Source organism: Glycine max, chromosome 6 (genome assembly GCF_000004515.6).
Source record: "Glycine max cultivar Williams 82 chromosome 6, Glycine_max_v4.0, whole genome shotgun sequence".
In the NCBI taxonomy this organism is placed as follows: domain Eukaryota; kingdom Viridiplantae; phylum Streptophyta; class Magnoliopsida; order Fabales; family Fabaceae; genus Glycine; species Glycine max.
The window spans coordinates 48,524,531-48,596,619 of record NC_038242.2 but is presented as its reverse complement, the minus strand read 5'-3'; the positions used below and the strand labels follow the sequence as shown (position 1 = coordinate 48,596,619).

At 29.7% G+C, this 72,089-nt stretch overlaps 5 protein-coding genes, 1 long non-coding RNA gene and 1 pseudogene across 8 annotated transcripts; 5 read left to right on the top strand and 2 right to left on the bottom strand.

The window, feature by feature from the left end:
- The first annotated feature begins 1,942 nt into the window (after positions 1–1,942).
- LOC100779236 (putative F-box/FBD/LRR-repeat protein At4g03220) lies at positions 1,943–4,283 on the top strand (annotated as a pseudogene).
- Positions 4,284–6,901: 2,618 nt separating this feature from the next.
- On the bottom strand, positions 6,902–11,369 carry LOC100783196 (indole-3-acetic acid-amido synthetase GH3.6). The gene is made up of 3 exons (XM_003527426.4): positions 10,509–11,369; positions 8,405–9,327; positions 6,902–7,652 (listed from the first exon to the last, which is right to left on the bottom strand). The coding sequence occupies exons 1-3, from the start codon at positions 10,868–10,870 to the stop codon at positions 7,063–7,065; spliced, it is 1,875 nt and encodes a 624-aa protein (XP_003527474.1). The 5' UTR covers positions 10,871–11,369; the 3' UTR covers positions 6,902–7,062.
- Positions 11,370–35,527: 24,158 nt separating this feature from the next.
- LOC100782655 (zinc finger protein CONSTANS-LIKE 9) lies at positions 35,528–36,710 on the top strand. The gene is made up of 2 exons (XM_003527425.5): positions 35,528–36,275; positions 36,362–36,710. The coding sequence occupies exons 1-2, from the start codon at positions 35,785–35,787 to the stop codon at positions 36,402–36,404; spliced, it is 534 nt and encodes a 177-aa protein (XP_003527473.1). The 5' UTR covers positions 35,528–35,784; the 3' UTR covers positions 36,405–36,710.
- Positions 36,711–42,740: 6,030 nt separating this feature from the next.
- Positions 42,741–46,900, top strand: LOC100778703 (uncharacterized). Of its 2 annotated transcripts, none has more exons than XM_003526259.5 (5): positions 42,741–43,014; positions 43,881–44,334; positions 44,425–45,646; positions 45,769–45,915; positions 46,086–46,900. In XM_003526259.5, exons 2-5 carry the CDS (start codon positions 44,284–44,286, stop codon positions 46,703–46,705), a joined length of 2,040 nt encoding a protein of 679 aa, XP_003526307.1. In that variant the 5' UTR covers positions 42,741–43,014; positions 43,881–44,283; the 3' UTR covers positions 46,706–46,900. The 2 variants fall into 2 exon arrangements, with proteins under 2 accessions (XP_003526307.1, XP_014632303.1); XM_014776817.3 differs by lacking the exon at positions 42,741–43,014 and adding an exon at positions 43,131–43,645.
- Positions 46,901–49,393: 2,493 nt separating this feature from the next.
- LOC121175088 (uncharacterized) lies at positions 49,394–52,017 on the top strand. 2 transcript variants are annotated; one of them, XR_005892110.1, is made up of 3 exons: positions 49,394–49,596; positions 49,684–49,831; positions 51,088–52,017. It is a non-coding gene; the product is annotated as an uncharacterized lncRNA (long non-coding RNA). The 2 variants fall into 2 exon arrangements; XR_005892111.1 differs by having other exon boundaries at positions 49,394–49,831.
- Positions 52,018–53,419: 1,402 nt separating this feature from the next.
- Positions 53,420–56,627, top strand: LOC100782119 (G-type lectin S-receptor-like serine/threonine-protein kinase At2g19130). Its single transcript, XM_003527424.5, has one exon. The coding sequence runs from the start codon at positions 53,868–53,870 to the stop codon at positions 56,349–56,351; it is 2,484 nt and encodes an 827-aa protein (XP_003527472.1). The 5' UTR covers positions 53,420–53,867; the 3' UTR covers positions 56,352–56,627.
- Positions 56,628–67,555: 10,928 nt separating this feature from the next.
- Positions 67,556–70,212, bottom strand: LOC100781575 (uncharacterized). The gene is made up of 2 exons (XM_003527423.4): positions 69,842–70,212; positions 67,556–68,710 (listed from the first exon to the last, which is right to left on the bottom strand). Exons 1-2 carry the CDS (start codon positions 70,082–70,084, stop codon positions 68,198–68,200), a joined length of 756 nt encoding a protein of 251 aa, XP_003527471.1. The 5' UTR covers positions 70,085–70,212; the 3' UTR covers positions 67,556–68,197.
- Between the last annotated feature and the right edge of the window lie 1,877 nt (positions 70,213–72,089).

The window sequence follows — 72,089 nt, the reverse complement described above, 5'->3', positions numbered from 1 at the left end:
AATTTTTTTAGTTTTTATAAAACATTATTTTATTATTTGTTTTTATTAAATACTTTAAGGATTTGTGTCTTTTGGTTCGTCATTAAAAAAGAAAATTTGAGAAGTCATTTATTTCCTTTAAAAAATTGGGATAAAATATTTATTAACAGTAGTACATAATAATTTTAGACTTTAATATCTCCACTCCGCCCACAACAAGTTAATGATGATTAACCAGGATAAAATCGATATCCCCACCGTTTCAAAATAATACTCTGTTTTTGTGATAACAAATATATATTCTACATTTCATTAGTTTTTAAGGTTATGCACATTCGTTAAAAAATATTTCATTAATATAAATGTAGATAAAATATCTTCAGTTTTCCAATTACTCTTGTCATTAATTATCTACCAATAACAAATGTACATTGTACCTTTCATCAACTAATTTTTAGGTTAAATTAATTTTTTAGTTTTTTAATTTATTTTTTAGATTTAATTTGGTCATTTAGTTTTTTTTTTCAATTTAATCATTTAATTTTTTTAAATCAATTCAATTTGATCTTTTAGTTTAAATTGTAAGAAATCACACTCTGTTCTTTTTTAAAAATCACCATAAAATACACATTTATAAATAAATGTATTGATTTTAAAAATTAGATGATCAAATTAAATTCCCAAAACATTAAGGGGCTAAATTGAACCTAAAAAATAAATTAGAGGACAAAAAATTAATTTGATCTTATTTTTTATGAGATGAAATTTGAGGGACTGAAATGAGATGAAATTATTTGGCAGGATCAATTCCAAATTTCACATATTTTAGAGAGACTAAAAACATACCTCTTAATATAAATCTAAAATACAATTTGTATATTGTAAATACTAGTTTTTAATAATAAAAATTTAATTAATCTACTTATGTTATGTTTAACAAGATATTTTAGCTAAATTTTTAGTTTTTTTTACTAGTTGAAAAACTTGTTTGATTGTTCAATAAACAAGTTTTTTAGTAGTTTCTAGTATTTTTTAAAATATTATCTTCTTACTTTTTATATGTTCTTTCACTTTTATCATCAATACATTTATTCATTTTCTTTGTTATCTTTTTAAATAAAGACTAAAATATGTTTTTAGTCCTTTAATTATAAATTATTTTCTTTTTAGTTCTTTAAATAATTTTTTACCGTCGAAAACATACTTTAAAATATAAAATAAAAAATATATTTTAACAAAAGTTGTCACAAACTGTGAATCTTTCATTCCATGTTTGGTTTGCCATGTGTAGAAGAACTAAAAATAATATTTTGTGATTTTGAAGGACTAAAAGAATAATTTTAAATTTAGAGGATAAAAAATGTAATTCATTGAAGGACTAAAAATATATTTAAGTTTTAAATAAATCATGATTTTATTATTTTTTTTATCATTTTATAATTTTTAATTAGTTTAACAATTAAAATTTTACGAAACACTTATAGTTAGTAAGTTTTTTTTTTTCAATTTTCACTTATCAACCTATTTTTTAATTAATTTTATCAAATATAATCTTAATAAAAAATTTATAATTCCTTATTGAATATCCAATTTTTTTTTCTGGCTTGAATATCCGAAGTTATTATATGTTAAGTGGACTCCTACCCATAAATTATAAAGTTTAGAGATATTAATTACACGTTATTTTCCCATTTTTAAAACGAGCTTAGCTAGGTCCGGGTCTTTACTGTTTCAATAGGTTTCGTGATTCTCTGCTCATAAGAGAACGTATTTTTCAAATCTAAAACAAATTCCTATTTTAACTGTGTTTACTTTTGACAAGTTCAAAACCCGATCAACAAACCAAGATGCAACATACACATGCCCACAGAAAACACTGATATCATCATCACATAACATAATAACACAGCTAAAAATTAAAAGAAGGCAATAGGCACAGGGAGATGATATTATTATTGCAATAATGGAAACAAGATCCGCAAAACGCAAGAAGATGGCTCAAATTGTAGAGAACGATGCAAAAGCAGCCACGGATTGGATCAGTGATCTCCCTGATGCAGTTCTTCACCAAATCCTTTTCCTAATCCCCATAAAATGTGTTGCACAAATGAGCATTCTTTCTAAAAGATGGAAATTTCTTTGGTCCACTTTTCTTGACCTGGACTACACAGCCCTCAACCCATTTCAAATCTCTTCCAAAAACGTCAAATTTTTTGGAGTTTGAGAAGCCAATGCAACCTTTGGATTATTCATCAATGGATTTCATAACCCAAGTTCTCTCTATTCGTGATAAGTATTCAGATATTAGGGTTCTTTGTTTTCGGGCACGTTTGAGTTTTTCGCGGTTGAATAGTTTGATCCGTAGGGCTATTAGGCACAACGTTAGGGAACTTGATATAGAAGCTTCCACAGTTTGTACAGATGATTACTTCAACTTTCCTAGATGTGTTATTTGGAGTGAAACTCTTAGGGTTTTGAAGCTAAAATCAGGGTTTCGTTTGCCTCCTTCATCGGTTATGAGACACATGACTTTCAATATCTACAAACCCTATCTCTTTCCCTAGTCATTTTCTTGAGAGGATGAGATTGACCAAGTGTTTTAATTGCATATAGTGGCAAGAGTTGGGTGAAAATCAATGCACCAAAGCTTGAGCATTTGTGTTGGCAACATAATGCAATTACTGATATCATATTAAATTTTATAGTGTAGCAAAGGCATCCGAAAGGTCCCCTTAAAAATCGGTTCATAAGGGGGTGATCTATCCAACTATATAAGCACTTATCATGTTCATGAATTACCCGATATGGGACTATTCTCAACAAACTATTGAGGTAAAGTTCATTTTCTAGCTCTTTAGGAGTGCATAGAAATTTATGGTTGTCAATCAAATATATATATATATGAAACTTCAATTCTCAATATATATTCTGCTGCATGTTTTGTGCAAGAGTAATGTTCAATTTATTTTCGTCACTTATGAATAATCAGCACTTTGACTCTTTGTCTGATATGTTGTAAATCTTTTGAAAAGTTTAAAAGCCACTCATCTGTCCATAAAATAATGCATACATATCATGCATGCATATGAGAAATTAATAAGCTATTGCATTGTGCCAGAAAGAAAAAAAATGTCCCTCTTCTTTTGTTTTTTTTTTCTTTTCAAAATGCAATAGTTACAACTTTCAACTCATCATATCACATAATACATTGAGTTTTAGATTCTAATAATACCACTCTAGATATACCACCAAGAAGCTAGTGTTATAAATGTCCTTTATACCAATAAAATTTTAATTGTGGTATTGCACGTCAGCTCAATGCATTTTGCATTTTAGATAATATAAATTTTCAATGCATTTAATTTAATAGACATATTAAACACTTAATTAAGTCAGAGAACATGAAAGATTTGTTAATTTTTTTTTATTGTACAATGATTTTGAACTTAATTAAGATCTCATGCATATACACTACCTAAATCGCTCATCAATGCTAGTAGATTAGTTTTTCTACTTTTCTAAACTGTATAGTATTAACTTGTTACTTGATTGATGCATAGTGTGATTTTTTTTTTCATTCATGATTATGAGAATATTGGTCATATTTGATGAGCAGAATCAGTCATTCTAATTAAATTTGACTGGCGGATATAAATCTCAATAATTTTCTGAATCTCTTTTTGTATTTCCTTTTTTGAATGTGAAAATATATAGATTTACAACCTTATTCACTTCCTTCCTTTGTCTTCTTGCAGATTCTATCAAATAATCACCTCCTTATTCAGCCATTTTATAATCTTAAACATTTAGAGCTGCATACTGGTTTCAACAGAAGTAATGTGCCTGGATTGATACTCTTATTCAAGAGCTCTCGCACTCTCAACACTCTGATTCTCAAGATCATTCACGAATACAGGATTGAAAGAAAAGTAAGCTATATAATCAACATTAATTTATTGTTATTTTAAGCTTTGGTCTCATATATACAAAGCACTACACAATTTATCAAAGTTATTTGTTGATTTTCCTCTTGATCAGGAATGGAATAGAGACTTATGGGGCATGACTATCACTGAGGGAGAGAAGTCTGAAAGAGTCTTTTCTACAACACTTGGAAGTGCTGCAAAATTCATGGTTTTCTTGGTTATGAGAATGTTGCACTTGCAAAGTTTCTCCCAAAGCATGGGAAGGCCTTAGAAGAAATGATATTACACACAGGACATTGCAATGCAAGAGATACTCTTAGGCGGCAAATGATGGGATTTTCTTGGGCTTCTTCTAATGCAAAAGTGGCATTTCAGTAGGTCACCCCGCATGTTCTCAGAAAAAAACTTTACTTTTTCAATAATAAAATATTTATTTGCGTATCTGTTAATTATTTATCTTATACATTCAAGTGAAATTTATGACATTTACTATTTTTATTTAAGCAAAAGAGACAGACTTGCTTAATCGATACATAAGTTATTTTTCCTTTTTCTTTTAATTATATTCCTGATAAAATGAGGTGGACGTGAATTTTACCTTAGGCTATTTCTTTAAATATAGAATAAAATTTGTATATCCGAAATAATTTATATGCGTGTGTACAATAACAATTAAATTAAGTGGTTTATGTGTTTAGTTTTTGTCCTCAAAAGTAAAAGGTGTACAAGAAAACCGACAAACAGAAAGAGTTTATATTACTAAATTATCTTAGAATAGAATTCGTGTTTAAAAAAAAATAGAGACTAAGGATTAGGAAAATTTGACACTTACCGTTTGTTTGTTGTTTCTGAAATTTGTTTTATATGTTTTTATTTTTTTACATTCTTAAAAAAATAAAATTATCTTTTAATCATATCCCATACGTTATTAATAATTAAAGATGACAAAAATAAATTATTTTATAAAATAGAAACTTCATGAATTAAATCTTTAATATAACATTAAAAATATGTACCTAAATTTGCAGTTCACTTTCCTTTAATTAAAAGATGATAAATTTAAAACTCTTTATAAAGTATACACTTTATGAATTAAATCGTTAATATTAAATTAAAATATACCTAAATTCACAGTTCACTTTCCTTCGACTAATGTTGAAATATATTTTGGGTATTCCAATATATATATATATATAAGAAAACTTGGTGTATGAAATCCTTTTTTTTTTCCAAATTAAAGCTGGCATCAGACCAAAAGAAAATAGCTGGCAAACCTAAAAGGAGAGCAAGAATTAGGTGCCGAACCCAATCATCATACTTTTCCCGTTAAGTAAACCAGCCATCATTTATATGCACTGAACTTTGCCATCAGAGTGTGATAGTACGTTCCAGGCACTAACGGGTTGACTAAGTATATAAGCTCTGGCTTTGTCAGTCATAAAAGGGGATTTAAAGGATAAAGTAAGCAATATATTAAAATAGTTTATATTAAGTATATACGTATAAAAAAATATATGTGAATTAAAATAACAATAGTTGTTTGGTTTTTTTATGAAATAACTGAGATTGTTTACTTTATTTTTATTTACGGAGCCAAATTTAAAAGGTAGAAAGATAGAAAGTTTATAGTGAGTTTGCCTAAAAAACTAGGGATAATGATATATTGGTATCCATATATCATTTTTTTTTATCATAAACCTAACCTCATTCTTTTGTTTATTTTTTATTTACTTTCCATTTTTTATTGAATTACCTTATTTAATTATCATTAGATATGTACTTTTCTCTCTATCTTGAGATGTTAAATAGCATAGGTTGTCCATGTATTTTATCCCAAAAATAAATGTATATATAATCACTAAAGTCAAGATAATAATGATAAGTTCCTTTCACAAAAAATAGTGTTTGAGATTGAGACGCATGGAAATCAAATTTGGTACATGTATTTTGGCTGAAATTGGGAGAATGTTGAGTGGGAAAAGGTACAGACAAGAAAAAGGAAAGAACTGACCCTACATGGCAAACCCAAATTATAGTCCCTCTTGATCCATCTACATCTACTGTTACTATGTGGCGTGGGTCAATTCCCTGATATTTGGAAGTGAATATTTCAACTAGACTTCTACTTGTGCCTTTCTAAATTCTAATTGCACCTCATCATTTTGTTACTGAACTGAGGTGATCCGAAGTGATTAAATAAGTTACTTCTTCAAATTTCTCGTAGAGGCCCGATAGACAGAAAGATGACGTGGATTCATTAACAGAGTTGCATATATTTTATAAAAGTAATGAGAATCACGTATCATTTTAGTTTCAGACTATTTTTTTAGTTGTAGTAGTTTCTTTTATTATTATTTTTATTTGGACTTTTTTTTTTTATGTTGGACTTACACTCAAGTTATCTCATAAGACATGATTAAGTTTATTGTTCTCCTGTTTAAAAAAAAAGGAGGAAGAAGGATGATTGCTCCTTTTAGTTCGCCTAATTAAGTTTGCATTTTTTTCTCATAGACCCAACTAATTTCTTTTTTAGTTAGATATCGGTACAGAACTGTAGATCATTAAACTTTGATACCAAGTTAGAATTTTTCATGAGTGATGATGTAGAGTAGTAGTCATGACTATTGAAATTGTCATATTATTCAAAAAGTCTAGATTCTTTTTTAACTCAAACACCTCGCTCATATGTCTTTTAGTTGTTATGCTTATCGATGTATCCCTCAGTGCAATGTGATTTATTTGATACTACTACCTAATGGTGATTTTCCTTAGACTTGATTACTAGGCATATGTATGTTCACGAGTTAAGTTTATAGTTTTGTATAAATCACATATGTTTTTTATGATAGATAATTTTATTCAAAATCGAATAATATTATTATAAAATAAAACTTTTCTTCGAAACATCTAACACATACTGACACCAGTCAGTCATAAGTAATTTGCAATATAGTAACTAGCTAGGAGAGTCCGTAAATTAAAGATCTTGCACCAGATTGGAAAACAAAACTACAAAGAGAGACTACCACATTAATGGACGACCATGATGGCTTTTCTACGAGTTAATACAAGAAATCAAAGATAAAGCAATTTCTCCACTAACTATACTAGTACAGTACTTCAACACTAGCCAGTGCATTATTAATATTATTTGTTGTCAAGGGTACATGCACCACTTCTTGTGACCAGGAACCCACTGTGGACATTTTGGACTGAAGTAATTGGAAACAGTCTTGGAGTCAAGAAGCTCAACAATGGGAGCATACTTCACACAACGAGGTGTCTTATACTGATTTATAGACGCACCCTGGCTAAGGGCAAAGTCCATAAGCTTATCAAAAGTTCCGTTCTCCACAATCTTGATTTCCAATGGCCCAATGGACTCGGAAACTCTTCCTTGTCTATACACGCTGTTGAGAGACCCTTCAACTGCAAAGCAACACTCCTCAAAAACAGAACTTGGAATTGGGGTTTGATCATTATTGTTCATGTTAATTTCCCAGTATAGTACGTAGTGGCCTGGTATAGTGGACGTGTCAGCGCAGCTTGTGTATTCTGTGAGTGATGCACCCAATGTTGCAAGGTGCTTGGCTCCATTCTTCACTGCGTTTTGTAGCTCAACCTCGTCGGTCTTGTCGGAATCAATGCTCAGAACAACGTTCTTTCGGCACACGAAGTTGAATTGAGGAGCGTTGTTCTTGAATCCTGCCACACGGAGGATGTCGCCAACCCGGTACCTGTAGAGTCCTGTGTGTGGATTGTGCATGATGACATAATTGTTAGAAGCTAATTAAATCAAACAAAAAGTAGTAAGGCATATGCTAATTCATGTACTTAGGGTATTGATAAAAAAGAACTAAAAGAAAGAAAACAATATATTTGAATATGCAAAATTATGTTTACATTTGTAATAAATATTTATTTCTTTTATTGCTTAATCAATGTCTCTATGAGCGTACTAACGCTATTTTGTGGGAACTTTTTTTCTTGGAAAGAATAACGAAAGATTCTTTAACCAATCAAGAGAGTGACAGGTATATAAGTGGGGAGAAAAAAAGAGAGGATATTTTTGTTAAAATTTCCACTTTTTTGTGTGTTTGACATATGGAAATTAAATGTTGCATTAGATATTCCAATAATGTTATTCCACCCCATAGAGAAAAATAAATCAAAAAGTGAAAAATAATAAATATAAGCGAAACTTTATGATAAATTTAAATGTACCCCTTTTTTTTTCTTTATGTGCTCAAACTCATTCAACTATATATATTCACTCTAAAAACAAGGTATCAAAATCTTAATTTTTTTTAAGTATTAGAGAAACTCTTAACAAGTGATATATGATGTGATAAAAAAAGATAAATAAAAAAATATTAATAAAATGTTTATAAAGTTGGAGTGTCCAAAAAATATTTTTCATTTTCGATCATGCCAACTATAAGCATTTTCCTAAAAGCATCTTTTTTTTTTTCTGAAATTGAAAAGAATTGGAATTTTACCTGCATAAGTGGTGACCACAAGCTCATATTCTTGATCCAGCTCCACATCCACAAGATCAACCAAAAGTTCCTGCTCGGTGTGAGAAATTGAATTGGCATGTCCCTTCATCTTATTAAGTGGCAAGAACTCAAAGTAAGCCATGGTGGGAACAAGGGTGTAAGACACCTCACTAGGATCACACAAAGGGTTCAAGTTGAGTCCAAAATAACACTCAGAAGAAGCATACATGGTGCAAACGAGAGGAAGACCATTGCTATAGTAATCCAACATAGGAATATACTGAGCCATGGTTCCAGTCACAATAACATCAACATACTTGGTATTAGGCCACAACCTAGTAATGATCCCTTTCCACAAACCCTTCTTGCACTCACCCTCTATAAAATCCGCAAGTTTTGGGTTTGGTTTGAGTATTTTCATGATGGCCTCTCTCACGGTTGAATCAGTGATTTCATGGTCAATGGTGCCATTTCTTATGTCATGACACAAACTTTCCCAGTGTTTTTCTAAGAACTTGAGGGCACGGATGAAACCTGAGGCAAAAACAGAACCAACACGGAGAACATGCTCGTTTTGAGAAAGTCCACAAAGCATTTGAGAGTACATGCTTTGGTAAGAGTCTTGACAGAGAATGGTCTCAATGGGGCTAGTGTAGTTTGTGTAAGGGTCAAAATTTAAACCGTGTGTTTTGTTCTTGAAGTGTGAGCTTTTGTAGTAACTTGTTAAAACTGGACGAGCTAAGAGTCCACCAGGGGTTTTGGATTCTGATTTTATGAACAAAAAGTACATTCCTTTGCCTTTGTCTAAACCTGGTACGAATTGGTCCATCACTGGCATCAAGAGGCTGTAGAGCAATGATCTTCGCTCTAGCTCGTCTTCTATGGTTGGCATCAGTTTTCTCTCCCCTCCAGATGTTCCAGAGCTAGATTAAATCAACAGAATAATGTTATTTCATTCACTCTCTTTACAACACTTTTTCATAATTTTCTTTTTATAATTCACATCCTCTTGTTTCTCTTCTTGATTATTTCTTTTTGATTGAGAGATCACAGTTGTGCTAATTAATTAGCTAGTGAAAACAAGTTGCTTAAAGAGAACAGAGAAAAATTGATGCATATCATGGAAAATGTAGAGATAGAAACAAGGTGAAAGTGAAATATAAGAGAATATAATTAATATAATATAATATATATTTAAGAGTATCCAGCCATTAAAATAGTGTGAAAAAGATGTAATAGTACACTCCATTTAGTGTCAATAGGCCAAGTGAAAAAAAAGAAAAAAGAGAAAATATTAACCATGATAAAAAAAAAGAGAAATAAAAAGAAAATAAAATGAAGGAATATCCATAAAAAATGAAAGAATATCAATTTATGTTTAAGAGTTGAATTATATTACTCAAATAAATATAGAACTAACCCCATATCATACATCAGTACTGTTATTACTCTCAATTTCGCAATATATATGCATGTTCTAAAGACAACTTATTTCACATCACCTTTATTCACGTTCCTTTTACACTCCTTAAAAAAGCTTCTTTTGCTCTTTTATTGCCTCACGTTACTCTATCTAGCATTTTATCACATGAGATACAATATAATTGATGGTAAAAGAAATGATTAAAATAAATGCTTTTGTTCCGGAAAAAAGAATTAATGGTACTTTCCTGAGCCATGACTCACACTACGTCATTTTTTTTATTTAATTTGTACACTTATTTTATATTTATCTTCTTTATTTTACATCATTAATATCTATCATTTTTTCTATCAATCTCTCACACTCAGTTTATGCTGGTGTGAAAAAAATATTTTTCTTCAAATAAAAAAATCATTATAGTAAAGTACAAGTTCCACCCTATTTTTAGGATATATGGATGGGAAGAAGATACAGATAAAGAAGAAAAAAATAATAATAAAAGAAGAGAGCAACTGAGAAATATAATAAATGATGAGATGATAAATAAAGAAAGAAATCATGAAGAAAAAAACAGAAAGCTGAAAGAAAAATTAGTTGTATGTTAATAATAACCCATATGAAAAAGAGAAATGAAAGAAATTGAGAACGAGGATCAACCTTAAAATATAATTATATACTGACCTAGTGAGGAACTCAGAAATAGGTTTGGAACATAAAATTGGGGAGGCATCACCATTAGCAATACGATCAATATCTGGCTTTAAATCCTCGTATGTCACCACAGGCATGATCTTCTTGAATGTTTCTCTATCCGTGCGCCCCTCCAAGCCATGGCGTTGAAGGTACTCAACGTGTGCACTACAAGAAAGGATCTCAGCAAGGACCCTTTTCTGAATTTCATCAGCGTTGCTAGTAACATCCTCAATGTATTTGAGTGCTTTCTTATTGTTGTGCTCGATGATGATGCTAGTATTAGTAGCACCACCATCATCAAGTTTTCCATTTGGCTTGTTGCAAAGGTACTGGCTAGGAGCCTCAGGCATGGCTAGAGATAAGATATATGTAGCTAGTGAGAGTGTGTAATAACAAGTATGTAGTGAAAAGGTGTTGATGGGAATGGGAAATGGAACTGGAATTGAAGGAACAATATTATTGTAGTGAAGAGCTGACTTTGGAATTTGGACTTAAGAGGGAGGAGTGGGTTGGAAAACAAATCCAAGTGATAGGAGATATATATAGGGAGCAATGGAAGGTGGTTAGAACTAATTGAAAACTACTTGAGAGATGAGAGTCCAATGAAAACAAAAAATAATAATACAAAAAAAATGTAACAGTAAACTTAAAATGACATGTCCAGGAAGGTTCGTGGGTAGGCCTAGGTCTAAAGTCTTTTTAACTAATAATCAAATTAAACTAACTATTATTTACTTATGAAGATATTATATAATTTACTCTAAGTAAAAATATATGGAACTAAACCACTCTATAATATTTTATTGATATAATTAGTACTTACAAAACCAATCATCTTAAAATGCATAAGACAATTGCACTGCCAGTCAAATGCAATAAAATGTTTAATCTCATTTATACTTTATATAAGTTAAAGGAACCTCTTAATCAAAAGTTAAATCATCCAATCCAATAAATTATTTGTTAATGTGATATTTATAATTAGGATATTACTAATTAGTGACTGTATCTTAATGCATTAGTCAAAGAATTAAAAAAAATATTTATAATAAAAATCATAGGAAAACATAAAAAAAAATTAAAAACAATATATATAATTTTATATATTTTAATAAAAAAAATCTTATTTTAATTTTTTGATTAATGTATAAGAACACAAATTAATATTTATCTTATATCTAATGACTCTTCATGTGCAGGTAGACCAACTGTTGCTCTTACGGTCTTACCTATATCATCACATCACTTGGCACTATATATATTCCTTGTCCTAGCGCTTGAGGGATACCATTAAATTTTCTACCTAGCTGGATTGTATCTAGCTTAGGCAGGGGAAAAGGCTAACTCTAGGTTTTGAATTAGGGTAGAGGAAACAATGCAACGTAACGTGAAAAAGAGATATAAAAAGGAAAAATTGAAAAAGATAAAAAAAAATAAAATTAATAGGCATGAATGATCATTTTAATTTTTTAACATTATTAATTCATCAGAAACTATTTTTCTATATATTTTTACATTTTATAATTCCATAAAAATTAGATTTACAACACATATATTATTTTTATTTATTCAAATAAAAATAAAAAAAATTAAGAGGAAGACTTTGGGGGAAAAAGTACTTCCTTATTTCATTGAGATAGGATACATGTATAATAATTCTTACAACAATTTATATAATATTATTTTATGTGTTTATCTCTCTATATTTTATTTATTATATTTTAAAAAAAATATCATCTCACTTTTTTTCTCTTTCTCTTTTTCTTATAAAATTTGTTGTAAAAATTACTGTAGATCTATAATTTCTCTATTTCATTTTATTTTGTACAAATCTTTTTACATTTTTGGAAAGAGGGTGAGTACTCTGCAGCTTGTTCGCAAAACCACAAGCGTCTTCGGTAACTTCATTCTCTACTTCTACGCCCTACGCAGCACTTTCTGTTTCACCTGCTTCGTCATCCTAGTCCTAGATCATTGAATATATAAATTAATTTACTTATACTCCTATGTAATAGTATAATCTTATTTTGGTGGTCTTCATGGTTGACTAATGTAGTATATCAAGTTCCTAATCCTAATTAAGTACCGTTAATTTTGACTGAGTTTTGTAACATGCACGTCTTAATTACTTTTGAGAACCGTTTACCTTCTTTCTTTTAGTTAAAAAATGACAGTTTCATGTTGTTTGCATTTCTTGATGTTTTTTGAATTTTCAATAAGGGAAAACCCTAATTGTTGCGAAAACATTTTCGTAAAATGATACACTAAAAAAGATGATTAGCTATTTTTATCATAACATTCGGTGTCTTGCATTTCATCAATTTTAACTGCGCACATGCTATTGACTCGTAATGATTCGTGCAATTCGTGCGTCAACAGTTTCGTACGAGATAACAATACTCATTTCATAAGTAGTTAGATTAATTTTCAAATACTTTTAATTAATTATTGTTTCATTTTAAAAATAATACTAAATGAAAATTTTTGAAAATTGAGAAAAACTATATAAATCTTGGAAACTATCTTCTTTGTTATTTGTTTTTTTCTTTTCTTTCTAAAAACAAGGTATTTTCAATACATGAGACTAATTTTTTTAGGCTTGGAAATTATCAAAATGAATTTTATTTTTTCTAATAAAGTTTTCTCCATATCATATCGGTCAAGAACTCAAATTTCTCTCATGTTAGATTTTGTTGATTGTTATTTTGCATGCATGTAAAATTAAAAGTTTAATTTTTGGCACATTTAAAATATAGATAAATTTATCGCAATGTACTTTACGAAATTTTAATTGATCATATACATCTTACAGAGATGTACATTAATTCCTTCTCTTCAGGATAGTTTAGACATTAAATCAGGAGTAAATATATTATCACTTGCTCGATCACTTTGTATACAATTTCATCTTATTAGTCAATATAATTTGTAATGCAAGGTGATCAATAATTTAGTAACTTGGAAAACAATCGATGACGATGAGAAGGAATTATAGTTAAGTATCGAAGTCGTGTTGTCTTTTAAAAAATATAAAGGAAAAGACTTGTGCTTTGAATATCTACATACAACACATAGGTTCCAATGCTTCTAAACTGTGGTGATTTTCTCTCGAAAGAATTATCAGTTGCTATTAAAGATTAATTCAGTGATAAGAAATAAACTCATATATGATAAAAATATGAATTCAACTCATGTTACAACTTTATTAATGAATAATTTATAAATATTTTTATAAAAATAACCTTAAGGAACTATTATAGTCCTCATGGACAGTCTGTGAAACTTAATCACCTAAATTTATTCTTTATAAAAAAAAAAACTTATCAGTTGCACGATTAAAATGGTTTTCCTCTATAGCAATCCAATTCATCCTGACAGCTGCATGCCCAAAATGAAAAAATAATGTAATTTTTTTTATTTATTATCCAACCAAGATAGCGATAGATGATGAAGATAAAAGCTTGATGCCACTTCAAAGTTGTACCTTAATTCATCAATTATATTTCAGCAGCCACCACGGATTATCCACGTGCCACACCACACTCTTCCACAGAACTAGAGTTTACTTCAAAGTCTCTCTCTCTAGCTTTTAGTTTTTACACACTTATTTTGTATTTTTCTAAATTTATTTTTTTTATTCACTCCACTCATCTCGCAGTCCCTCTAAGATTTTCGGATTTGATGTGTTAATAACTATAAGATACTTAGAAGAGTCACATGTTCGAATGAGCTTTTTGTCAAGTATATTTAATTTATTTAAATTCTATTTTTTATTTTAAAATAATTAATATTAAAATTAATGTTTGATATTAATTTGATCTAAAACATTTTATAAAAAGTTCATTGTTTAATTTAATTAGTAAAATATGTACACAAGTTGGTTCAAATTTAATTCTCTTAAAAATGTCCAAAGTTTAAGTCATGTGAATGAAGAAAAATAAAAGATATTCTGTTTCTTTCAACGAGACCATCTAATCTGATTTAATTTGAATTTGTCGAACGATTAATATATTTATGCTTATTTTATATAAAATTTTATGAGTCACATGATGATTTTATTCTTTATAAAAGAAACAGAATATTCTAATTCACTCCAAATAAATTTTATAGCCTACATAAAAGTAAAGAATCTTTTTCGTATGATTACTAGAATACATTGGTAACACTTTATACAGTTATACGTACATATAAAGAAACCACAGAGATGTACAGAAGAAAACAAAATACCTAAAGTACAGTAAACAAAAAAAGAGTTTAATTTGAAGTAGGATATATGAATACAGGATGGTGCAAATACGTATAATAGTTGAAGATAATTGCATGTAATTATTGGGAGATTGTTTATTACTTGCACGTCTTTTAAAACTTATTTCTTCCGAGATACGAGAATGTGACGAGATCTTTAAGGTATTGACTCCCGTACGTAGTGGACTGTGGACGAAGAAACATTGGTCGATCGAGTTCTTCTTAACGAAGTACTTGAATGTCATTGATTTAAAGAAAGATATTTGTAAAAAAAAAAAATACTAGTATCATAAAGTATTGTATGATAATGTAAAGAAAGATTTATAATTATTCACGAGGAAAAGACGGGAGAGACAGCTATTTCTCTCATGTGGTCCAGGCATCCAGCTATCTCATTCCAAGTTTTCTTACCTAAGCTACACTTTAATTATACATAATAGGAAAGATTCATCAACCCTATTCAAGTTGTAAGGAGTTTTATTTTTTCTTCTCTAAATAATACTAGCTTTGTTCTTTAGTTATAATTAAGATACTTTTTAAAATTTTATTTCTCTCTTTTTATAATTTTTTTTCTTTTTCTAGATGATGTATTAACTATTTTATTTCTTATATATTCTTACTTAATTATTTTTTCTTCAAATATTAATGAGAAATAAATAAATAGATAAAAAAAGAAGAAATGAAATTTTTTGAAATCATATTACAAATAATTGATAAATTTAATGTAATATCTATTTTTTTAAAAAGATGTAAATGAGTTAAAAGAATCTTATAATTAGGAATGAATAATATATTTGAAATTCAAGTATTATGAAAAAATTGAAATAATTTTGTCAAGCTAGATCAGCACTGCTTCCTACTGTTTAAGAACATAGAGAAGTGATACTCTTTTATTTCTTTTGAAGAAAAATAAAAACATTTTATTTCTTCATATAAGTATATTTTCTATATTGTTTTATTATGCTATAAATGATTGATTATATCTCATATAATTTATTATTCGTTTCTAAAGAAAATAGTTTTACACACATAAATTGTTTTCAAACATACGTACATAAAAGGAATACGACATGTGTGTTAAGGTTTAAATCTCTGAAAACTCACATTTAATTAATGTTTGATGACGTCTTAAGCAGGATTGCATCTTGGAAGGAAGAGAGGTGTGTGAGAAAGAAGAAAAAATGTTTTGTGGAGGAGTGTCTGGCCTTTGATTTGGTGGTGGTGAGTGGTGGTTTGCATGCAATAAGAGAAGGGGAGGAAGTAAAATAGTTTGGGAATAGATGATGATAATAGAATAGAGCTCACCATTCACAAACCCTAGCCGTCGGGAAGGGGGGGAACAATGAAACAAGGAGGTGTTGTCCCACTCTGGCATAGCTCTTGCTGTCTCCTTCGCGCGTGTTTCTTACCTGTTACACTCCCACTTTTCCAACACTCAACTCAACTCACCACCCTAGCTTGCTTAAGCACCAAAAATGTAAGTGTTAGGAATTTGGATATCACTCTTGGGACTTTGATCCCATCAATGCAAGAATGTTTATTCCAACATCTCCATCTTATTCTTCATTTAGTTTAATTGCTTCGAGTGGGCCAGGGTCACATACTCACATCGATCCATTTTTGTGGTATTCTCCTTCCATGGATATTTAACCTTTATCATATATACATGATCAACTGAATGAGATTGTATTATTTTAGTGATTAATGATATTATTTTATTCTTACAAAAGTGTATAAATTCATCCCTTTCTTATATGGGGTGATCAAATGAGAGAAGCAATTATACGAAAGAGTTTTTTTTTTAATCAACAAATGTATTTGTAATTAGTATGTTATGTCACTACAAAATTCATCTCAGAATCTTCTTATCACTTAATTTAACTTTATGCTTTTCCACCACTAAACTAGTTTATGACTATGTGATTATAATGAAAGTGTGAGAAGAGCAAATATATAAGAATTATATAACTATATAAATAAATGAGATTAGAAATTATTTAATGATCACAAGATCACTGGTTTATTCCTTGATAAGTATATCAATAAAACAATAAGATCGAGTGTCAAGTTCATAGGAACTTTGAATGTACTCGGAGTTTGTATATATCTAATTTAAAGCTAATAAATGATTATGCTAGATATTTGTGTGATAATGCATAAATGATTATGCTAGATATTTGTGTGATAATGCATAAATGTAAAATTCAACCATAAATAAAAATAATAAGGTAGAGCACACGCAAGAGACAAATAAATTATCGTTTGGTGCAGATTTTCATGGATGTGTTTGGTGTTCTTGATGCAAAATTAGATATTTTTCATCATTTAACGTTATTCCGACTATTACCTTCATCCATTAAATTACCCTAATCATGATTTCTCATGTGAAAAAGTCTAAATTATCTAATTTCACTCCTAATCTCTTGAGAGCTATATACCAAATGATTTACTTTAAGAATAAAGATACATAAATTAGGCTAAATAACATCATTCTATCCCTAGACATAGATTATCTAGAAGCTCCTACAAGTTATTAGGGTGCAAAAATTTCCCAATGATTTAAACCCAATAACATACATGTGAATGACTGATCAAATTATAAACAAAATAATAAACTCAAAAAAGAAGCAATAGTATTGAAATAACATTAATTGGATAACAAAGATCATTACATCAAGAGTATTTGGTTGTTAAGCTCCCAACAATGAGTGATTTAGCCTCTCATAGTCATGAGAGACTCAAAAATACAAAATGAAGCAAAGGAAATGGAAGAAAGGTTCCAAGTGAGTGGGTTTTCTTTTTTATTTGTGCCCTCGCTTCTGTCTTAGTGTATGAATATGAATGACATAGTGCTTCCTTTCTTTTTTATCTTCAAAACGTACAATCATGTTTCTCGATAATGATTGTGCATTAAACCTACATATGCACGATGAGCGCACATACAAAGTCTAGTTGACTTAAGTGACCAAATGTTAAACCACCAAATACGCAAAGTCCAACAGGCCTCCAGATTGGTTCCTCGCGTTGAGCGAGTGTTGTTGCGCTGATCGCGCTATTCCAGTTCATCAACATCTTCTTACAAACCTCCTGCTATGCCAATTTCTACAAAAATAAAATCAAAACATTATAAATTTACTAACTTAGCATCTTCTGAATAAAAATTCAAAAAAAGCTAAATTCATAACTTTTTAACTAAAAAGAAGCGTTAAAAATATTAAATAATTACTATGTGATTTAAATATACAAATTATTTATGCATAATAATTATCAATTACTCATTAAAAAAAGTCACATGACTTTTGTGATTTAATCCTAACCATTAATGTATTATTGTATGTTTCAAATCTAGTCTTCGCATTCTCATAAAATATAAGAGGGACTTCTTTAAGAAAAACTTAATTATTGTAAAAAATTATAAGAACTATAAATTTACATCATAAGATCGTACATGAATATTAAAGATTATAAGTTAGCCTATATTTGAGAAATCGCTCCCCAAACTTTGAAGGTAGCTAGGTTGAGTTCCAAAGATACAAAAGGATTGCTTTGCAGATGTACGTCTACTATCATATATGCATATGCAAATCTGAGTCAAGCATGTTATTTAGAGATATGTAAAAATTAGTTCGATAAAAAAATCAAACTGAATTAATTTTAAATTATTTTAATTGATTCGATTTTATATTTAAATAGTCAAAATATATCTTAATTAAATTATTAGTATTTATATAAAGTCCAATTTCATAAACACAAACATTAATATCATTTCATTATATATATATATATATATATATATATATATATATATATATATATATATATATATAGATTTGTTGTCTATTATTTTTATAACTAAATCTTATTTTATCAGGTGAAATCAATTATATAAATCACATGATATCATTTGCCTTGATTAATAACTAAATTTGATGTATGTATTTTAAAAATTGTCATTATCACGACTCTTTTAAAGGAAAACTTTCATAAATTATTAAATAACATTTTTAAAATTTACCACATTACGTAAAAAGAAATACAAATTTATATCCACTTCAATTTATATTTATAAACAACTGCTTGGGAATGGTGAGCATATTCTATGTGCAAATTGACTTCTCCTGAATTTTTTAATGAATTTGGTATTAGTCTTTCCTATTTACATTATGATGAAATTAAAAAAAAAAAGAATTGATATTTCTTATTGTACTTTAAAAAGATGTGTCAGATGGTATCTCTGAAGTAGATGGCAGTTGATAGAATAATTCTTGACCATAATTGCCAGTATGAGTATTGTATCCAATATGAAACTTGTGGTTGGTTGTAAAACATTCTGTTCATGTTCATGATCATGTTTCTCATTTACTAATTCACAGTTTAAGGAAATGAAAAATGTGAATGGTGGTTATAGGATATGGTGAACAATTGGCAAATGCAAAGAAGGCTTTCAATTTTGTAAAATGAAGACTACCTAATTAATTTTGGAGTAACCTTATTTATATTTGAATGTTGTAATGTTAATTATAAGTAAATTAATAATAGGAAAACTTATTATATTTTTTATTCAATATAATAAAATTATTTTAATTCAAACTCAATTCTAAATTTAGAATTAATTCCTTAAATTAAATATTTAAACATTTTTTTACTGTACATTTAAACATTTATCTAAAATCATATTAATTGGTACAATATGGAAATTAATATGGATACACATTCGTGTTAAATATTAGATAGAAGAGTTTTACTACCTATACTGATTTTATATAGATCAAATAAGATTGTCTAATGTGAAATATATCTTTAATCCAAACCAAAAGATCTACAGAAACTAATTAAGTTGGCTCTTTCTTGGTTTTTGCTGTGGCCGTGCTCGATGACAGCGACATCATCAACTCTTAACTAATGGCAAACGATATTTGCAACCACGGGTTGGCCTGTAATTTTCTCATCAATAATGTGTCGGAGAATAATAACATTTTCTGTTTATATTAGTATGCATTTTCAACTGGTTGTTTCATTGATCATCCAAGATGTAACAATGATAACACTGTTTTCACTGTATATTGATATTAAAACAAAATTCGTTATTCGTGGCGCTTGCCACTTGACAAGGCCAATCTAATAAAAGATGAAATTTCCCATTTTGGCTACACAACGTTTTTGAATTAACAGTAATTAATCCAATTTATGACCATACTTTCCTTATCTTGTCTGTGTGGATGAAAATTAATTGGTATGATCACATGATGATGCCCTAAAATTATCCACTGTTGAAAGGAAATTGATTAACTGTACCAAAAATTTTAAACGTGTTCATGTCCAAATGCTACGTCAACTCCTCCGGTCGGTGTAGTCGCATCAGTGCTCAAGGGGTTTTCATAAGTGTCACACAAAAGGGTGTATCTCCGACATTCAAGTTAATACTGGACAATATTATTATGTGTAAAATAATCAAAAGTAGCTCATGAAGTGATAATGAAAATATTTTGTGGGAAGAATTAGTGAGGTTTTGGTGATTTAACATTGCTATCTTGTCATGAATGGTCAGAAATTCAGTTGTAGATCACCTTAAGGCCATATTTGGTAGCAGACAAATTTTTCATTTTATTTCTCACCTACTTTTATTCAACTGTATGTTACTCTCCTTATTTCTCACTTATTTCTATTTGTTCTATTTCTTTCCTCTTTATATAAGTGCATGATTGCATGATTTCAGAAATTGAATGCCCAATGGATTCCATTGTTTGGTCAGCCTCTGGACAAGGGAGAAATTATTAAGTGATCTTTGATCATCACTTATGTATGATCTCAACTAATGTTTATATAACATATATTTAAATTTTATAATTTATGAGAAATAATTAATAATACTTAATTTTGTATGATGTGAATATTAGCTAAGACAATAATAGTCTAAAAATTAGACTAATAATTTTTCCCGGATAGTATTATCATCATACTTTAATTCAAAACTTTAAAATTTAGGTTTATGGATTTTCTTTTCATGTTGTTTAATTTTTTCATTTCTACATGAGATTTCATCTCACACTTATATTACAATACAGGAATATAACTCTACGTTGAGAACATAACAAGTTAAAGTTACAATTATACTACTGTAACTTTAACTTGTTGGGTTCTTAAATTTGGATATACTATATCATAGTTCAGTGCAATAAAAATCACCATTTTGATAAAGTTAACAAGGTTAGTTTTATATGCATCATCGATGAGGACTCTTCATTGTAAGGGTAAATATTATTATCAATGGTCTACTATTTACAGAGAACTTGTGTTGATAAAGTTTGCTCAGGCTAGCTAGCTAGCTAGGGGGACCTTATTCTCTGCATAATCACATGATTTCCTCATTTGCTAGCTAGTGATAGAAAAACATTAAATATAGACATTAGACAGTAATAGACACACACGTAAATGTACATAAAGATGAATAGGGATATGAGGAGCCCTGCTACTATACACTTCAATATTACTTTTTTCTTATAGACTCTTGATTATTAGTAAATATTTATTTGAAACTATAAAATTATGATGAAACTCTAAATAAAAAGTGATACACACAATTGTGATTTTTAATAAAGTTTAGTTAATAATAACGTGGTAGAGAATGTGTTTTTGAAATACAAAGATATAAGTGTTTTTGAGAGTTTTCTTTATTAAAATATAAAACTTTTTTCCAGTAAAAAAAAAAAAAACTTTCAAAAGGATGTCAAAAGGACCTTTATACCCTTGGATCCAAAGTTCAAAGAGTCTTAGTTAGCATTTCTCATAATAATATTCTTTATAATATTTTCTGACTGCATTTTTTTCTTTCTATCCCTCTTATCTCTGTCACACCATTTATTTTATCTCATTCTCATCTCTTCCTATCATTTTCCTTGGGGTAAAAATCAATGAAAAAATAATGACATGGAATAACATTAAAAAAAAAATGAGCTTATTTGTTCTAAAAATATGCTATGAGCCTATGGCTATGACAACCCAGTTCCAACGCTATATGGTTAATTAAGAAGTACAAACAGCCACTAAGCTCAATATGCCGACTATAAAACAATACTGTGAGTTTGAGTTACCAACACCATCTAAAACTATGCATAGATAAGATACGTATATCAGTATCACTGATTTCACCAAAGTAAAATGGCACGGTAGCAGGTAATTAACTCCAACCAAATTAACTTCCACTTCTGGTTAGTTGCCTTATTGCGGTAAAACTAAAAGAAGAAAAAAAATCATCCATCTATCTGTTGTATCAATCACCTCATTCTAACTAAGCTAAAACATATCTAAAATGATCATTGATTAGTTGATACTACTATATTACTCACATGAAAATTTGAATGGATAAAATCTTTCATTTTCTTTCCCAGCAAATTAATCAGACACGGCTACAAGGATAAAGTTGCCTCTTTTAATTTTGTGTTCCCCACATTGATGCACTAGTAAATGGCCTTAAAAGTAGTGACTTCCCAAAACTATAAATGTCGGCATGACTCTCATATGAGTCATATCTGCATTACTTAGAAGAAGAAAAAATATGTATATTACTGCCATTGATTGAATCTGTTGTGCTGATAGCTAAATAAAATAATGGACAAGCAAAAAGCACTAAGGGTCACCAAAAAGGAAGTATGACTTTGTGCTTAGTTTACCAATCACTAGTATCTAAGAAAATAAACCTAAAGCAGCTTTCATAATTTGATGCATTTTGTTATGCAGCTTTCAAAGCTATGCAGGAGATGAATTGTTATGCCCATACTTTAATGTTGCCAGATTGATTACACATGGGACCTTTGCTCTTGACCAACACTAGCTAGAGCCAAAAGTACACTTGAAACATAACATTCCACACGAAAGATGATCAATAAGTGGAGGAGAGACATTGCATTAATTCTACATTACCTTTTGGAGGGGCATTCCTCCTTTTTCCTTGCTAAATTTTTAAGAAACAACTAAAAGGCAAATGAAAGACACAATGGTGTAAGTCTATGTTGTGTTCACATGAGTGGAAACAATTTATTTAGCAGGAGAGTCTGTATTTAATTTTTATAATGTGCAAAATTCTTTTAGGTCAGTGGTAATCACACATTGCAAACAAGATTAGTCTGTGATCCAGTGAGTTAGGAGACACCCATGATCTCTTATTACCCAAGACCAAAAAAAAAAAAACCTTCCAAGAAAGAAGATCAAAGATTGACCATGAAGGTTAACAAATTAAGGTAGGGAGCACTTCAACACGTTGATGGAATTGAATGGCCAAACTAGACACCATGTGTCATCCCAAATGCGATAGGTCTTGTGATGAATGACCCAATTTTCCAATGTAAACAGTATTAACAATATTTGTAGTGGAGCTTGTAGACCTCTAATATTTGTTGATATAGATGTGCTTCTTTCAAGTTGAAAAAAAAAAGAGACAAAAAAAAACTGAGAAGCAAATCTAGTTAATGGAGGGTAGCATAATGAAGAAGTTTAACAAATAGTGGATAGTATGATTACTATGATATATTTGATATGAGGCTAGCAGGGCATGTGCCCCTACCTTCTATGCATATTATTGACCTGAAAGAGAACTGTTTTTCTGTCTTCCGGATATTTTATCCCCCCCACCGATGAAGGTAAGGTAGAGACATCATTGTGTTCTGTTTAAGTGGTGTCCTTTTTGTCCCACACTAAGATTTCAGTTCCATCACATGGTAGGTTCAAAGTTGAAATGCATGCACAGCACATTTTGCTTTCTTGCTTTTGTAAGGAATTTGAAGAGGGCATTAACATGGATCTAATGGCATTATGTTTGAAATTTGAATAGTGATCCCTCCTGACAGAAACTTATTGAAATGTGAAGAGCAGGTCCAATAGGAGTGGGTGTGGACTAGACTAGATTTGTATTAAGTATGTGAAGTGTATTGTTCAAAAGATTTGAACTAATTGGACTCAGTCCTTTCAAGCTGCGGATTGAATTCCTTCAAGTTGGATTTGTAAGAATGAGTTAGACTCAAAAAATTAAATAAACCATTTGTTTAACACCATTGAGGTATACCTTTTTTGTACTCTGATAATATTTTTGGTGTACAATAATCATATTGAAGTTAGAACCTATGACGACATACTACCTAAACCTTCTATCACCAGACCGACCCTAGCGATTTGTACTTTGGTAGTATGAGACACATTATCTCAAAAAGCAGAGTAGCTTTTTTGTTATTAATAATTACAAAAACATTATTTCCTATTGTTCATATTCAACCACTCATTATTTGAACTAATGGCATGGTACAAGAGTTCTTCTTGAAATGCCGAAAAGATCATGGGGACATAGATATTAAAACCGGGATTTGTCATCAGTCTTTACGTACGTGTGCTAAAGTCTTTATTCATGTGTGCGAAGTTGAAGCAGCAAAGCATGGAAAGCAATCCAATATGTGGACACGCTTGGAGTATAGCAAATGAAGATGGTTAGACAGGGATCTGGTTTGTGATTTTTCCCTATTGGACCACAATATTGTTGAAATCTTTCACTTTACCTTTAAGATCACTTTGTAGGTATTAATTTATTGTGTGAGTAAATTTCATATTATCTAAATTATAAACTTAACTTCAAGCCTATGGTAATGGAAATGTTAGTCGAAACAAGCGCGAGAACCACAATAAAGATGATGACAATAGTATGATGTGATGATGGTGGCACCGGTGATAATAACAATAATAACCACAATGATAATTATTGTTGTGACACCAATAGTAATAATAATATTGTTGAAATCTTTCACTTTACCTTTAAGATCACTTTGTAGGTATTAATTTATTGTGTGAGTAAATTTCATGTTATCGAAATTATAAACGCAAGTTTATGGTAATGAAAATGGTAATCAAAATAAGGGTGAGAACCACAATGATGATGATAACAATAATATGATGTGATGATAATAACAATAATATCTATAACAATAATGATTATTGTCGTAATAATAGTGATTGTAACAAAAATTATACTTATGATTGCAATAAAATTATCTTTATCTAGATAAGAAAATTATCCTTGAGGTAAGATGATTATTCTTAAATTTGGGTCTGGATTGCTAGTAAACTGACCTAATGGGCCATTTAGGATCTGGACAGAGTTTTTGAACACTACTACACGTATTCTTTCTCTCAGTTTTCTTCTTTTTCATTAAACAAAGCATAAAAGATTGGATAAAGGAAATAATATATGAATCTCTGGATCTCATCAAAATTAGATACTGGTTGTGACTAAAATCAAAGGCATCATCTTTAGGTATCCCTTTTGAAGTTAGTCTATATTATAAAATTGTTGATTGCTTCAGTGCTTGTTGAGCACTAACTTCCTTGTAGCAGATATCAGGGTGCTTTAAATAGTGAAATAAGCTGGCCTAAGGTAATGGGAAGACTTCTTACGTTTACTATTATTCTGGACTTGGCCCAAAGCAAATAAATGAAACTATTCGGTCCAGAATACACAAAATAGGTAGTTCATGGGTTGACAACGTTGCTGTATAATTTTTCTGGTGTTTTTTTTTTTTTTCTGTACTTCCAAAATTACCTCTTACACTTTTCATATTGCTTTCAGAATGATTATTCTAGAAGCATCATTCTAAAAGCAATATGAGAAGCGCACAAAGTAATTCAGGAAGTACAGAAACCTATTGTCCATTTTCTAGTTAGGTATCACTTTGTAGGTTGTTGTTTCTAGCACTCCTACTATTGTTTCTTACACTTTCCATTACATTTTGGAATGTAAATTACAATGGAATGTGCAGGAAGCAATAGTGAAAATGCAGGAAATACGTTCCCACTTTGAACCCTGTTGTTGGTAGTTTCACAGTAACCTGTTTTTAAACTCTAATGCATGCTCTAGTATTATTGAAATTGTGGAGATTTTGGGGAATTTTCAGCCGTGTGTCACAAAATTTTGTAAGGCTAGGGAGAGATTTATTGTGAGTGTGAAAGTTTTCTCTCAATTAGTCAATTTGTATTCGTTTGAAAGTCTTCTCTTCATAATTAATCAATTAATCTTTGGCTAAAAAATAAATAAAATTACAGCTTATGTAGTGAGCAACTTAATGCATAGTTAGGAAATATAACCTTAATAGCTTTATTAAGTCAAAAAATATTTATGTCTTAAAGAAGAATCATGACTCCTAATTATTTTAATTAGATTCAAATAAATACAAATGTTAAAAGTTGTATCAATCGGATATACTATCAAATCATGATCTGTATGTTTGTGTCTGCATTTTCAAACGATGCATCCATAAGACGATCTGACATAACATTTAAATAGTGTAATTAAGACATTCATTTAATATTGTGTTTGAGATTCTTTCATGCAGAAAATATTTTCTTAAGATTTGTCAAAGTATTATAAAGAATAAATGAAATTCACACTCTAGATGATATTGATCCTTATCAAAAGATACACTCTATTGTTGCAAATCTACTATGAAGAAAGAAGGGACAAAACACGCTAGCCTATGAGTATGGACTTTGCATGAAAAAGGAACATGCATTTAATGCAGGCATCAAATGCTCCAACGGGATCAAGACTTTAGACGAAGAGCAGAAAAATCCCAACAGTGGTGAGACAACGGATAATTGTAGATAAAGACTATATATAAAAAAAGCTTTGAATAAACAAAATACCAATCTTCTAAGAGAACATATTCTTTCATTCTTTCTTGTAAAACTTTCTGTAAATCTTTACATAAATACTTGTTAACCCCTTGGCAAGTTGTAAGCAATTAACGAATGAATTGGAGAATGTTAAGTAAATCATTTTTGTTTGCAAATTAGATGATCAAGTGATTTTAAACTAAAAATTAGTAAAGGAAACAAACATTGAGACTGACGAAGAAAAATGAATGCCGGAGTTAATTATGTTGGGGACTCTCTACCGAAACTTTTCTTGTTGTAATACTTACCCTTAGGTCGGTCCTACTTATTTGAAACACTGCTTTTCCAATACCTGATGGACCTCTTCCATATTATATACTTGTTCTCCTCTTGATCATGCTCAAAAGAGAAGTTCCCCGGTGCAGGATCTTCGTAACTTCTCCATGAAGTTAGTGCTAAATTGTCATCCATTTTCATGCCGGGAAGAAATGTATCTATTTGATTAGCAAAACTCTGCCACAGAATCTTCACTTGATGATTTACTTCATCACTAACAATAAGGTTCCCATTGTCCATTAATTAATTAGGGTAAGAGTAAATTGTATGCGTCTCTTAAATGTGGAGAACCCAATTTGCATTGTCGTACATGCCTTGAGTTTGGTATTCGAGAAGAGATCGTTAAGGTCAAGGTTGTTCCATCTCATTAATTAGGATGCTAATTAAATCAAAAGACTCAAATCATATCTATAAAATAATTACCTGTAATGATATGGTTTTAAAATACAAGTTTGAATTTAAGTCTAGTAGTTGTCTACAATAAATACCATAACAATTAAAACAAGCAGTATAATTGCCTAAAAAACAAGCAATATAATATTAAAGATTTTTTCTTAAAAATAATATATTATATATTATTAAAGGAGGCTGTAAATGAAGGATTTTATTAAGGAATCAGGATAAATATAAAAAATATGTTAAATAAAACATATATTAAATAACAAGTTATAAATTTAAATGTTACTTCAAGCAATATATGTATGGGAAAATGTTAGAGATTAGTGAGACAAGCTTGTTCGTTAAACACTTTTATTTTGATCAAATAAATTTATTAAAAAATTAAATAAGGAATAAGTTAGGAAGTTATAAAAACTATAATTATCTTAAAATATATTTAAGGGATAAATTGCTAACATACTTCCAAGGTAAAACTTTCTAACTTGCTCGTAGAAAACAAATGAGTGAAATTAGCATATAATCTATCTTTTTTATTGTGTATTGTTTAGAACACTTTTACACTGTAAAATTATTTTTTATTTTTTGATTAATTCTTGAAAAATTTAGACTTTGAAAGGGAATGAATGAAAAAAATATTAAACAAGGTATAAATATAAGAAAAATATTATTCACACTAATTAAGAAAATTTAACTAGTTCCTTAAAAAAATAGTTAGCAAGATTTAATTGCATTAATTTTAATTATTTTTTAATTTATTCTTCATTCATATTTAATATATAAAAAAATATTGAAAATTAAATCTCAATTAGGTAAAGGGTATTTGAAAGATGGTAGCACTAAATAATATAATATTAGTTGAAATTTACTTATATTTAATACATCTTTTTAATATGGAAGGGATCTTTTTTAAGTTTTAATGAATAATTTTATTTAGAATTTAATGAGTACGGATTAAGTGTAAAATACATTCAATCATAAATTATAATTTAAATTATTTTAAGATAATTGTATAAAATCTTTTACCCTATTAGTATATAATTTTTTCTTTCTTTGATATATATTAAGAATCGAAAAACATTGAAAAGTGTTAACAGAAAACTTAAATACTGTAAAAAAAATATTTAAATATCAGATTCTTTTATAAATATATACGTTGTTTATGAATTATGATTAACAATACTTATGTAATTTATTTAAATTGAACTACATCATAAAATAAATTAAATATATCATCTCTTAAAAATATTAATTATATCGTCTTTAAGAAAAAGTAATGATAAAATTATTTGCAAAGATAAATTAAGAAATTTTATTTTAAAAAATAGTTGCTTAACTTAAAAAGCGACAACAAATACACAAAAATTAATAATTTATACTGGAGCAAAACTCCTTCGACAATTTTCTTAAAATCTCAAAAATTTTATAGGCATTCATGTTAATTTCGCATTACCTGTCTGAATAAATCCTATATTTTTTAGACAAGAAAACCCATTTTCAAAACCGAAAACGTAGTTGAACAAAGAAAAAGAAAAACAAAAAAATAATAATAATGATAATAAATATAAACGAATGGCAAATAGTAAGGTGGTCCAATTTTTTTCGTAACTTTGGTGAACCAGTAGATATGATCCTGTAGTGTAGATATATATGAATTTTGATTAAATTATTTTTTTAGATAAATTATATTGTGATAACTTTTATGTTCTTATTATTATAGAAAGAAAAATATGTTCTATATGAGTTTTTTTTTTTATCTTTTTATTCCTTTTTTGGATATGCAGGATAGAGTAGAATTTGAAGATGTCTTATTTTCCTTAAAAGCATAATCTTAAACACAATAGTTCAAGAATAACATTATTATTTACTTCATTAATGATAAAATAATCATACACATTTACAAAAATAAAACAATCCTCCTATTATTTTATTATATTTAAGAGCAACACCTTCTACAGCATGTAGCAGGTGACATTTTGTCCTTGTCCACCCTAGCCCAAGCCTAAACAAAATGGTGCCCAAAAGAAAGAACCTCAAAACTCACATAGTGGTTCGCGTCACGCGCCCACGCGCGAGGTAAGCGCGTGATATATAGCGGCAACAATGCGAAATCAAAATCTCGCGATTCCCACATGATGGAGCCTCCACCATGTGAATGATATTCGGCCACGTCAGCAGATCGGAATCTCACGTGCCACGTAGACAACGCTTCACATTCACACAAAAAAGATAAATATCTGGACGCCCGTATGAAAGGAAGTAAGAGCATCTCCAAGCCAAAAAATTCATTTGGATTTTTTAATTATCTTTGTATAGTTTTTATATCATTTTTTGTGATTTTTACAGTGTCATGTTATTCATAAGAAATTCATATAAAATTTTATTCCAATACAAAAAATTGTAAAAAAAATTAAACATTAAAGTTTTTTATATAAAAAATTATTCTTAACAACCCATTTTATCATGCCATTATGCTCCAATGTAAAACAACTCAAAAAAAATCATTTTTTAGCCTAAAATATCATAAAAGCACCTCTCAAATGCTCTAAGAAAACATTAAAAGGAGGGAAATGGTTATTTATTATCAATTATCAATTATCAATTATTAATAATGTATTTACACACCACAAAAAAATGAAGGTTTTGTGTTCCCTCAGAAGCATACACCTGGCGTTGCCTGACACCACAAAAATCACCTACACACCACAAAAATTCCACACTGTCCTAGGTTTTCGTTTTACAATTATCACCCTACAAAACCACGCCTCCTTTTGTTTTGTCCTCTTAAATCAATAATAATATATTTTATTTTACCTTTTTTTTTCAACTATTTATGTAAAGTATCTATATATTTTATTGATAATTTATTTTTATTGGAGAATTTAATTGATTATTTTAAATGAATTTTTTCATTTAATTATATTTTTATATTTATAAAATTTAAACTTATAATCTTAAAGAAATCAAATGATTCAATCATGTTATTTGTTTGGATCAAATGTAGTTTCTTATTTTTTTTAAACAAGAAAAAGAAAAAAAAAATATGAATATTATGTTTGCTTTTATAACAATATAACCAATAACAATATATATAACTCAAAAAGGTTAATATAATGATATAAGACTACAAATAAGACTATTCTTTTACTAAATGAGTTGGAGAACATATATAATCTTTAACTTTAAATAAAAAATATGCTGATGTATTAGAAATTCCGACAAAGAATGATATACGACAAGATCCATTTTCATGTATAGAATGTGTGTTTTCATGCCCAATTTGCTTTTTTTTTTTAAAAAAAAAAAGATCTTTGAGTTATACTATCTTTGTTTTTCTTTATTTTTTTAAGATTATTTTGTAGAAATCAAGAAATAAAATATTTTTTATTCTAATAAAATAGTTGTAAAAAATTTTATTTTATATTTTTCTCTTTTCACTCCACAATAAATGTATGTCTAAATTAATTAAAAATATAAAAACAAGTAAAGATACAATTGATAAAAAGAAAACTAATTAATGTGATCTTCAACTTTATAAACGACATATAAATAAAAACAAAAATTCACTAAAAATCTCACAATTAAAAAGAAACCAAGATATGGAATTGTGATATTGTTCTATGGCTTTTCAAATATGTTTTACAAGGGATTTTACCAATTACTAGTTCTTGAAGACAAGAAAGGGTAACACTATTTGTTCAAAATTAAACAACACCAGTTTACCTAATAGAAAAAAGTGCATGACCTAATAAATAAATAAAAACAACAACACCAGTTTATAAAAAATGAAGTTGTTAATATATTGAGGAATATACAATGAAAAACATAATGACCAGAATTCCCATTTGATGATCTAGCCAACAAAATGAGCTACCCATTTGCTTCTCTTCTAATGAATTATTATTATTTTGAATCCGTAAAAATTAAATATAATATGAAAAAATTTATAACACTTATGTTTTGATCTGTTCAACTAACTGACTAGACTACATTAGTTAACTAATTGCACATTGAAATTGTATCTATTGAACAACAAGTATCTCCCTAATGTGATCAATATTATCTGCTAGTAACTTACAATCAGTTTCAAAAATAATATATCGGAAGCCCTAATCGATTACCCACAACATAGACCGAAAGCTTCCTCCTCCTGGACATCCATAAGTGAAGGAATCCAACTAGTTTTTCCCTACTGTATACATTAAACACTAAAACACATAATCTTGTTTCTGAGTCTTTTTTTATGACACTGATAAAAAGCTAATTTTTTAGTTTACAACATCTGTGATTTAATTTTAAAATTACTAGCTTAGTGTATCTTTTTTTTTAAATGTCATTTTAGAATAAGTCTCACTTGAAAACCTTGATTTTTCCTTATTTTTTTTATTATTAAATAGTTAATTAATGTACTGATATTATTAAAAACTATATTAGTATTCAATTACAAATTATTATATAAGATAATTTTATTAAATTTTATAATAATTATTTTAAGAGATGCTTTTTTTTTTTTGCTTCTGCTATTTTAAAAGATATATCTATTATATTTCTAATTAATTGATAGCGTAAATTATTTTAAACTAACCATGCATAGAAATTCAGCACTTTTGTAAAAAAATGTTTCTGCTGTCCAAAACTACCAGAATTTATTCTTAATGACTGTTATAAATTATTTCAGTAAAAAAATAAAAGAAAATCATACTCATCAAATACAACTTATCTCAAGTTGGTAATTGTTTTAAAAGATGCACTAATTTGGTAATTTTCAAAGGTAAAAAAGGCTACGAAAAGCTAACCTATTCTATTTCATAATCATACACCATGTACTTGACATTGTATTATTATTAGGGCTTATTAAATTTGGAGCGTTAGTAAAAAAATTATCATGCTGCCAACAACTACTCTATAAGCTTTTTTTTTTTTTTTTTTTTTTTTAACAGAAACTACTCTGTAAACTAGAATTACATACAATTCGACTCATATATTAATTACGTAAAGAAAAAATAATAATATACGAAGAAAGTTACAAGGGAAAAAATCCCCTCGCTACCGTGACCAAAAAGACACCGAACTAATTGAAGTATTCAAATATAGTATTTTTTTTTATCAGTATTGAAGTATTCATGAAATATAAGTAAATAGTTAATGTATTAATAATATAAAAAAATTATTCTATCATTTAATCATCATTTAGTATTTTAGATATATAATATATTTGTTGACTTTCACTGTCATTATTTTAAAAATTATACGTATCTTAAATTTTTATTAATTGATAGTGTAAAACTTTTTAACTGATAATATATAAAATGAAATTCTTACTTTGTAATAAAGATGGCATAAGAAGTGACAAAATAGATAACTCCACCATGTGGCCGGGTTGGCTCAGTAGCCAATATGGGTTGTAACCTATAGTGGGTTGGAAGAAAAAAAAAAAGATTCAATTTGAGTTTTTAAAATGAAATCCAAACTTGATGAAAGTCTGGTTTGACTGGTTTTTAATGAATTTTTTGTAGGTTAAATTCAAATCCTAGTTACCACTAAATATAACTGAAAATGTTTGTTTATATTTGGATTCAAAATTTAAAAGTCTGACCCATTTTGCTAATGTGCAGCATCTTCATATCTTGTTTACAGTATTTTTTCTTCTTCTTATCATTATACATATGAAGTATTCATCGTGGGAAGATCTGAAAGAACCTTAGACCACCTTGGTTTTATATGTGGGAATGTAGAGTATTATTTTTAATTAAACTTGGTAAAAATAATTAATTAAAATTATTTTTATCTTCTCGATAAGACTTTTATTTATTTAAAAGGTTTAAATATGTTTTAATACTTGTGATATATTTTTTTTAGTTTACTATCTAATTTTTTTTATAGAAAATTTTACTATTTAACATTTTTTAACTTTTATTTTTTATATCTATCATTAATCTTAGTCCATTATGTAATATTATTATCGACCCGGCTTAAATATTTTCGTATCCATTTTTGTTCATTATATATAGCATCTCTCATTACCAATTACTAGTTCTTGAAGATAAGGAAAGGGTAACACTATTTGTTCAAAATTAAATTACACCAGTTTATGAAAAATGAAGTTATTATTTATTAATATATTGAGGAATACAATGGAAAATATACTAGACTAGAATTCACATTTGATGATCTAGCCAACAAATGAGCCACCCCATTTGCTTCTCTTCCAATGAATTGCAACTTTAAGTTATGTTGAACAATGAACAGAAGCAAGCCAGCAAGTATCTCCCTAATGTGATCAATAAGAATGCCACATTCTGTATAATTAATCTCAAAAGTCCCATGGTCAATATTATCTACTAGTAAGTTACACTTTGTTTCGAAAATAACATGCATATTGGAACCATGACATAGCTTGTAAGATGGAATCCAAAAGAGATGGAATCGAACCAGTTTTTCCTAAACACATGAAATATGAATACTGTATTTATTAAACACTAAAACACATAATCTTCTTTGAGTCTCTCACACTCATAAAGGCTATATATCTTTTTACAACATCTGTATAGTTTTGTTTTAAAATTACTAATTTAGTGTATTTTTTAAATGTCAATTTAGAATAAGTCTCACTTGAAAACCGTGATTTTTCCTTGTTTTTTATTAGTAAATCGTTAATGTACTGATATTATTAAAAAATTTATATTAGTATTCAAATATTCAATTACAAATTATTATATAGGATAAGTTTATTAAATTTTATAATAATTATTTTAAAATTATATCTATTATATTTCTAATTAGTTAATTATGTAAATTATTAACAATAACTAAAAATATTTTTGTCTTTCCAAAACTACCGGAATTTATTCTTAATGACTGCTAGAAATTATTTCAGTCAAAAAATAAAAGAAAATCATACTCATCAAGTTGGTAATTATTTTAAAAGATGCACTAAATTGGTGGTTTTCAAAGGTAAAAAGGCTAAGAAAAGCTATCTTATTCTATTTCATAATCATATTCCATGTACTTGACATTGTATTATTATAAGGGCTTATTAAAGTTGGAGGGTTAGTAAAAAAAAATTCATGCCGCCAACAATTACTCTAAATTTTTTATTCTTTTTTACAGAACCAACTCTGTAAACCAGAATTACAAATAATTCGACTCATATATTAATTACGTAAAGGAAAAATAATAATAAGCAAAGAAAATAAAATCTCCTCGTTACCGTGACCAAAAAGACACCAGACTAATTGAAGTATTCAAATATAAGTAAATAGTGAATGTATTAATAAAAAAACGTATTCTACCTTTTAATCACAAATTAGTATATCATATATATATATATATATATATATATATATATATATATATATATATATATATATATTATGATGGACTTATAATCATCATCTTAAAAATTATACTTATCATAAACTTTTATTAATTGCCTAAAAATTGTTATTAAGTTCATATAAAATAAAGTTCTTAATTTGTAACAAAGATGGCATAAGAAGTGGCAAAATAGATAACTTGACCAAGTGGGTTGGCTCAAAAGTTAATATGGGTTGGGTTGTAAGCTATAGTGAGTTGAGAAAAAAATTAATTCAAATTGAATTTTCAAAATGAAATCCAAACCTGATGAAAGTCTGGTTTGCCTGATTTTTAACGATTTTTTTCTTAGGTTAAATCCATATGCAAGTTAGCACTAAATTTAAATTTAACTTTTATTTTTATTTATAAGATTCAATTATTTTTTATTTTTTTACAATGATGGCATTGAATTTTGAATTTATAATTTCATGCATTCTATTTCAATCCTTCATCACTACACTGACTCAATCATAATTTATCATTATTAAGAAAAAATAATTATTTTGGTTGATAAGAAGAATAATTTTATCTTAAATTTATATTATTGTTTTCTTCTTTTCTTAAATATATGTTAATATAACATTTCTTTTAATTAATTAAAAATATTTTTAGTCTAAAAATAATTAATACACAAGATAATAAGTGAGTTTATTTAAACTTAAAAAAATAACTTTAAAATAAACATTTTTTAGAAGAAAATCCTATTTTTTTATTAAAATAAGTAAAAAATTATTTTTTTTTAAATAAATTTTTTTGAAAAAATATCCTAAAAAACAAAATATATTTATTTTATTAAAATAAGTAATTTTAACAAATAAATTTAAACAAACCAACCCAATATAAATTAGCTCTTATATAAAAAAAATGAACAAATTTTAAAAATTAAATCTTATAAATAAAAAAATACATTTTATTCAGATGCAAAATTTGAAGGCTGACATTTTTCGAATGTGGAGTTATTATTTTAATTAAACTTAGGTAAAAAAAAAATAATTGAAATTAAATGTTTAGTCCATTTGCAATATGAAGGTATAGTTGTTGATTTTGAAAGGAAAATATGAGACGGTCTTTGTTTGGTAGAAAAGCAGCAGAGGGGCAGTTTGGGGCTCCGACGGGAAACTAGGAATTTCTTCTTTATAAATTTCGCCGACAATTAAACGCTCTTTCTCCTTTCTTTTCCTTTTCAATGCTCAGAGAAGAGAGAAAAGAAAAAGAAAAATCCCAGTGAGAGAGAGAAAAGAAAAGAACGAAAAACCAAGAAGCTTCGAAACGATCGTGTGAGATGAACAAGTGCGAACTGTGCAAAGTTCCGGCGAGGATCTTCTGCGAGTCGGACCAGGCGAGCTTATGCTGGGACTGCGACGCTAAGGTTCACAGCGCCAACTTCTTGGTCGCGAGACACGCGCGAACCTTACTCTGCCGCACGTGCCGCTCTCCCACGCCGTGGAAGGCCTCCGGCGCCTCACTCGCCAGCGCCGTCTCCGTCTGCGACCGCTGCGCCGCCTCCGAAGAACCGGAAGAGAGTGAAGCCGGCAATGACGACGAACCAGACACGGAGGACGACGACAACGACGACGAGGACGGCGACAATCAGGTCGTGCCGTGGTCCTCCTCCCCGCCGCCGCCTCCGCCGTCGAGCTCCTCCGGCAGCGAATGGTCGGAGTGCAAAAACGACGACGCTTCTATTTCCGCCTCGGAACAGGAAACGACAACATGCTCGTTGAAACGACAGCGCGAGGACGATGATGATGCTTCTTCCGATCGTGATCCCAGGTTTGTGTTATTTTATTTTTTGTTTCGAACGAGGAATAGTTATTTATTATTTTATTTATTTATTTTGGTTTGTGGCGTGAAATCAGGGTGTTGAGAAGGGTTGGGCGTCTCAACGGAGGTTGCGTGTGACGGAGAATCGTCGTTGAAAGGAAGGAGGGAGTGGTCTGGCACACGACGTCGTTTCCTGATTGGGGAAAGTAAGATTTTCACAGCCGTACGATCGACCAAGATATTTTTTAAGCTCTTTCATCATTAACTTCTAATCTAACCGCTTAGAAGTTACAATGGTTTTTGACATATAGGTTTAGTGTTGTGTATTAACTATTAATGTGGAATTTTCTGTTTTCCTTTATCGGTTTTTTAAGATAAACATTGCGATGTCATCTTGATGTAACCTTTTTTTTTATATATAAAAGAATCTCTATTTTTTTTAAATGTTTTGCATATATCATTACTACTTGCTTTTTTTTATTTATTAATAAATGCTAATGGTTAGTTTATCAGTTTTTTTTTTCTTTTTCTTATTTGAGTTTAATGAAGCTAGTTAATGAGAGTAATGATATTGAGTATTGATCCATCGAATAATGACCATGATGAACGGAATGATTAAAAAGGATGTACCTAGCAATTCCGTGCCCGGTATTGAAGTAATAATTGAAAAAGTTGAGAAAAAAAATTATGTTATAGTAATACTAGTAACGTTTATTTTTCTATTAAAATTGTGAGAATCAATCGTTTATCTATAAAACAAACGGGTTTTATATTCATTTGATTTATGAGGCTCAAACTGAAAGAAAGACAAATCTTATTATACTCTCATTCTCATTTAAATTAAAATAACATTGTCACCTAAAAAAAATCTCTTGTAAAGTAGGATTCTTTTCCACGAATAATAAATATCTGTGATGTTTTATGTTTACCTAAAAGAGTGGTTAGAGAGAGACGTTGGTGAACTTGTGGCTGTGCGATGGTGAAGTTTTTTCTCTTTCTCTTTCTCTATAAGGCTGTGAGATAAGTTGCTTTGCTAGGCTTTGATGGAGTGTGTGTATCTGCGTGTCATGTTCTACAACCTCACAACCAAGTGAACTGTGGAAACAAATTGGAGAATAATGCAAGGTACACTGCATCAAAGAAGTACACACATCACTACCTATATATTTATGTTTACGTGTACGAATAGGTAAGATTGAAATTTTTAAAAAAAAGGGTAAAGTGAAGAAAAAAGCTAATTATAACAATAGGTAAGATTGAAATATAAAAAAAGGCGTAAAATGAAGAAAAAGGGTAGTTATAATTAAACGATACAAACTAAATATAGAAGGATTTAAATGCGATAAAGTGAATCACTTTATATTCCCGTGCATGAGATGATAAAATGAAAATGGAAATATATAAAAATGAGGAGAAACAAATTATAACCAAATAATAATATGGTTCAACTGTCAATAGCATGAGTCTAAATTGAAAGCCCATGTGCCAGGTTGTTGTTGCCTGTAAGTATATATTAATATAGCATCTTAAGTGTTGCGGTGTTTTATATGCATAATTGCCGGTAAGTATAGTAATATACTTTCTTTCTTTGTGTTTGATTATAAGTTTTTTTTTAAAAAAAAATGTTTTTTTTTTATAATTTTTTGAATTTTTAGATATATTAATTAATATTTTTTTCTACGTACATTTATTTAATTTTTTATAAATAAATAAAAAATAATTAAGTAAATAAAAAGATAAGAAAATAATAATTTTGAAATGATAGTTTAAATAATTAATTTGATTAATCAATCTAATTATTTTTTTAAAGAATATAAATTAGTTGAAAAGTCTTCCTATAATCAAAGACGGGAATGAGTATATGATATCTTTAAGTTGGGTTGTTATTTGCGTAATTGTCTGTCAACCTTTTAATCCGGGGGGTTAAAATATTAAATCGAGAACAATGCCTTTTTTTAAGGGGAGAGAACAATGATTGGCTTGGATTATTGTATTTTATTATTCCAGAAAAGTGTAAATTTAATATGTAAAATAAATTAGTTTAGTTTTCTGTATTATGCACGGCTTGAAAATTTATTAACTATTTATCTAAATTCATTTGTTGATGGAATCTTTGAGTGTAAACTGTTTGTGTTTTTTTTTCTTTAACTAATTAAAAAATATAATTATTTAAACTAATTTTACACATTATCACAACTAAACTGTGTTCAATAAAATAGTCAACAAATATAGTTTATATAATAAAATATTGTGTAATGTTATATATATATATATATATATATATATATATATATATATATTAGTGTAAAACAGCCACAGTGTTTTAATAGAATAATTGTCCAAATGAAAATTAACCAAAAAAATGTTAGTGAGTCAATGATCATTACATATAGTATACGTCACAAAATGACTACAATAACATCAGTTTTAGAAAAAAAAAATAATTAATTCAACAAATTTAAGGATTGGAATGAGATTTAAAAAATAAGCAAACGAAAAATATGTTCTTAAGTATATAAACAACACGTATTTTTTAGTAAATGAGACACAATTATAGGTGCATGCATGTAGTGCAATGACTAATTCAAGGGTAAACATGTATTCTACGGCTTATAATTAAATTTTATAAAAAGAATGGAGAATTTTTTATACATGATTAAGACGATTTTTACAACTTTTTTATTTGGACTAAGCACAGAGGTTGTGGCTGAGGTTGGTTCTCTCGGTAATCAAGCAGCTTTGGAATTAAGTTATTAAAAGCATGTATATATGGTTAATAGTGTGTTTGAATATAACAAATGAGAATTGATTCTAATCTATAAAATCACGATGATATCATAAAAAAAACTGAAATAACTATCTTCACTCCTATATAGAGATTTATTAATCAATTATGCTAGCTAAAAGTGAATCTAAACTAAACATGTTACTAACTATTTTTTTTTTTTTTGCTTCGTATATGGTACTAACTTATAAGTGTAAAGAGTGAGTAACCTTTAACTAATGTAATCACAGTCTTTGGAATTGACATGAATTGTAGTACTTACGTTATGTAACCGAGGCACATTCGCACATGCAGATGTGAAAATAAAGAAGAACATATAATACCAATAAAACATCAGTATATAAATATAGTAAGAGGGTGGGGTGCGTTGTTGTGGCGTAGAATTGATAGGGTGGTGTTGCTAGTACGCGATGTGGTTTGTGGCTGTGGTTCCTTGGGGCTCAAGGATTTGAGAGGTTAAAATTTAAGAATAAATTTTTTATTTATTTATAAAATAATTTTTTAAAATTATTATTATTTTATTTAAAATTAATTTTTCAAGTTTTTTATGTTGTTGAGAGTCTCACATTGAATGATTAATGATAAATATTTATATAACTGGGTAGGTCAGTCCTTATGAACTGATCTTTAAGGGAACCTTTCAGATGTTTTTGCTACACTTTAACTGATATAAAATTATTGATTAAATTGTTGTTGATTAATTGTTATTTACTTTATCAATATAAAGATTAATAATTAATTATAATATTTTAATTAAAACTTATTTTTAAATATAATTTTATAATAATTTTTTTGAGGTATATTAGTATAAAAAAAAGATGTTGAGACTTTTATTTTATAAGGCTAAAGTCCTTAAAGCTGCTTGAGCATTAAATAGGCCATGTTTCTTCCATCCATGTCCATGCTTCGTTTCGTGTTCATCTTCTTCTTTTCAACACTACTTATCCGTTGAAACTCATACGCAGTATCAATACATGGATCATGATCTGATCCTCTAAAGCGTTTCAGAATTTCCACTTATCAATCACCTCGTTGCTCATGGGGCTTGACAACGACGTACCTTCGCATATTCGCAGATTTTTTGGAGGGTGTTCTGTTGCACTCTAAAATTAATTAGTAATCAAATTAGTTAAGCTTTGTAATGATTGTTATATACCAGTACTATAGTTTTTGTTCTGAATCAACCACATGTGTTTGTTTGTTGTTAATTCATTAGATTAGAAGACTTATTTCATTCGGGTTTGTCTCGTCATACTTTAAAGAAATTTAATATACGGTAAAAATTAAATATGAGTTTTAAATTATTCACACTTATGTGATTATAATAAAATTTTATATTATTACGTTAATCCTTTAAATTTTATATTAGTGTTATATGAGAGTGAAATATATTATATGTAAATGTTAATGAATTAATGAACAAACAATAGATTTATATCATATTTTATTCTTCTATCCTTTGTTTGCATATTTGGATTAAAGTTTGCAAACTTAAGGTTAATTATTTGAGTTAAATTTAAGTTTGCAGACTAAGTTTACAAAAACAATCACACTTTTGGGATAAATAAATTTTTTTAAGATTTAGTATAATTATAGTTAGGATTTATTTTAAAAACTATACTTATTTCTAATATTTAGTTGCCATCGTATTTTTTATTTAAAATAAATAATTAAAACTATGCGAATATTTCGTTGTTTTACCAGCAATATTTTTTCCCCTAAGGAAACAAACTTATGTCATGTTATTAATAATCAAGGAAGGAATACAATGAGGCATATAGTGACAAAGATGGAGATAAGATAAGATGGTATTTCTCTAACCAGGACATGTACAATGAGGCATATAGTGACAAAGATGGTATCTCTTAACAAAACCATGATAGGTTTGATTAATAACCAGCAATGGCCGATATTAATCTTGCATAATATAACCAAGTTCAGAATCATCGCTTATTTTGTGTGCACCCAACTTACAATCTAATTTAAATAACACATTTTGCAGATCCAACGAGCTGGAGAGCAGGATAGCATGATGCAAATTAACCCAAGCAAAATGACAAATTTTTGTATGAAAGCATCAGATTGTTGTTTCCTGCACCAAAAATTTACTTCCTGCATCATTTTTTACTTCTCGATTGGCCAATCCAAAATGTAAAATTACATTCTAGATTGGTTATTTACTTATACCTTTTATATTCCAAATTGGTCAATCCAAAAGATAAAAAAAAAAAAAATACATTCCAAAAGGTGCATAAAGCAATAAATCAACGTCAGCATGCCCAGTTGCGCACCCCCTCTTTCTTTTTTGCAACCATCAATTTACCAGAATCTACTATCTTCTTTCGTTTCCCAACCTCTGCTAAATGTCGTTTTTATATTACCATCTCTCAATTTTATTTTTCAGAAAAGTTAATTGTATCTACCAACTTTGAACCTAATAACATGAGTAATTTTGTTCTGTTCAGATGCATGCGGAATTTGACATTCAGAAGTACGTCTGGTGAGTGAAAAGACAATAGCAGTGTATTTTTCTTTAATGAAAAAAAAGGCAAAGGTTGATTTAAAAAAAATATTTTTTTATATGTTTTCAATTTCAATTTTACTTTTCTTCCTTTTCATTTTTTTCTGTTCCAAATAAAGGGTAAATGTTTCAATTTATTATTATTGTTAGTTAAGCGCAATACATAATTAAGAAAGTCTGGCTTTCACAATATAACTTTAAATAAGACATTTTAAAACTTATTACATAATTTACACAATTTATTATTTTTAAAATTTTACATTATTTAAATAATTTGACTTGTTATTTAATAAAATTATGTTTGATGAAAATAAATAATAAAATAATTTAAATTCGATATTTTTTTTAAATGAAAATCGTTAACTAAAAAATCATTAATGTAAATGACATGTTGATATATATATATATATATATATATATATATATATATATACTATGTAAGAAAAATATATATTTAACTGGTTATACTTTTTCTCTTAAAAAACTATTTATACTTTTAAGTTTTTTTAATTAATTTAAAAATCTTATTATTTTTCATAAAAAATGTTATATCAAAATTAAAAATAAATAATGTAATGACTATATTATCAGAGAAATTTTATCATGTGAAATAGTGTAATAAAAAAGAAGGTAATAAATAAGAAAATTTTATTTTATTATAATAATGAAAATAGAAAGCTAAATTAAGTATAAACCAAAATAGCGTATGGAAAAAGGCTTAGAAGTTAAGAAGATAACATCAAACTCCTTTATTTAAATCAAACAAAATTATAAATTAATCAAATAAATTATATATTAATTTAAATCTCTAGTGATATACATTTAAATTTAAAAGCTTTTTTATACAGTAATTAAAAATATAAAATTTTAATTAAATAAAATTTAGGAAAATATTTATTATAATTTATTTATTTATTTAACTTAGCCTTAATGTAGTTTGTCAAAGAAAAAAAAAACTTAACCTTGTAAAAGTAATCAAATTATACTTTTAATTTAAACCTTATAACAATTATGATTTTATATTAATGATTAGTTTTTATTAAAATATATTAAAAGGATGACTTCTTATTAATGGTGATTGGCGAATGTAAATTACCATGCTCACTTGCATATTAAAACTCAACTAGATAACCTATAAATATAATCATTGAGACATTAACTGAGCTGGGCTTTGTTTTTTACACCAATCAAATCTGATTTGTTTTACCAGTCTAGGGTTAGCGATAGCTGTTGATTCGTACTACTGAACGCCGTTTATTCAGAAGCTATATTATTATTAATATTATTACTTATTAATTTATTACGATAATATATATAGAAAAAATGAATGGAAGGTGCTTCTTTGGTGCCATGGTGGCTTAGCCTAGCAACGCAGGGAAAACGGAAGAAGAAGAAGCACTTTCTCTATACAACAGTGCTCCTTCTTTCATTCCTTCGAATAGGTTACCTTTCTCTTCTCTCTCTCCTTCTATCTTTCTCTTTAACCAATATATATCATATGCTGTTATTTGCTTCTTGATGGAGCCGCTAGTATTGCAAAATCCCATGATTTTTTTTTAAAAAAAAATCAATTTTTTTTATTGCATTTGATTCAAAGATGCGATTATGTTTGACCCCATTGGTGCGTTTTTCGGATTAAATTAATGGGGGTGGTCAAAGTTCATGCTTGATTTGTTCCTGTTCAAGTGTTTTTTATTTGGGGGGTTTAATTTTTCATATATTTAATTTGTTAGGAATATTTTGGAAAAAGTCCAAGATGGTGAAAGCAATCTTAGAAATTTAAGGTTATTTAGAGCTTTGAAAAGATGGCAGAAACGGTTTTGAAGCATTAATGTGTCGGTAGGGTCTATTGTATTGTATTTTTTCTTTTTTTTTTAGAGACCACATGTTTCCTGACAATTCTGCTCAAACGGGGTGGATCACTCTCACCCTCCGAGGACTTAATACGGTTGTGTGTCCAGGCTTGAACTTGAGACTACTGATTAAGTAGGAACAACCTTTACCTGTTGATTTACGCGCTTGTTGTTCCATGCGCTCGGTGGTTGGGTTTATTATATTTGTTCCTGTGGTCAGGTAAAGAATAAAAATGGCAAACTATATTGCAGAGTATATGTGAATGGTTTCTATAGGTTTTATCTTCAAGTTGGAACAAGATTATGTATGTATAATTTTCCATATAACTATTGAGCGAAATTGCTTTTTATTTATTGGTTTTATTGAATTGTTGATCTTGTTCTTGTAGTTTTACGATATTCTGGATGTAACATATTAGATCAACCTTTACCCTTGATTCTCTTTTACTTATCAGGACTGCATCTCTTATGCATATCTGTCTCTGGATTCTGCTGATTGGAAAGGAATTTCTTTCACTCTGGCCGCTATAACAAACTCAAACTATTCTCGCACCTCTAGGAGGGTGTGGGGTGACAAAGAGGGGGTGATTTGGCTTTGTGTTTTGCGAAGATCAAAGTCATCAGATATATGGAGATTGTGCCGTGTTTCTGTGGGCTTGTCGCTTGATTATGGCTAAGGGTGGCTTTTTGCTTTGTTGCCAGAAGCTCTTTCTAGTTTGGCACTGAATCTCAGCAAATTTAGTGTCTTTGATTAGGCTTCTGGAAAATTGATGCTCGTTGTAGATTATAATTGATATTTGTTTTTCTGCCTTAAAGAAAGTTTAGTGTTTAGATGTAGCTGTCAACATCATTGCAGCAATGTTTCGGTTTTCTTGTTTCCATGCTAATGCCCAAGGCAACAAGGCAAAGGTAAGTAGAAGATGTTTTAATTGATTAGTATTACTTGTTAGTATGATATCACATGACCTATGTTGACTTTGTGCTTTCCTCTTCAATCAGAAAACGGTTCAACCTTCTACTGAAGCAATGGAGAAGGGTTTGCAAGATGGTACCCAAAATCATGGCTGTAAAGAGTCATCTAATCCTCCGAGAACATATTCATCCCCTTCGAAAGAACAAGCACACAAGCAAATAAATATCACGGAGAATCATATTAGCAATTGGGATTCAGTTGAGTGCAGTTGTAGGTCAGAGGATCTGAATAGCAAGTTTTCCTTTGAAAATGAAAGCAACGTTCACCAAACTAGGCGTATTAGGAAGAGCCAGTCTCTTCAAAGTGGGCTTGACCAAGGCATAAGGGAAGGTGATGAAGATCTTGGGTTGTCTTGTGATGGTGCCAAAAGCCAGAATGAGTCAACAATTTCTATTAGAAGGTATCATAATCCAAATGTTGAGTTTCAAGTCTGTTCAGGTCTTCTAAATGATGTCTCAATTTTTTCAATTGGAGACCCTATACCTTCAGATAAAGATGCCCATGAAATTTCTGATACTCCATTATCTGGTGAATTTGCTGGTAACATTCCTGACCAGACTTCTGTTCCTGGTATCGTATCTCTTAGGAAGTCACGTTCTTTACCCAATATCAGAGCTTCTATACTTTCTTCTGAAAAAGATGCTTTTAAACATGCAATGTCAAGATCTTCTGATGATCTTCATGCTTTACGCATGAGGCAGAAAGAGGAATTCATCACTGAGTTTCATGATCAAATAAGGGGAGATCAAGAAAGAGAGAATGAAATGGAAAAACCTGAAGATGGTCATATGGACAATTTCTTTGATGATGGTTTTGATTCTTATCTGCTTTCTGGTTCAGCAGAAAACTGGGTAATGCCAATTACAGATGATTCAAGTGATGTCAAAACCCTTCAAGGAGATTCCTCAGTTCACTGTGTGGGTGAATTTCCTAAGAAGGATTTTAAGATTAAGCGCATTGAGGATTGGGTAGTTGGTTTGCAGCATTGTGGACCACCTCTAGAGGAAACAAATGAAGATTTGTCTAAAGTTATTGAACCTTTAGTTGATGTTAACACAGTAAATGGCGTGACAGCTGCCAGTGTGGATAATAAGGTCACTCCAGGAATGGAAGCAGCTAAAAGATATATTTCTTCTCTGGGTGCTAATGCCACTGCCGCTCAGCTAGGAAATCATGGGTTGGTTGTGATCCCCTTTTTGAGTGCATTTGTGAGTTTAAAAGTGCTCAACTTGGCTGGAAATGCTATTGGTTAGTTCTATAATTTATTTTTTCATTATTTTTTTTTTATCTGAGATGGTCTTTCCTTGTTGCCTTGAAACTGACCGGACTTAATTCAGTTATCTTATCTCATTCTGAATTCTCCTTTTCAGTGAGGATAACTGCTGGTGCTCTTCCTCGTGGACTTCATGCCTTGAATTTGTCTAGAAACAAGATCTCCACTATAGAAGGATTACGTGAACTTACTCGGCTTCGTGTCCTAGACCTCAGTTACAACCGTATATTAAGAATTGGACATGGTAAAATAAATCTGGATTACATCTCAAGTCTCTTATTTGTTATACTTTTTGCGGAAATAATTTTTTTGATGCCATTATCTATTGACATCCAAATGTTTCTTGCTGATTTGCTGATATTATCTCCATTTTTCCCCCTTCTGTTTTGGTTTATCTTTTCCTCATTTGCACAGGCCTTGCATCCTGCTCATCTTTGAAGGAGCTGTACCTGGCTGGAAACAAGATCAGTGAAGTAGAGGGTCTGCACCGCCTTTTGAAACTAAGTATCCTGGATCTCTCTTTTAACAAAATTTCAACTGCCAAATGTCTAGGCCAACTTGCAGCCAACTACAATACTTTGCAAGCTATCAACTTGGATGGGAATCCAGCCCAGAAAAATGTTGGAGATGAACATATGAAGAAATATCTACAAGGCCTTCTTCCCCATCTTGTCTACTATAATCGGCAGCCTATGAAAGTGAGCTCTTTGAAGGATGGAGCAGAACGTTCAGTTCGGTTAGGAATGAATTCCCATCAGTTTGATCGCGGCCTTAGAGCGGATCGCAAGACCACAAGGAAGGGCAGCCAAGGTGTTGCAGCCACACGGAGGCCATCAATCACGTCTACTCATGCTCGCAGAAGTGTGGATTCACCAAAACTGTCCAAGGGTAAGCAGCCTCTCCTGCCACCAACTAGAACCAAAGTATCAACCCAAAGTCGCTATCATTTTGATGCTCCCGACAAAGCATTGAACTTGGTTTCAGAGCTCTCCATGCGCAAGAGTCGCAGTGAGGGAAATTTTGGAGTTCTGTAAGAGGCTGTTCCATACCAAATTGATTTGTTCACCGCCTTTCTTTCAGTATATGCATCTATTTACTTTGTTATTTCGTATTTGTCATGTTTTTCTGTTAGCACAGTTTATCCCCTCTCTTTTGATTAAGTTTGGTGCACTAGATATTGATACATTGATTTGTGGGCTGTAATGCCTAATAAGCTGCTTTATGCTACAGTTTTTCTATTCCATTATAGGTTGTGTTGTTCAGTACTTTCAGAACATCATTTTCAATTTGTCTGCAGAGCAAGTTTGGTTCAATTACGGTAAATTTCCTCTTTGGAAGGATAGTTTGTCACTTCCATAATTTTATTATGAGGGGTTGTCGTGCTGACCCCTAATGAAATTTGGATTAAGCAACTCTATCCTTAGTGGACCAGTGTTATCAAGACAAGTAGCTTGGATCCACTTATTTACTCCACCTTGATAATACATACACTTGAGGTCAACAATAAAATTTAGTGCAGATTATCAAGGTGATGATGCCATTGATAGGAGTGTTCAAATCCAAATCAATCCAAAATAAAAATTGAAAATTGTTCAAAAAAATCAAAAACTAAAGTAAACCGATTTTTTTGGATTTGTTTGAATGATTTTTTTTCTCAAATCAATTGGTTTGATTTGTGGTTTGTGTTTTTAAAATCGATCCAAACTACAACACTTGTACTAAGACTTATATTACTTTAGTTTTATATGTTTATCACTTGTGTTTCACAATGTTTTGTAGTGTTATGTATACGAAATTGATATAATGCATACTATTTTTTTTTCATAACTTTTTAAAGATATGTTTGGTTTAAAATAGATGAAATTTTGTAGATTTTTATTTTCAAAGGTTTAATATATTAATAAGTTTGGTAGATTGTTATTAATAATTTTTTAAATGTAATTTTATTTAAAATAAGGAAAGAAAGTATATAAATTTTAATGAAATAATATTTTAGTAAACCACAAAAATCAAACCAAATCAAACCACAAAATATTATTGGTTTGGTTTGGTTTAGATTTTATTTTAAATAAAAAATTGAACAAAATTGAATCAAATGTTTTTTAAGTTTGGTTCGGATGACTTTTCGATGAAAAATCAAATCAAATTAAGCCATGAACACTTCTAGTCATTGATGTGAGTTCAATTTTGAATATATATTTTTGGCATTTTCACTAGAAATAAGTTATAGACTATCCCTGCTTTTATTATGTTTAATCATAAAATTTGAGTCAAATATTTAGTTACGGTTCATTAATCCGTTTGCAGTGACTTTCCTTTTTTTATTAGTTACATGTATGATGTATGCATACATGCTTTTGAGCCATTGGGTTGGCTAAAGCTTCCTACATTCCGGAAAGACTAATTCAAAATGTAATTACATTCCGGATTACCCTTTTCAGAATATAAAGGGAGTGTTGCTTGATTTATATGAGGTGCAGGTAGAAACATTGGATTGGGTTGAGTTGAAATTTTCAACATTTGAGTTGGGTTGAGCAGAAAGAGAGTATATTCACGTAAGGAAACAAAATTTAACTAAACATACAAATGCCAAGTAACCAACCAATTAACCATAAAACCACTTCACAAGGTATAATTCATCCCAATATTTGACTTCTAACTTCAACACAATATTCTGTTTGCATATTACGGGGCTTTTTCCAAGACCCTGAAATTCTATGATCAATTTCTGTCAAATAAGATCAAAGACCTGTAAGAAATGTATATATCATTCATATACGACAGTTCAGAAGATAATTAAACAAATATTTTCATTAATAAGAAATGTTTTTTTGTATGGATAAGTATGTTGGTAGCCATGGTCCATGGAGGGAGAATCATCAACAACTGAAGAAATTCTGAAAACTTGTGCTTGTGCTTGGGAATTTTCATAATCTAGAGGGAAAACAAAGAATAACACTCCCAACGATTTCCCTTTTTTTAGTAGGAAAAGGACTGCAGCATGTGTTAGCAGTATCTATAAATTTATAATGATGCTGTTGTGTGTTAATAAGAAAGTTCAACGGGACCAATAGCAGCTGGTGGTAGTTTTCATGCATATCCTGAAGCCAGAATGATTCTGGTTGTTGCTCTGTCCACCATTAAGAATCTGTTCATACACCAAAGGTAAATTAGGTTAAACAAGAAATTGATCAAATTGTCATAATGTGCATACTCTTCAATAACGTGAAATCACAGAATGTTGTGGTTATATCATAATTTGATTGCCTCAAAGTACACTACTATTGTTTCTTAGATTCTTTCACCTAAGGAATTCAGGAATCACCATTTTAAGAGATCACATACTGATATCATCTCATGAAAAAAAAGAGATCACATTGTTGATCTAGAACTAAAGAACTCATGTATTCTCCTTTGCCAAAGGAAACTTTTTAAATGAAAAATAATCTCTTGTAGTTATATACATTGTGGTATCTTTTTTCTCTTCTTCAAGACTCAGTTTAGTAACTTCAACTTGCCAAATTCAGATAGCTGGTTTTCTGAGTTGGTGATTCCTCCTACTGACTTGCAGCATGCGGATGCGAAGATGGTTCCTTTTCTGAGATTGTAGTTTTCCTTCCTTTTCTTGTTGCTGTTTCTTATCTCATGTTACCAAAAAAAAAAAGAAGAATAATAAACTAACATTGTGACTGTTGTTTTTACATTTTTATCTAATAGGAAATTGTTGACTTTTGTAAATTTAAAATTCATAATTTGGGCGATTTCTAATTGATTGATTTACATTGTATCAAAATCAAATTTAAAATTTATAATATGTTAAAAAAATCAAATTTAGCCAATTTTGTTCCATAAATTTTCTGAGTCTTGATTTAAACCGGACTCAACACATTGCTCCAGAACGTTCCCTCCTTCGTGTGCTCAGCAGGTTTAACCTAACCTAAATAAACGCTAGTTTTCATCAACGTCAAATTCGTGCTTCCTATGGATTCATTTTTTTATTTCATTATTTCAGATTATCGATATCCCGATCACGAGGTCATTATCGGGATTAACACTTTGGGGAAGGAAGATCTGCTGGTGGAAATTTCACGCGCGCTTCAAATCATGGTCTCTTCCTAACCCTGCATGCGTGCTTGTTCTTCTTCTTCTTCGTCTTCCAGGTATAGTGTGTTTGACTGTATGCAAAATTGATTTCCAAGTAACGTGGTCAATATTTTAAATATGGGTCATAGTTTTAAATTGTGGTTGCGGTTATATTCCGATGAATCAAAGAATCTTTACATTGTGGGAAAATGTGGCTGATGCGGTTGCAAGTACGATTGTGATGAAAATGTGGAGAGGGTCAAAATACCTTGACATTGCATATCGCAATTTAAAATCATTATATCGGCCATGGTTATATTGCGGTTTCTTTGCGTATGTTGATATCACAACAAATCGTGAACAAATGCGATCGATGCATTCCCAATTACGATTTTAGACAATTAAAAAATGTGGATGTTATTGTCCAAATCATGGTCACAGACTATTTTTAAAACCTTCAAGGTGATTTATATTTGAATGTTTTTATTCGTAAAACTTATTATAAAGTATTTTATCCTACACAAAAGTACCAAAAAAATTACTTTAGTTCAGAGTTAGTTATGGGATTTAGAATCAATTTCTCAATGTATAATCAAATACTTAAAATTATACTAAGTGATGTTTTAATGTGATTCTAGATGATCTAACATGAATCCAAACGGGCATGTAATATAGCCAAAGCTTAATTTAATGGAGGTTATGGTTGTGGTTGTAAAAAAAAAAAAAAAAGTCTGGGAAATTGTGCTCAAATAGAGCTTATGAGGCTACAACTGGACACTTGCTCGAATCCATCCTGATTTTAATAAGAAAAAATAAAGTTGATCGAGTTTGAGTTCGGGTTTGAATTTTTTTCAATTCTTAAATTCGGGGGCGAGAATGGTCTTGGTAATGCTGATATTCATCTCACCTCCGCTCCTATTAAATCACAAAACTATCTTTTTTAGTCCCACCGATTTCCGAGGGTGGAAACGGGGTGATTATGAGATTCAAGGGCAGGGGCGGGATAAGTAAAATCTGCCTTGGATCACTCCCGTTGCCATGCCTAAATTGCAGTTCTTGACATTTTTTAAAACCTTGATACAAAATTTGGTATAAATAATAGTTGGTGTGCTTATTTGTATTAGCATTATATGATTTATACCTGAATGGATCCATCTATCAATATCTTGTTAGAACTGAAGCATATATGTTCATAACATGTTCGTTTGCTTTAATTGCCCTGTTTTATCCGTGTTACTATGTTAATCTCATAGGAAATTTTGCACTCTTTTTTTGGTTGTTATAGTTTACTGTTTCGGTTTTTTTCACCTTTTTATATTTTGTGCAATTGAAGATTTGGGTGTGGCCACAGCGGTTGCGGACTATGCATCTTCTTGGTTACGATGATATTTTTACAACGAACACGTCTCTTACTAGAGTTAGAGCTGTTCCTGCATATAGCTTCAGCATCAATACTTTAGAGGAACTAAATTATGTGTGCCCAACTATATCGGATCTTCCATGGATAAGGAAATCCCTTCAAAAGAATGAGCTTCTAACCGGTTTCTTTTTGACATCTCGTTATAAGAGGGGCATTTGTAGTGCAAATACTGAGACCCAGATTGATAAGCAAATTAGAAACAAAGGATCACCCCAGAAAATTCACTAGTACATTTACACAGTTCCTTACTCTGATCACTCCAATTATGAGGAGATTGAGGATTTTATAAAGCTTGTCAAACCAACCACCCTCAAGGGCATTGTGGCTTCCTCCTCATGCTACATTGAACCTTGTACTATTTTGGTCGACTTTGTCGTGGTAATCAGCAAACAGAACAGTTGCATGAGGGGTGCAAAGGGAAAGAAAGTGGTAAGAGAGAAAGAGAAGAAGAAGCAGTAAGATCCGAAACTTTGTTTGAAGGTGATAGTTTTGAGACGGGTAGAGACAGAGGGAAGGCTTTGAAGGGTAGGTTTTCTGGTGTTCTTGTGAGTAGGTTGAGTATATTGAGAAGAAAGCGCCGTGGTGCAAAAATTCAGGAAGATGATGACAGTCCTGAATCTTCATCAAAGGATCATGCGTGCTCATTTATGCACTACTTTTGAAGTCTATTGGTGCAAGCTATGGTCTACTTAATTGCACTTTAAGTGTCTGTTTATAGATAGGTTAGATGAACATCAAATTGCAATTTGATGAGCCTTTCTAGTTTCTATTCCACTTGGAATCAATGCACATTTGGAAAAATGTTGTTTTGTGGCAGTAAATTGTAACTTGAATTTGCAGTAATATTTGTTGATAACTTCGTATGGTCTGGTTCGGACGGGCTTAGGAGTCCAGAGTATGTAAAATGAAAATACAAAGAATAGACAGAAAATTAATAGTTGATATTAACTGCAATAATGCATATATAAGAAATTATGATGTGTTAGAACATTATTTATTTCATCAACCGTTAAAATTTGTTTACTTTGAACATGATCACTTAAAAAAAACTTATATATATATATATATATATCGATCCCTTATTGAAAGAACGGGAAAACGATGGAAAGCGCCTTTTGAATCATTATTTCTGAAAAGCTTATAGTGATTTTGATTTGGAACCAGAACTTTTAGCATGATTGTGCAATCAATTCTTTTCCTCTTGGACGAAGCAATCAATGTTAATTATGTGTTATGAATATCAAATATACTTCGGTTGGGTCATTCTCCTAAGAAAGAGAAAACCTTGGACCTATTACCAATTCAATGGACAACAACAACGGTCACGAGAGAATGGCATCCATTTTCTTGTTGATGACTTTGAAAATTTGAAACTGCATAGACCTAGGAAGAAAATCAACAGGGCAAGGCCGAAATCCAAACATGACAGAAGAACCATTCCTATGCTTGAGAGAGAAAAAAGATTTGTTTACGTCTATTTGAAACGTATATATCTAATAAAAAAAGAGTGAATAGAAAAAAAAACGAGATAAACAAAAAATGTCACGAAAGAAAAAATATTAGAAGTATAGTAAAGGTAAATAAAACGTATTAAAAAAAGGTGTGAAAATGTTAAAAGATTTTTAACCTTATTTAAGCTTTGTAAGTGTTGTGATGTTCGTGTCATGCTTACGCTTCGCATGGCATAGATAGTAGATACCGTTCCTTTGTAAAAAAAAAGTCAATTTTCAACTTAGAAACCAAGAATAAGACAAAACGAGACCATAAGCATTTGGTAGGAAGGAAGACTTTAAATAAAGTCGTTTAATTATTGATCATGATACTGAGTGGGATATTGCTAAGTCACACAAATCAAATAAATCAATGAATAAAAAAAATCTACTAGTTGACTTTTCAACGAATTGGGTGGCTGTATTTATGGCACCTTCAGAGCAAATGACCAAAAAGCACTTCTACGGCAAATTTGTTATTTTTTTATTCATTTTTCGTACATTCTATTTCATTTTTAACAAATGAAATACAACACCTATACTCGTCATTTACCAAGTTCCGGCACGTCTATGTTGTCATAGATCAAGGAATTCATACAAATATAATAATAAGAAGAAGAAGAAAGAAAAGAATAAATTCAATGTGTGTGTACATTACGGTCAAATCTAATTGTTGTATATCAAACTGTAGATTGAAACGTGTTAACCAAAAATTGAGTAAAAAAACAAGACCTTCATAAGATGATCTCTACCTCCACTTATACAACATTATTTTAATCATATATAAAGTAACATTTAATCTACCTCCACTTATACAACATTATTTTAATCATATATAAAGTAACATTTAATTTAAATAACTGGATATCTACAGGTGATTTAATAATAATTAAATAACAGGTGGCCCAAAAAATTCAGGGCATAAATTTCCAGGCTAAAAGGTTGCAACAGTCAGTTCCAAAAGTATTTGTTGACTTTGCTACCAACAAGACAAAACAGAAGCTATTAACTTCTCAGTTCAGACACAACCAAGACCAGAGGTCATTGCTTGGACCAGTTCCTCATTCCTTCCCTTCACAATTCACACCCTACCCCCACCAACACCAAGCACATAATCATAATAATATCTACCTTAATTAGCTTCTCTGCAATTTGCAATTTGCATTTTGGAACCAACCAAAACACCATTCACAACATCACAACATGAGGAACAACAAGCCACAGTTATGGCTTTCTCTTTCACTCTTCATCACATGCTTCTCTTTCCACACATCCCTTGCTGCTTTGACCACCATCTCAGCAAACCAATCTCTCTCCGGGGATGAAACTCTTGTCTCACAAGGTGGCGAATTCGAATTGGGCTTCTTCAACACAGGTAACAACTCTAACAAATTCTACATAGGCATGTGGTACAAAAAGATATCTCAAAGAACCTATGTTTGGGTAGCAAATAGAGACCAACCAGTTTCTGATAAGAATTCTGCCAAGTTAACAATATTGGATGGTGATTTGGTGCTTTTAGACCAATACCAAAATCTAGTTTGGTCAACCAATTTGAATTCTCCTAGCTCAGGTTCTGTTGTAGCTGTGCTTCTAGACAGTGGGAATCTTGTATTAAGCAATAGGGCTAATGCATCAGCATCTGATGCTATGTGGCAGAGTTTTGATCACCCCACAGATACATGGCTTCCTGGTGGTAAGATAAAATTGGACAACAAAACAAAGAAGCCACAATATTTAACTTCATGGAAGAATAGAGAAGATCCTGCGCAGGGTTTGTTCTCTCTTGAACTAGACCCTGCAGGGAGAAATGCTTATCTGATTCTTTGGAACAAATCTGAACAGTATTGGACAAGTGGTGCTTGGAATGGACATATTTTCAGCTTGGTTCCTGAGATGAGGCTCAACTACATCTACAATTTCACCTTTCAGTCCAATGAGAACGAGAGCTACTTCACCTATTCCGTTTATAATTCTTCTATTATCACGCGTTTCGTGATGGATGGCTCGGGGCAGATCAAGCAACTTTCGTGGCTGGATAATGCTCAGCAATGGAATTTGTTCTGGTCTCAGCCAAGGCAACAGTGTGAGGTCTATGCCTTCTGTGGTGGATTTGGGAGCTGCACTGAGAATGCCATGCCATATTGTAATTGTTTGAATGGTTATAAGCCAAAGTCACAATCTGATTGGAATCTTAATGATTACTCAGGAGGGTGTGTGAAAAAGACCAACTTTCAATGTGAGAATCCAAATTCCTCTAACAAGGACAAGGACAGGTTCCTTCCAATTCTCAACATGAAATTGCCTAATCATTCACAATCCATAGGAGCTGGAACTTCTGGGGAATGTGAAGCAACATGCCTGAGTAACTGTTCTTGTACTGCATATGCTTATGACAATAGTGGTTGCTCAATTTGGAATGGTGATCTCTTGAATCTGCAGCAGCTTACTCAAGATGATAGTAGTGGACAGACTTTGTTCCTCAGGCTTGCAGCATCTGAGTTTCATGATTCTAAAAGCAATAAGGGGACCGTCATTGGTGCTGCTGGAGCTGCTGCTGGTGTAGTGGTTCTTCTAATAGTTTTTGTGTTTGTGATGCTGAGGCGCAGAAGGAGGCATGTTGGGACCGGAACATCAGTGGAGGGCTCATTGATGGCATTTAGCTACAGGGATTTGCAAAATGCCACAAAGAATTTCTCGGATAAACTTGGAGGAGGGGGCTTTGGTTCTGTCTTCAAAGGAACATTGGCTGATTCTAGTATCATAGCAGTGAAGAAGCTTGAAAGCATTAGCCAAGGTGAGAAGCAGTTTAGAACAGAAGTGAGTACAATTGGGACAGTTCAACATGTCAACCTTGTAAGGCTTCGCGGATTCTGTTCTGAAGGTACTAAGAAACTTCTGGTTTATGATTACATGCCAAATGGTTCCTTGGAGTCCAAAATGTTTTATGAAGATAGCTCCAAGGTGTTGGATTGGAAAGTGAGGTACCAAATTGCTCTTGGAACAGCAAGGGGGTTGAATTATCTCCATGAGAAGTGCAGAGACTGCATCATACACTGTGATGTGAAGCCAGAGAACATTCTCCTAGATGCTGATTTTGTTCCAAAGGTGGCAGATTTCGGTCTTGCAAAGCTTGTTGGAAGGGACTTTAGTAGGGTCCTCACTACCATGAGAGGGACAAGAGGCTATCTTGCTCCAGAGTGGATTTCAGGTGTGGCTATTACTGCCAAAGCTGATGTCTACAGCTATGGAATGATGCTTTTCGAGTTTGTGTCAGGTAGGAGGAACTCCGAGGCATCAGAAGATGGTCAAGTGAGGTTCTTCCCTACCTATGCTGCAAACATGGTGCACCAAGGAGGGAATGTCCTTAGCCTTTTGGACCCTAGGTTGGAAGGAAATGCTGACCTTGAAGAGGTCACTAGAGTCATCAAAGTTGCTTCATGGTGTGTCCAAGATGATGAATCTCACAGGCCTTCAATGGGTCAAGTGGTTCAAATCCTTGAAGGGTTCTTGGATTTGACATTGCCTCCAATTCCAAGGACCCTCCAAGCCTTTGTTGACAACCATGAGAACATTGTTTTCTTCGATGACTCCAGCTCCACACAGAGTTCACAGGTTAAGAGTAATGCATCAAGTGCTTCCTCTCAAGCCAAAAGCAACATCTCATCATCCAAAAGTAGCACCTAGTCCTCAAGACAGAATCAAGAGGGCATGTTTAGTGCTTTCTCTCTGTCTCTAAAGATACAATAAGTAGTGACATACTTTAATTTTGAGGCATTTAATTGTAATGTTAAGATGTTTGTATATATTCAACGAAAATAATGTCACCTGATTCTGATATAGCTATTCTTGTATTTAGTTGTATGAGCTAGTTGGGGTTTGGGGGATGAGACAAAGCAGAAATGTATCAGATACATGGTGCATCTAAGTTAGGTGCATTAAGTAATAAATTAATAGATGTCGCTAATTGATAATTTATTGTTATATTAATTAATTATTAATTATTGTATTAATGATTTGCCAACATCTTATTGACCTAGTTCACCCAATTTAGATGTATTAAATTTGTGCTAGAACTTTCCTGGGAAGGGGATCTGGGAGCAGCTATACATTGCTTTCCATTTCTCTTCAATATTGGACCTGACTTCTCTTTTGTCTCTTTTTCAGTTGTCTCTGTGCTGCCCCTTGAAAATCACACAATTTTAAAATTGAATCACAAAATTAGATATTAACGCAACTACATGAACAACACACCTAGGAAAAAGAACAGTAAAAAAACCAATTTCTTCAATATTATCAATTTAACCGTTGAAGTGGGAGATTCCGTGGACAACTTTTGTACTACAGCAGTAGCAGATTGTTATTAGTATTTTTACAGTAAGGATATTATCAAATCCTTTTGTACGAGACTTTCCCATATGACTTTATGTTCAGACTTGTAGAATTGGACAAGTGTTCTCTTCTTTATTCAAGCTTATTGGAAGTTACTTTTTCCTCAAAAATGATCGAGACTTTCCAAAAGCATATGATAAAAGAAAGGCATGCAGACAATGATCTATATATAATAAATTTGTTACTTTTTCATAAAATTGGTACTCTGTTTAACATGAGCCGCAGGTTACTTAGGATACTGGTATCTCAACCTACCAATCATATATTTTCAGGTTCTTATCCACTTGAACAAATTAAATACTATTGAATATGCAAGCTCAAGATTCCAATTTCCCTCGACAAATCATATATTTTAGTTGTAGCATCAATTTTTGAGTTTATGGCAACTGCAATAGTGACTGTATCAGGTTCAGTTGCCTACAATATCACACAATTTCAAGAATTACGACGAAACCGCGATCACGATTTAAAACATTGGCTATAACTTTTAGCTTATGGTTAAACATGAAAAATTACATCAATAACATGCAATTGAACACACTATAAAGCCATCTCTAATCAATATTAGAGATTAATTCGTTTAAAACCAGAGATTACTAAAAATGAATTTTACACATCTTACTAGAGTCTTTTTTTATATATATACTATTGAAAAGTGGTTTGAATTGTGATCATATAGCCCACCTTAGTTGTGGAAGCCACCTTAGTTGTGGTAGTAGTTGTGAGCAAAAAGAGATCTGTTAAAATTTCACTCGGTTAGAAATAATACTGATATAAATTATATAAGCGAAAGAATAATCTTTACTTTAAAAGTCATTTTTATAGGATTAAGTTAAATCTAAACTCAAGTTATAACATACCCAAGAATCAAATCTATACATGTTAATATGCTTAAGAACACACTATAGGCCATGCAACACTTGTCATGAAATACCCAACCCTTTCAATTGTGTACGAATTAATGAATCTGAATTCTCCCATCATATGGGAGTTCTCTGCAATGGCAAATCGTTTGAAACACTGTTATTGGGGCAAGTTAACGTGTTGAGCTGCCACAGACACGCGTTATGCTATAGGGAAAGCTTACTCCACTCACTAGCAGGAGGACGAGATTTTGTATCCATCTTATTATTATTATATGGATATTGTATAAAGCATGGCTCTCCATTGCTTTACCTACCTGCCTTTGCCTTTGCCTTTTCTTCTCCTTTTCATAAGATACAAACTTCAGAGATTGCAATTGCAAGCCACTTTCATTAATTTTGCTTTTTCCATTTTTGTTCCTTTTCCTAAAAGATCAAGAAACAAATTATGTTTTGCCAAAACCAAACTGTGGGAAGTCATCTGGATGTTTCTAACATGCATTTTTGAGACAGTAATTTAAGGCACGAAACCTTGGGCGATCAATGTAGAGCGGAGTATGGTTGCCTAACCCCACCTTAAAATTTCATGCATGGTTGGAGAAATATTAGCAATATATGTATTCTAAGTGTTTGTTTGGTTACAATTCAGGAATGTAAGTATAAGGTATCAATCCCATGTCTAACAAGAAGTGCATGTCTGGTAATTGGTAACATGGTGAGTTATATTTATTGAAATTTTTTGAAGCAACAAATAATTATTTTGTATTGATTTCACCATGATTTTATATTGAAGGAGAGTTCTTACTCAATCTAAACATACTTAAAGTTACTTTTTGTAATTTCAATAATTCACATGTTTTATGTAATGGTGGACACATGTTGGATCAACTTGATAATCAATGAATTAAAAAAATTTAAATTGACAAATTTAGGTTGGTTTGAATCATTGGTTTAAATCAGATTGAGAAAAAAAAAATATCTAATCAATTACGATCGAATTTTGGATTTTGATTTTATGAACTCAACCAAACTGATCCACCCAATTAAAAATAACAATGTATTTGTAATTTTAATACTGTTTTGAGTTTTGGGCTTTCACGATTTATACTATTTTTTTTTTGGACTTATGACTAATTTGATATTTTTTCCATCCTAAATTAAATGTGGTCTTATGTTGTTTTGCAAAGACTAAAAATAATTAATAATAGATGAACAAAAATAATAATTTTACAAAATTAACCTTAGTATTAATATTACATTAAAAAATTAAAGTATCATTTATTAGGTATTAGTGGAAAAATATAATTAATATTACATCGAAAAATTAACATAAAACTTATTTTGACACATTTTTTTTCAAATAGGACACTAATTTTGGAACAGGGGTGTAATCAATAATAGTTTAACATTAATTTCTAATTTTTCAATTTTTTAATAGTAAATCTAATGCTCAATTCTAACGAACTTTAACATGATGTTCAATTTTGATTAAAGATTCAAACAAGAAAAAATTTGAACCAATCAAACTAATTAAAATTGGTTGGTTTGAATTAAAATATGTCTCGAATTCAATCTAAATTGACCCGCGGTCATGCCTAATTTTATGCGCGTCTTGCATAATAGAAAACTAAAAGTTTAATGTCAATCTATACATTGAAGATGTAAAATAATTTTACATGGTTATCTAATCACATATCATCATTTTAATTATTTTAAGATAATTATTTTAAAAACCAACAAACTTATCATATATAGAAGATTGTGATTAGATAACTATATAAAACTTTTTACATATTTTAGTGCATAATCATTTTTTCTCTAAAACTAAACACATGCTCAATGATGTGTTTTAACTCACAAAATCAAATTCATCTAATAATGATGTGTGACAAAGAATGTATTATTAATACCCCCAACCATATCGTGGTATTAGGTATACATCTAAAATTGGATCCAAAAAGTTGAAAGAGCTAAATCTATATTCTTTGTGAGGTAAAAAAAAAAAACTTTTGGTGATGAGTAATTAATTGTCTTGTTTCATGCTCTTCTTTAAGGGTTGATTCAGTTTTAGCATTGAAAAAAAACTTGAATAAATTAAAATGGATTGATTCTTTGTTTGTCCTAGCTCATCAAATGTGTTGTCGTTGCTATGGAGGATAGCACAACGCTAGATGGTGGCCGTAATTAATAGCTGGTCCTGATGGAATATAAAGGCTACTCGAAATGGTTCCCTCTTATCCTAAATGACTAGTACAAGCTGTTAATATAAGCAACAATTAAAAGGAAGTTTAATTAGATTGATTCAGAAAGTTGTTAGATTCTAAGACATGGAACCCGAGATTTAAATCAAAGATGAACGAGTTTCATTAGTTTTAAGAGTTTAAGATTAAACATCAAATCAAATTAATTTCATTGATTTATTCACACGTGTATCATTCTTTAAAAACAATCATGTTCAAGACATGACACATAGACTTTAAAAACAATCATGTATTACGATAGACTATTTTATTTTACTCAAGTCTCAGCATAACATTTCTTCACAGTTTCCTTCCGAAAATTTTATAAAATTTTAACCGTAAAAAAGGTCTGAATGCTGAAAATAATAATCCATATATGCCACCTGAGTCATTACCTTGAGAAAAATAATTTGTAATAATTATTCACTTTTCCTTTATAACCCATCTTTATGATTTGTACTTTAGTTTTGCCTTTTAGTAAGGAAAATAGGCACTCCATCCCATTTTTATGATTTTTTTTTAATTAATGGTGTGATGAAATTTTATTTTTTTATAATTATTTAAGTATTTGTAGTCAATTATGTAAATTGCATAATCAATTTTACAATTTCATCTGAGGTCACTCGAAATTAAAGTCTAAATGAATGACCACATTATTGATTATACTAAAAACATAATTGATTATGTTGTCAACCCAAGGGTGACACAAGTGTAGAAATGATCAATTTTGACAAATAAAAAATTGTTTTATTGTGCTTTCTTGTTGACTATGACTTCCACTCTCATTCATATCTATTTGGGATGAAACTTAAAAGTCATGAGTCTCACATTTTTAAATCTTTACCTACCTTTCACCCTATCAAACATCTTCACTTGAGTTGAATTCACTTCCAACCTTAATTCATTCCTTTAAATCAAACACTATCTCAATAAATCTCTAAAACTCTTAGTTATTTCATTTAAGTTCTTAGACATTATTACTTGTCATTATTTTTGTCATGGAGATATATGTCGAGTCAAATATTACTTGTAATGGTTGGATTAACATGATTGCTAGCTATTCATTGTGAGACCCTAATTCTCGATTGGAGGGAACACCAAAAGCCTTTACCCTTCCATCCCTTGGATAGATAGAGAGGAAGGGCAAAGTTTTTTGGTTTTTTCATGTTGTCAAAGAGTTGAACAAGATTTAAGTCTATTGCCCAGTTAGGATGCCTTAGCTGCATACATCACTACACTTCCACTTGACACCTATCATTAATTAGAAATGACTCATCTTGTTGTGTCCTTCTCTTGAATTCTGAAAACTTCTTTCATTCCATCCTAGCTAGGGCGAAGAACCCATCGCTATCTCGATTGTGCTACTAGAGGGTTTGGGGAAGTCAGAATAAGAGAACGATACATTACAAAGATTTTTTATTTTAATATTATTAATCTTAAAGACTAAAGTGATTGTGCACTCATTTTGTATTAGTGTTGATAGTAGAAACACCTAACATGAAAGCAAAGCAAAGCAAAGTCAATGCATCATTACTTGGTTTCAACACATGATTAGTCGGGGGAAAATGTTGTGCCTGGAAGAGTTTCGTTACAAAGCCTTGATTGAGGAACCACTACAGAATTCATGTTCATCACCTCGACATTGGGTGAGGGTGGCCTCTGAAAAGTATTGTAAACATTCACAGCTTTTTGTATGCCTTGCCTGAACATGTGAATCCGGTTTTTCTTTTGCATTACCTTGATCCGTTGTTGATCCAGCATCACCTTTTGCTCTTTCAAACACATATACTCATCCAGTATCTGCCTCAAGCTCATCCAACTCTTCAACCCCTAAACAATTAAAAATAAAATTAAAATCCAAAATTTGCAGCAAAAGACAACGATCCACATAGGAAAATCTGAATGAAAAGAGAAAATAATGAAAATATTTTAAAGATAGTTGAATTTGTGTAACTTACCCCAAATGAAAATGAGGTTACACAACTTTATAATAATTCCTACCAAGACATTTTAAGCATTGAAAAAAAGTTTAATTATTCATTTAGTTCATATAGTTTTTAAATTTATCTTTTTTAGTCTCATCATTAATAAGTAGATTTTTTAGTCTTTGATGTTTAATAAACATATTTTTTTAAAAGAATTTTAACTGCAGAGACGGGAATTAAATTGTAAATTTCATAAACTAAAAAAATTTACTTATTAACATTAAGAACTAAAAGGGATAAGTTTGAAAACTATAGAGATTAAATCCGTAATAAAACAAAAAAAAAATTCCACTATTAGTAACTGCATCCAATCTCCCAAAAATTTCAATTATTTCAATTTTTTTTCTCTTTTTGGAATGGAATGTTAAACAACTTTATAATAATTCCTACCACTTTAAGCATTAAAAAAAATTCCACTAATCATCTATTAATGGGTTAGTTGATACCAACCGCTAAAACAAACTCCTTTGAAATGTTCAACAAAGACAAATATTGGATCATGATATTTTTAATTTAATGAGTGAATTGAGATAGGTGATTGCTTAGGCCCTTATTTTTAGAGGGATACCACAAAGTGGATAATTATGAATGTTATGAAGAATTTGATTCGGAAGTTCAATGGTAAAAAGAAGGAAGTTCGTCAACTCGTTATTTAATTTGAATGGGTGAAATGATGAAATTTATAAAAATTATTCAACACTCATCTTTTAATTTCTTAACAAGATCCTTAGAAGAAATGAATTGAGAAAGACGAAAAGGGATTAATCTCATTGATCAACGAATCAGAAAAGAGGGAGGAAGCCTCGTTGCGGAAGGTGGAACGCGTTTGAGAAAAAATTGTTGTTGCTGAGGTACTGGTCGACGATTAGGGCAACATGGACAGGGTTGATCTTGTCCATTCCAAACGACTATGCTGTATTGGGTTGGTTAGTCTTCCACATTGTCGTTTATGGAATTTCCAGCAACGAAGAAGAAGGAGTAAGAGGAGGATAGTCTCATGATGGATGATCAAAGGTAATGTAGAGAGAAGGAGAAGGAAAGTTGCGGGTACTCCTCACAAGAAAGTTTATATTTTCTTCCAATTTGTTTAATTCTTTTATAAACAAAATAGTTACTGCTCTTTACCTTTTATTTCAAATTTGAATTTTATTTTAACTATTTTTTTTTACTTGAATTATTTTTTATTCAAATTATACTTTTTTATGTTTTAATCTAATATACAAAATCATTTACATTCATAACAAAATGGTTATTCTTTTTTAATAATAAATAATTATTATTATTCATAATATTTTTTAAATAATGCATGATTTTGAAAAGAATATAATATTGATTCAAAGAAAAACCTTAGAGTTATTTACTAATAAAGTTGTGATATAATGATAGTTAAAAAATACAAATATAATACAAGAAATGATTATTTAAATAAAATCCTAATATATTTTCCTTTCAATTATATTCTTGCTTATTTTAACATAATTTCTCTCATATTCCTCTTGTGCTCATCAAATATCATTTCTTCGTATGATAAAATTATCAAAATTATATATATAAGATAAAAAGATAAAATTTTAAATCTAAAATCTAAAAATTCATTTGATGATTAAGATATGTCAACATAAAAAGATAATTATCATATTCTATCTTAATTTATCTTTATCTCTTATCTCAATCTTATTAGTCTAGCATAATATTTTATCTTAAAATATAAGTTAGATTAAGAGACAATTAAATAGGATAAATGATCTCTCTCTTTCTCTCTCTAGATTTCCAAGGAACCACCTATAACTATCGTGACCTCCCATGCACACAAGCTACCACAACATCAAATATTGTTCCATCACAATAATGCCCCCAATTGGACCACCTAAAAACAAAAACAAAAAGAAATACTCACTCTATGTATAAATTAATAGTATAATAAGTTTTATATATAACTATAAATATATATTAATTATAACTTTATATAACTCTATTTATAATTCAAAGAAAAATAGTTATATAAATAAAATATAATTTTGTGTAATTTGTAAGAATATAAATTAAAATTTAGGTTTTAAAAATTATGTGTAATTTTAACAAACAATTTTATCATTTATTATATGATATTATATCATTATCTGATGTGTACTATTGAATAAGATTATAACTTATCTTACTTTAATACAATCATATTCGTATTTTACTTTTTTTTTATTATCATCTTCTGCCTATGAAATGAGTCCTACCAGTATGGAGAGTGATGCCCTACTATTCACTATGTGTAGTTTGGGTAGCATTTTTTTTTTTGAAAAAAAAATCTCATATTAGGAAGCTTATTTTTTTCTCAAAATTTTCAATAAGAAAAAAATCACTTATACTAATAATTATTTTAAGAACAATAAAATTAAGAATTCAAAATATAATAAATAAATCATGGATATATTTTTTAATAAATGATTATTCAAATAAGATCCTAACATATTTTCCTTTTCAGTTGTATTTTTGCTTAATTTAACATAATTTCTCTCACATTCCTCTTACTGTCATCAAATATCATTTTTATAACAAAATTATCAAAATTCAATATATAAGCTAAAAAGATAAAATTTTAAATATAGAATCTAATCTAGATTATTTTATTAAGATAAAAGAGAATGTAAAAGATGAAATATTTGAATTAAAATAATAGATAAACAATAAAAAAAGTAAAGATGAAATAAATGAAAATTTTACCACTTTAAAAATACACGTTTATTCTTTTATATATATATATATATATATGTTAGTATATAGTTTTGTTCTAATATTTCCTAAAAAAATATCTAATAAAAAATTAGTCATTAGTAAAAAGTTATTGTTAATGTATATTATATAACACTTTATATTAACATCTTAATTTTTTGTTGTGTATAAATTAACATTAATTGTTTCTTAACATACTATTAATTTGATCTTCTGATTTCCCATATATATATATATATATATATCCTTTTCAACTACCCAAAAATTGACTATTTGTTTTTCAAAATAAATTAATTCAAGTGCCAAACTAACCGAATTTGTTGAGTTATAGTGGGAAAAACATGTATTATTTCAATCACATGCATGCTCGATAAGTTCGAGTACAAGTCCAAGGAATTAAGAAAAATAAAGCCTATATATGTTCCATGATTGCAATGAAAGCCAGCTTTTTATCTCAATCATACTATTGACCTCCACATATCTTCGTGTGTAAGGCAGCTAAGGGCGGCACGAGTGAGGGGCGGCTCAAAGTAGCTCGATGACGAAACATAAATTGTAAAATGAGATATTTAGTAACATATTAAATATAATATATTTTAAAATGTTTTCCAATCTTTTCTGTTTAAAATTATTAATAATTTTTGGATTATATTTTATATTTTTCAGCATTAACATTGTCATGTGTTTCTTCTCATGAATAGTAAATTTATTGAGAAATGCGAATGATATTTAATTTCCGACAATGTTTGATAATTAAATATTATAAAATAATTTTTTTTGAAAAGAATTTGATTTTTATGTATTGTCTCAATAAAGATTTTACACAATCAATAAATTAAAAAGTTACCTTAGATACAACATACATTAAATCTATAATTGTATATGAAAAATATTTACACTATTAATACATTTTAAATAAATCCAGTTTAGAAAATGCCATATTTTTTAATTTTAACAATAGCTAATATAAATATACATTTTAGTAGACGTCGCAAAAACAAAAATCTTAAACCAAATCCTACTTTGATGAAAAATCAAGGCTAAATAACTCATTAGTCTCTTAATTTTATTTAGAGTTGTAATTTATTCTTTTAATTATTAAAAGTTGTAAAAAGAACTTAAGAGCATCTTCAGTGGAGGTGCTTACCTGACTTGCTTAAATTTAAATAAATATTGTTTAATTTTTTTTCTCGGTGTAGTAGATGATAAATAATTACTTATATAAGTAGGTATTCCTTTAAATATTTGTACCATAAATAAAATATTTTTTAAGCATGTAAGACCCGTAAAATCAAGTTAAACATTTTAAAAATCTTAACAACACTAGAGTGAATTTTTGTGTAAAGTATTTAAATGTATGTGAAATTATAAAGCTCACAAAATTAAAATAAGTAATTATGTAATGTAGATGCTCTAAGTAATATCTTTTATATACAGTATGTTTATCCTTTTTGAATGATTAATCGATTTTAATTTTGGGATACTAGTTTGAACTTAACGTTTTAATTTCTTGATTGATGTAAAATGTGAAACCTGTCCATATGAAAATTATGAAAACCATTGATGTTGGAAATAAAATGTCCATAAATATGGTGAAAATTATGTGAAAAGTGAGTTTTACCAACAATAAAAATATATGAAATTAGATTTTTTTAAATTTTTTATTATTATTACATATTTTTTATGCAATTTTTACCTTGCTTAAGTTCTTTTTTTGTTTGAACATTAATTGGGTAACATAGTTTTCATGTCATTGAATTTCATAAAGTAACTTTCATGTTTTGAATTGATTAAAAAAGGTTCAAAACATTTTTAACGTATTTTATATTTTATATTTTAAATTTAATTTTAACATAAAAACAACAATTATGTACTATATTATTAATTCCCTTAAAATGTGTTGTAACAATGTCAAAATAGTCAAGCTACACCCAAATTTCAGATTTGAGAAATCATTTTCTGTTTTAAATTATGTTTAAAAAGTGAAAACAAAAAACTGACTTTCGAAAAAGGAGTGAAATCTAAACAAGATTTTCATTGTTTCATATATAAAATTTTGAAAACTATAATGAATTAAAATCAACATATCATTTTTGTATTTAAACATAAAAATGTAAATAAAAACTATTTGTCTCAAACAAAACACCTATATTATGATTTTCAAAGAACTTATCGCAACCATAGAAGATAACTAGAAAACTGTAAAAGCAGTTATTTCTGATCCAAGAAATCGATGGCAGTTGAACAGCTCACAATCTTTCTTGTATTAACCTTGAATCTCCATCTTCTTTGTATTAACCTTGTAGTTAATGAATAATATTAAATGCATAGTTGCATACACGTATACTATATTAATTCACTTTTTCATTTCTTTTATTTTTTTCGTTATTTCTTTCTTTGTATATATGACATCTTTCACAATTCTCTATCTCTTCTTTGTCTCTCTCTCCAAGAATATACACTATTCACGGGGTGTATATACTATATAGTACACATCACTTTCTATCGTTAGTATAGGTTCAGCTACACAGTAAATCATTTACTATGTAGTACATCTAAAACATAACCTAAAACTAGCTAGAACTGATTTGCTGAAAAAATCGATCTACTTATTCATCATGTCAAAATTAATCAAACCATATTTTTAAAATTGATTGTGGAAGATATATATTTTTATTCACAGATCATTAATACACTGGTTTATATTATTTCCAATGAAAAATCTGTAACAAATTAAACTTTTAATACAACAACCAACCCCTCCCTATCGAATTTCATTAACTACTATACTACTATTCCTATTCCTATTCCTACTCCTACCTTCCATTTGTTAGATACGTAATGTCATGTCAGAAAGCCAAACAAAAGCTTTTTACAAAGCGAAATAAATGAGGATCTGTTTCTTCTGTCTTTCCCACCTCACAATCCTTCCCTAAAATGTTACACAAGCAAAACAACTGCAAGAGTAATCATGTCACTGTCCATTGTGTTGTGCCTAAGAAAGCTTTGATTCAGGAAGCAACAGAAAGAGCAGCAGAGAATGGAGAAGCACCAAGCACGAAAAAGACAATTCTCACGTAAAAAATTAATGCCCCATTATGGTAGTTACTATTGCCTTGGAGCATACTTCCCAATGAACTCTACCTTCTGAAAAAACTTCTCCCTCCCATTTTTCTTTTTTATAAAAACAAGTTTTATAATAAAATATAACAAAATTTGTTTCTTATAAAAAAAATTCGAAGGTAATATTAAATAATCCTAGTCTTTTTCAATTTTCACATAATACATAATGGATGAGTTATATTAACTTTTTCTAGTAATTGTAAATGTCAATTACGTGTTACATGAAAATTAATCGGGACCATAGCCATGTGATAATTTCGACCCGTGAAATAATTTCTATTATCCTTGCCTTGTAGACTTTGTCTGGGTCTTGGACAACTAGGAAACCTCTTTTGGCATGGAGAACTTGAGTCCCAAACAGCGAAAAAGTAGAGTAATGTTGAGGTCAAAATAATACCAAAAAGCTTCCCCCAAAACACCGTAAACGCTAAGCTTATGAGAATCAAGTATATTCCTAAGCACTCGAACTTCTTTTGCTTCTCTAGTGGCCCTCCATGACCAGTACCCTCTTTCCTTTTTTCCTTGGTGGAGTAGTAACTTGACACGTTCTTTGATTGAAATGATGATGCGTGTGAGCTCAAAGAAGGTGAAGCTAAACCGTGTGAAGAAGATGAAGTTGACAAAGGCGATTGAAGGGTTTTGGTTTCTCCTCCATAGGACAAATACTTTGGACCAAAAGAATCATGGATGTAACGATTTTTGTGGTGGTCTCTTCTATTCTGCAAGCCAAAGACATCCAAGTTAAAATACGAAAAAAAAACCTTAGGTAACATATAAAAAGAGTAAATATTATATGCATTGAAAATATAAAAAAAATATACATCTTAAATCGATCAATCACAAAATATGTGTATCTTATAAATTTATTAATTTTTATAATAATCAAAAAGTCACGAGAAAATGGTTGATGGTGCAAATTTTTTTAGTAGACTCTCTTTAGAAATTAATCTTTTGTAAAGTCCAAGTAAATATTATAAATTAAGGATAAAATATGTTGATAATTTCTAAAATATTTAAATTTTAGATTTATTTTTTAATAACTTTTTTTTTATTTTTATTCTTGACAAAATAAAAGTATTATTTTTGGCTCTCACTATTTTTTTATTCCTAATAAATTTGTTGTTATTCCTTGATAAAAAAAAATTATTTGTATTAGTCTATTTTAAAATTACTTTAGTTCAGAGTTATGGGGTTTAGAATTAATTAATCAAATACTTAAAATTATACAAAATTATACAAGGTGATGTTTTAATGTGATTCTAGATGATCTAACATGAATCCATACACATGCACATAATAGAGCCAAAGTTTTAATTTAATTGAGGTTATGGTTGTGGTTTTGTCAAAAAAAATTAGTCTGGGAAATTGTGCTCAAATACAGCTTATGAGGCTGCAACTACATCGCAATGCGGATATTGTGGCTGTAATTGCAGTTCTTGACATTTTTTAAAACCTTGATACAAAATTTGGTATAAATAATAATTGGTGTGCTTATTTGCATTAGCATTATATGATTTATACCTTAATGGACCCATCTATCAATATTTTGTTAGAATTGAAGCATATATGTTCATAACAGGTTTGTTTGTTTTAATTGCCCTGTTTTATCCGTGTTCCTATGTTAATCTCATAGAAAAAGATTAATAACAAGCAAATTTTTTTTATGAAGAAGCAAATATGATTTATTAATTTGTCAGGAACTAAAAAAATGCTAAAAAGGATAAAAATAAAATTACTATTTTATTAGGAACTCAATATAATTTTTTTATCATTAAAAAAACATAAAATTCGAATATTTATTAAAAATAAAAAATATATTTTGATGGTAAATTAATTTAAGAGAGACTCACCAATATGGTTTCGTAGAACACAGCTTTGATCACCCGAGAAATCCTTCGTTTTGGTGAAAGATGGGGAAAATATACGGATTTGGTTTCTGAGTTCTTCATCACGTTGTGGTTCTCTGAAGAGGGTATGCGTGGAAAACGACAAGTAGAGGAACGATGAGGAGCAACTTCGGACTTTATCATGCAATCTATGTCAACCACAGGACGAAAACAGAGGAGGAACTTGTTCTTTGAGAAGCTCCTCATGATGATGATTTTTGCTGAATATGAAGATATTTTTGTGCTCAACTTCAAAGCTAGCAAGGGAATTACTAGATCACAAGGGCTAACTCAGTTTTTTATTTGTTGGGTTTTTGGTTGGTTGGTTCTATAGCAAGACAAGGCAGTGGCTATAGGGCATTATATATAACGTTGGCATGGCCTTGGACATGGGTTTGGTTCTCTATTAACCTGAGGTGACCGTTCATTAATTATTATTAATTTATTGATGATGGGTTAAAATTTATTGAAAATTATTAATTTTGATAGACTTTTTTCATTTAATATAAATCAAAATAAAATTATTAAATCATAAATAAAATCTAATTTTTTTTAATAAATCTTAATCCAAGAGAGAGTTTTAAAAAGCATATCGCTGGCATTTCTCTAATTTTTCTTTATTATTATTATTATGTTTGAGTAAAAGGGTAGAAAGTGGAGGAAGAAAAAGGAGGAGCGGGATGTGACATGAAAATATTTTTTTCTTTTGAGAAAGAGAGATGGAGACAAAGGGAGAGAGACTCTTTTATTGATATTAATTATTTTTTCCAATAGCATAAAGGAAACATGGAAAGAGAGAGTCTTTAATCTTTATGGATTGTGAGTCAGGTGGCGTTGGGAATATATGAACTGTTGCTGTGTCGTCTAAACAAAGGGTTTTGCTTGGTTGTGGATTAAATTTTATGGTACGAAGGATTTTGCCCCTATTTAAGATGGTTTAATTGGGATTTGGATTGAGATCATGATGATATTCAGAAACAGTTTATTTTTCATTTCGGATGATATAGCTTTTGTGTTGATTTAAAAATTATAATAAAATATTAAATACAAGTTTTAGAAGTATTTACTTCAATTAAAAAATTGATTGAATGGATATCATCATGGATCCGATTCAACTCGTGAGCGTAATCAACCTAATAATTTCAAAAAATGGATTGATTCGAGTTTTTGGAATAGATGGAGTCATAAAGAGTGTAACTCAATTGTTGTTGAATTGGATACTAGACATACTAATTAATTAAGCCTTTTTAAACTCAATGAATCTAGATAAACACAAACTACCTAAAATTTCTTTTTCTATTATATTGCTATTTAATTTTATATTTTTATTATATTTTTATAAAAATTTAAAACATATGTAAATAAGGTTATCAAACTCGAGAGTTTATTTAGACTCGTGAGAGTTTTATGGACTCGACTCGTGATTCAACTTGTAAACCTGTAAAAGTTTACTTCATATAAAAATAATAACAAAATATCTATAAAATAATATACTAATTAAACATTTCAACAATATAATAAAATAAAATAGTAAATCATAAAGTTCAGAATATTTAAATAATTAAGTATAGTAATAATACATCACTACTAGATAATAACTTACAGAGGTTATAACAGTGATAGATCATTCTCATTGAAGGTTTGATATTATTAAAGATGAGAATTTTATATTTGAAAATAATACAATGAAAGTATGTTGAATGTTATACAGACAAGAAACCATAAAAAATGACTATATTTTGATCAATTTTTTTAATTTGCTAACTCGTCGACTTGGTGATTAACTCAGTACATACTGAGTTTACTTAAAATTTATAGAGTTTGCTCGAAGTATACTAAAAAAAGGATTTACTCGAAAATCAACTCGCAAAAAATAAATAGCCATATATAATAAAGTCGCGAGAGTTTGATAGCCATATATAAATATATATGCACAGTATGATATTTTATCGCTGGTTTTTAAAGTTATAATTTTCATAAATATTTCCTTTCAAATTTTCAAAATTAATGTACTTCCTAATAATATTTTTTTCATATACATAAATAAAAGTGGTATCGGGACAGATCAACTCATGTAATTAATTCTGATACGTGCCATAATTCATCCACAGATAAATTAATTGATAATCCAAGTTTTAATTGCAAAAAGTAATTTAAAACGCAGTGGTAATAATTTGGGCAGTCAAATGCTTCAAGTAAAGGGCAATGGAAT

Excerpts from the sequence above, each read along its gene's own strand:
- LOC100782119 (XM_003527424.5), top strand. The coding sequence starts at position 53,868 with ATGAGGAACAACAAGCCACAGTTATGGCTTTCTCTTTCACTCTTCATC.
- LOC100781575 (XM_003527423.4), bottom strand. The coding sequence starts at position 70,084 with ATGAGGAGCTTCTCAAAGAACAAGTTCCTCCTCTGTTTTCGTCCTGTG. Across the intron at positions 68,711-69,841 it reads TGTTCTACGAAACCATATTG|AATAGAAGAGACCACCACAA; the intron begins GTGAGTCTCTCT and ends TTTGGCTTGCAG.
- LOC100782655 (XM_003527425.5), top strand. The coding sequence starts at position 35,785 with ATGAACAAGTGCGAACTGTGCAAAGTTCCGGCGAGGATCTTCTGCGAG. Across the intron at positions 36,276-36,361 it reads TCTTCCGATCGTGATCCCAG|GGTGTTGAGAAGGGTTGGGC; the intron begins GTTTGTGTTATT and ends GCGTGAAATCAG.
- LOC100778703 (XM_003526259.5), top strand. The coding sequence starts at position 44,284 with ATGTTTCGGTTTTCTTGTTTCCATGCTAATGCCCAAGGCAACAAGGCA. Across the intron at positions 44,335-44,424 it reads CCCAAGGCAACAAGGCAAAG|AAAACGGTTCAACCTTCTAC; the intron begins GTAAGTAGAAGA and ends CTCTTCAATCAG. Across the intron at positions 45,916-46,085 it reads TATATTAAGAATTGGACATG|GCCTTGCATCCTGCTCATCT; the intron begins GTAAAATAAATC and ends TCATTTGCACAG.
- LOC100783196 (XM_003527426.4), bottom strand. The coding sequence starts at position 10,870 with ATGCCTGAGGCTCCTAGCCAGTACCTTTGCAACAAGCCAAATGGAAAA. Across the intron at positions 9,328-10,508 it reads ATTTCTGAGTTCCTCACTAG|CTCTGGAACATCTGGAGGGG; the intron begins GTCAGTATATAA and ends GATTTAATCTAG. Across the intron at positions 7,653-8,404 it reads TGTGGTCACCACTTATGCAG|GACTCTACAGGTACCGGGTT; the intron begins GTAAAATTCCAA and ends ATCCACACACAG.